General features: G+C 38.3%; 1 pseudogene; it reads right to left on the bottom strand.

Moving 5' to 3' along the window:
- Positions 1-56,584: 56,584 nt before the first annotated feature.
- On the bottom strand, positions 56,585-58,038 carry LOC108303494 (annotated as a pseudogene).
- Between the last annotated feature and the right edge of the window lie 14,051 nt (positions 58,039-72,089).

Below are 72,089 nucleotides of genomic sequence, written 5' to 3'. Positions count from 1 at the left end.
TAGAAAAGAATGAGAGCAGCTGAGCTATTACCTTTCTTCCCTGAAAGGGTCTACGGAGGGAGGGAGAGAGAGAGAGAGAGACAGAGCGAGAGCAAGCGTGAGCCCTAAGTTTCTGATGTAAAGACCTTCTTTCTTGGAGGCACCAGGAAGAATATGATTCTGCTCAGAAAGGCCAAAGTTGTAGAAACCTGTAGTGGTCAAGAGCACAAGCTCAGAACAGCCTGGAGTGCATTAGCTGACTGCTTTATGGCTTCTTTTCTCAGCTCTAAAGTGGCACTTTGTGTATGTGAGGCACAATGTATGCAGGAGAAAGATGAGCCATTCTTATGTAGGTGAACTAGGAAAATAACAGCTGAAGGTGGAAGTCCTGACCACAGAACCTTCTGGTACAGGTGCTCTATCCTCCCTATCTGGAGCCTCCTTCAACTCCCTCTTGAACAGGAGTTTGGCAGAAGACCAGAGAAGCTGAGTCATCCTCAAGGAGGAGTTTCTATCACTGCATCCACTATAAGCAGTTCTCTAGTGGAAAAAACCCAGGGCTTTAGCATCAGTCCTGAGTGCAGGAGTGGGAGAATGGGCACTTGGGTGACTAGTGCTGCTTTCTTCTTGTCCCCCATCCCTAAATAAACAAGTCATTTTCCCTCCATTGTGCCTGAAGTTAAGGGGCACTAACTCAGTGGCAGCTTGGGTTTGGGCTGCAGAAAACTAACATAGGTGTCCACTATTTTGCCTCTGTCTAGCCCAAGAATAATTCTTCAAAAGCCAGGCTTTCCATCTGGGCCTTTCCTAAACCCTGCAGAGAAACAGTTCAGGAGAGAACACACTTTGGGGAGAATACAAAGTCTAAGATCTTTGTAGATCATAAAGAAGACACAGGTGAGACTGATAATGCTGGTTCCTTCTCATTTTGCCATTAACAGTGGAAGCCCCAGAGCTCAAGCCCTGCTCCTCACATTTAAATCTCTTGTCTGGCCCACTCGCCTAAAATCCAGAGTCATACACAACTGCCTCTTTAAAGCCTACCCATGGTTGTCTAATAAGCATCTCAAATTTAATACGTATTAAAACTCCTAACTCCCCATCCCTGGTGTACTAGTTTGTTCTCACACTGCTAATAAACATACACCTGAGACTGGGTAAGTTATAAAGGAAAGCGATTTAATGGACTCCCAGCTTCACATGGCTGGGGAGGCCTCGCAATCATGGTGGAAGGTGAATACGGAACAAAGGCACATCTTAAATGGCAGCAGGCAAGAGAGCTCGTGGAGGGGAACTGCCCTTTACAAAACCTTCAGATCTTGTGAGACGCGTATTCACTATCACAAGAACAGCACAGGAAAGGCCTGCTCCCATGATTCAATTACCTTTCACTGGATCCCTCCCACGACACATGGGAATTATGGGCGCTACAATTCAAGATGAGATTTGGGTGGGCACACAGCCAAACCATATCACCTGGCTCATGCAAATCTGCCCCTCACATAGTACTTACATGTATTGCCCCCCCCCCCTTCTAGTCACTCTAGCCAAGAACTCGGAGTCACCCTCAACTCTTCCCTTTCTTTTACTCCTCCCATCTACTCATGTCTTGTTCGTTCTACCTTCAAAATATTTTCATAATTCTCACTAGCTCCACTGTTAGCACTGTGGGGCAAGCCAACATTCTCTCTCACTCGGATTCTGCAGTAGGTCTCCATCTGGTTCTCCCTTCTTCTATCCCACATTCCCATCTATTCTCAACCCAGCAACCAGAATGATCTTTTAACACATAAATCAGATCATGCCACTTCTCTGTTCTGACATTTCCATCTCACTTGGAGTAGGAGCGAATGCCTTCGCCATTGCCTGCAAATGCCTCACAATCTGGCCTCTTCTCTTACTCTCTTCTGCTCGTGACCCTCAGACACATTGACCTCCTTGTTCCTCCTGGGTCACAACATCACATCTTTACTCCTGGTCCAGGGCCTTTGCACTTACTGTAACCTGTGCCTGGGACATTTTGATCTCTTTATTCTTTCAGGATTTTTTTAAAATATCACTTTCTCAGAGAATTCTTCTTAAATCTTTATATTTTAAATTGCACGCCCCCCTTTAGCAACGCTTATCTCCTTTCCCTGCTTTTTAATCATAGCACTTACTGTCCACCATCTGTGTTTTAATAGAATTTATTTTCTCATTTATTATGGCATCTCTCACAGTCCACTGATATTTAAGGTGAGTGAGGGTAGGGCATGTTGTCTTTTTGTTTGTTTGTTTATGCTATATTCTTGTCACCTAGAACAGTGCCTGGCACATAGTAGGCATAGTAGACATGTAGCAATTATTTATTGAATGAATTTTAAAAATTCTATAAAGGATTCAATTTTTTAAAATTCTATAAAGAGAGTGTCAGTGTTACTGGTAAAAAAAAAAGTACTAATTTCCAATTCCTAATATACTGCCAGTATGTTTTTCTAATGTTATATCTCTATGTGTGATTGTATAGGTACTAAAACATTCCAAAAGGTTTTATTTGTAGCATGGTTGCCCTTAAATGAGAAACTACGTGCATCATAAATTTGGAGTCACACACATCTAGCCACCAAATTATGGCTCAACTATGTTTATCATGGGCATTTTACTGTTTCTAATTTTACATCAATGAAAGTAAAAAATACAGACGTAAGTGTGGATATATATACAAAATCTACGTCATATGTCAGGAGAAGTATTTTGTTGAGTTTTTCACACAGAGAAAGAGACTGAGGCTCAGAGACTTCAAATCACTTGCTCTGTGTGTCGCTCTTGGTGGAGAGCTGAGATTAGAATTCAGTTTAAATTTACTTCGAAATGACATCTTGTTCTTCTTAGCACATTGCCAAGTGTCCTAGGGAATTGAACCTTTTTAAATCCACTAATCAGGCATGGGATCTTTGAACAATACGTTGCCCTTCTGGGTTTCCGTTTCCTGGACTATGTAATCAAGGTGTCCTTTTTCCCAACTAAGGATGTCTCCTTTCTTGGAGCAATATTGTAAGTGAGTTTGTTTATCTTACTCAAAAGCATTAAGGAGGGACAGAGACTTGTCAAAAGGGATTTACTATACCTTCATTTCCTATCAAATCCAGTGCTCAGCAATATCTAGAAATTGTCTAGAGCTGTTCTTTCTACATTCTTCGTGTTCCTAGTTGGTCTTGGGCATAGGGCAGGCGGAGTGGGCTCACTGTTGGGAGTGGCAACATAGGGGTGACTTTGACTCTGCAGTGTGACTGCAAACATGACCAAGTAAATGCAGAGGAGCTATCCCAACTCCCTTCCTGGCTCCTTCAGGGCAGAAATTTTGGGCCTGCACTCACTCAAACCACAGTCTTTACTATCATTTACGACCTCAAGGGATGACTATGTGACTTTGACATTCCTCTATAAAGTCATAAAAGCTGAGCAAGTGGATTTTCTAAACCAAGCGGGACTTTGAGCAGGGAATTTGTAAAAGCAACCTGTATATCCTTTTGTAGGTATTTTACCTACCTTCAAGTAAAGGGTATGTAGATTTTATTATGGCTTACTTAAATATAACAGCTTATAGGGTCTATTTATCACATTGGAGTCTCAAGAGTAACTATGAACAGAGACTTCTGGGTCCTTTGAGTGGAAATTTCCCAAGGAAATTACAAGGCAAGGTCTAAAATTAACATTATGTTCTCTCTTGACATCTGGTAAAATCAGGAAGTCCTCAAATGGCTTCAATGCAAGTTATTCTCCCCGCTGTTCTCTTGCAGGTAAAGTCCCTTAGCCAAACAATCCTTGTTAAATGGACCAAATGTAGTTCCTGCTTATCACCGAGTAGCAGGTTTCATTTCCTTGCAGTGCATGGAAATCTTCAGACAAGCTAACCACACCACCCCCCCACAGGAACTAAGAGTCACCCCTCCCTCTTTAAATGACAAAGCTTGCCTCCCACAGCCCCTGATTGTTCACTCTGTTCCCAAGTGCAGCCCATGTGGCTCTGGGTGGCCTGTGGTGTCCCACTCCCCGGGCTGTGAGTATATATATCACTAGCAAACTCCTGTCAATCTCACTTGTCCAGTGTCAAGTGACATGTGTTTGACCATCTCCATAACCTTAAGATGGGAATCCCCCCCTCAGTAACAGAGTGAAGAGAAGGCAATCAAAGTTGGTACATTCCATAATACTTGCTAAATATACCCTTTTAGGACAAGGTAGAATGTTCAAGCTTGAAATAGGGGTGACCCTGTGCTTTGTTAAGAAATAAATCTCTCTGGCCTCAAACATATAACTTCTCAAACTATATTTCACTACTGTAAACATCCAGACTTTATGTCATTTAGTGACTGTTTTCCTAGTTTTAATTATTTCAGGAATAAAAGTAGCTGGACTAAAGGTTTTACTCAATAGCTTTGACAAGCACACACTAAACATTAAGAGTCAGTAATCAATTGTGTAAAGTTAATTGATTCTCATTTGGCTGTAACACATTTTAGTTCAAATATTTTTGTTCCAATTATAACTCCAGTTACTGGGACCAATATGCAAGTCATTGTCCTAAACGGTAAGTTAGGCCCAATTAAATCAATTAAAAATACAAACATTTGAGCAAGATTCCACTGACTTGCTTAAATTTCTTCTCTGAAAGTCTTATCGGCAGGGCATGGTGGCTCATGCCTGTAATCCCAGCACTTTAGGAGGCTGAGGAAGGTAGATTGCTTGATCCCAGGAGTTCAAGACTAGCCTGATCAACAAGGCAAAAACCTGTCTCTACAAAAAAATACAAAAATAAGCCAGGTGTGGTGGCCCATGCCTGTAGTTCCAGCTACTCAGGAGGCTGACTGAGGTGAAAAGATCACCTTAGCCCAGGGAGGTTGAGCCCAGTGAGTTGGGATTGCACCACTGAACTCCAGCTTGAGTAGTAGAGTGAGACCCTGCCTCAAACACAAAATGAAACAAACAAAAAAAGAGAACTCTTACGAAAACTATAGACAGTGTGCCTTGATAGTATAGGCAAGCCAAGACCTCTTCTGAAGCTCTTAGTTTTGATCATCATAGTGCAGCTATATTAGTAATACACTGCTGTGTCCCCCAAACATAACAGTCTCAGCCAACAAATATTTATAATCTCATAGTTTCTGTAGGTCATGAAACTGAGTGTGCCTTTGCATGGTGCCTCTGGCTCAGGATACTTCACAGGCTGCCTCCAAGCTAAACTCGGGCTTCAGTCATTTGAGACTGTCCTGTTGCTGATGGCGTTCGTGTTCAAGCTCACTTGAATGGTGGTTGGCAGGCTTCAGTCTCTGCAGGCTGTTGGTCTAAGAGCCTTGGTTTTCTGCCATGTCACATGGGCCTCTCCATAGGGTGGCACATAACAAAGCCACTAGCTTTGCCCAGCCTGGGAAAGTGATCAAGAGTGAGCAACACAGTCTTCTTATAGCCTAATCCGGGAAGTGACATCCCATCACTTTGCCGTATTCCATTCCTTAGAAGCAGATCACTCAGTTTAACCCGCACTCAGTGGGAGAAGGTCATACAAGAGGGCGAATACCAGGAGATAGGGACTATTGGGGTCATTTTGGAAGCTATAGCAAACATGCATACATTCTGGTACAAGTGATGGCATCCTAACTCAGGGACCCGCAACTGCCCGAGGGCTTTCTCTGGCCACAGGAGTGTGGTTGGCTCACAAGTAGGACAGACTGGAAGTGCTGGAGAATTAATGCCACACCTCTAGGAACAGGTCTCAAAGCAAGGAAGGATGGGAAGAGATGAACCTTTAAGGTCTGCATGGCTTCTCAGTGTTCCTGGGGGCACCAGACTCCAGTTGCCCACAGTGGTGACAAAAGCACCGTTTTTTAGCTTTCTGCCTGCCATATTTTACTTCTTCTCTCTTTTTGTTTGGTGCTTCCTGAAATTGCCTCTCCAGCTACTTAATTCTAATCTTTGTTTCATGAACTGCTTATGAGGGAACTAAGAAATTAAACACATCTTATACATTTCAGCAATATTAGAAGAAATTGCCTAACTCTAAGGAATTGCATAGCTGTATAAGTTGTTTTTTCTCTCACTGAACAATTATTTATTGAGCAGGTACTATACGTATGCATGCTGCTGTGCACTGGACACTAAACATTTTACAAAGCTAATTTCTGCTTTAAAATAAGGAAATGATGGGAATTTTTATTCATTCTTACTTCTTGTGTTGGTTGTAGCCTCAAGAGAAAACTCTGTAGGCTGAAAATATTATAATATTTGCTATTAGTTCTAATTTTTCAGTCTAGCTAGCTAGCTATCTGATATACTGTGTATATGTGTGTGTGTGTATCTTTACACCACTTCACACATGTCAGACAGGCCCTTTGTGAATGGACGATGTCTGCTTTCTCATACTTGCCTGACTCAAATGGCAGAATTTTCCTCAAGTATTTTAAAAGCACCCAGCCTTGAGCTGAGATGGAGAGGGAAATATTCCAATTCTAAGAAGCTAGTTGCTTGTTAAAAGTGGCAGAGCCTCGGCAATTGTGAAATTGCTTTTTCACCTGTACTTGGTGTTATTATAAAAGATTCCATGTGTGGAGACTCTCAGATTCATTCAGGACCATTCTACCTCCTTTACAAAGCACTTAAAATATGGGAAAAGAAAAAAAAAGGAGGAAACTATTCATCACTTGCGAGAAGCATTATGGCCAACTGTTGTAGAAAAGGTATAAATTTTGGAGTCAGATAGATTTAGATTAGAAACATATTTACACCTCCATGGCTTTAGTAATTCACTTAAATTTGCCAAGCCTCTGTTTCCTCATCTGTAAAATGGTGATACAGATTGAGCATGCTCATTGGAGCATTTCAAATTTCAGATTTTCAGATTAGAGATGCTCCACTGGTAAGTATGATGCAAATATTCCAAAATCTGGAAAAATCTGAAATCTGAAAGGTCCCAAGCATTTCTTAAGACATACTCAGCATGTAATAATACCTAGTTTTCAGGGGTGAGAATTAAATAAAGAATGTGCACAGAGATGTAGGCTGTAACCTTTCCACAGGGGAACTGTTTCTTGAGACCATTATACATTTAGAAGTGAGTTTAACTGAACTGTGAAATGCCATCCTATATGTATGTGGCCAGCTATATTATAGCAGCAGCCTTGAAAATAATTTAAAGTGGTCTAAAGATGATCTGCTTGACTCAGTATATTACAAATGAATTCAGAACAGAGAGTGGCTTTTAGAAAAAGAGACACTTCCTGTCATCTTTAAAGTTTTCTGATTTCTACATGATGAATCATTTATCTGTCTTACACTTTACATCTCAAGCCAGTTTTGACTCCTGGGGACTTGAGTGAACATCTGCTAACTTTGCGTTTCTGTCCCCCACTTCTCCTTCTTCTGGTAGCGGCGTCTTAATTTTATTTTGGGGATACATTTCTTCCCTACTCTCAGACCATAGAATTCAAGTGGAGTTTGCTCTATTCCACTGTCTGTGGGCTGTGAGATTACCCAGGCCTGGTCAGTAAGAGCCACAACAATTAATACAGAATGGTTAGGTAAGGCTTTTAGCCCAGGATGTGGTAGGCCTCTGGATTTCATTGAAACTGTTATAAAATGACGATTCTCTTTCTAAGGATAAAATGTGAGCTGCTAATGAGTACTCCAATTTTTGATGATATGGGTTGAGTTTCTGAGTCCAGCTGTCATTGAACCTGATAATTTTCTAGACCTATAAATCTGTGTCACCAAATTCTATTTTATTATTTTTATTTTTTGCTTAATTCTGTTTATGCTGGATTCTCTTGTTTATAACAAAGAGATTATTGTCATATACCTGGATGATCGCAAAGATAATATATAACATTTCTTGAGCACTCATTGTTTGGCAGATGTTGTTCTAAGCACTTAACAAGCTATGTATCTCATTTAATCTTAAAAAGTCCTATGAACTAAGAACTAATATTAGTCCTATTTTACAAGTGAGAGAAATGACATTAGATGTTTTGAAGAAAACTCTGTGTCCACACAGCTAATAAATAGTAAACCCAGAACTTGAACCCAAGTCTGTCTGATTTTAGCATTTGGCATTTGTGTTCTTAACCTCTACAATATAATTAATAAAATGGAGCAAAACTCTTCATGTAATGAATAATAAATTTTTGGAATTTCATGTATTTTTCCAGGTTGTAAGAATTACTACAAATCACATTCTTTCCCATTCTAGAGGTGATTTCTAATTTTAATTTTCTGAGATCTACACCTGGGGTAGTCTTATGAAAAAGATTGTGGCTGACAAAGTGAGAATATTGGCAACTATAGGTGTCAGTTCACCTATTAGTAGGAAGATGATCCCAGTCAAAGGCTATCCTTGGACCTTAGCAATTTCCTGTGTCTGTGAAAAGGCAGAGAGGGGTGGGGTAGAGTATTTGTGGGAAGACGTGGGCAGCTTGATGAATTTTAGTGGTTTAAAAGCATCTGCTTTACGTTATTTGAACTAATGGAAATAAAAGGTTTGTGGCTCCTGAGAGTTGACTCATTCCCAACATTCTAATAAAGATGAATCAAGTTCCATTTGGTTGATGGTCTGTACCAAATTTCTCAGTATTGGCTGACAGCCTCAGAAAGATCTGTTCATTTTTACAACATTTCAGTGAGTCATTCCACACACATTGCTGGCATTGGTTCCCAGAGCAGAGGTGAGAAGAGGAGGAAGTTTTCACTGGGAGAGTGAAGGGTTTGGAAGTTCACTGGGGAACAGTAAGCAGGTCAGCAACACTTTTATTCAGAACAAATATGGAGCTCAGGATTCTGGTTTTCACTCCTGAGCTCCATATTAATTAGCATGGACATTGTACTCTTGGGAGGATGATACAAATCATATGGTGTCCAGGAGTCAAAGAAAGTAGGGTTATTTTTAATAAATTCAGCTGAATTGTTTTAACAAACTACTCATACACATACATGCATGTGTATACATATATATATCTACTGAGAAAATAAAACTACTGTGTATATATAGATATATAACCTACTAAAAAATAAGTGCTATGGAATCAGTCTGCTTCAGGTTTAAATCACAGCTGAGCTATGTTTTGTCTGGCTTCAGGCCACTTAACCTCTTGCAGACTCAATTTCCTCCTTTTTAAAATATTCATAATTTTTACTTTTCACGCACTTTTGTGAAAGTCAAAAATAATGTATTCTAAGTGCCAGTACATAGTAGGCACCCAATAAAGCAAAAACTTGTGGTATTGGCCAGGTGCGGTGGCTCACACCTGTAATCCCAGCACTTTGGGAGGCCGAGGCAGGTGGATCACAAGGTCAAGAGATCGAGACCATCCTGGCCAACATGGTGAAACCCCGTCTCTACTAAAAATACAAAAATTAGCTGGGCGTGGTGGATCGCACTTGTAGTCCCAGCTACTCGGGAGGCTGAAGCAGGAGAATTGCTTAAACCCAGGAGGCGGAGATTGCAGTGAGCTGAGATTGTGCCACTGCACTCCAGCCTGGTGCCTGGCGACAGAGCAAGACTCTGTCTCAAAAAACAAAACAAAACAAAACAAAAACAAAAACAAACAAACAAAAAAACTTGTGGTATTTAGAATATGAGAGACCTGTAGCTATTTTTGACTCTGCCATTTATTTGCTAGTAGTTTGGATTTGGGCAAGTTACTCAGCCTGTCTCACTCTCAGTTTCCTAGTCTGTAAAATGGGATCGGAATGCTCTGTAGGATTGTTGTGGGATTACATGATACATTATTAGATATCATTATCACCAGCAATTATTAATCTGATTAATTTTGATGAACACTTTCATATAATCCATGTCAAGCATTTGATAATTCCTAACGCATAGTAAATAATGAATAAGCATTAGTAGTTATTCACAGGCTATATAATAGAAATTACTTTTGAATATTATTGTTCCTAAGGGTAGAATTATTGCCATCAAAATTCTATTTCTAGTAACCCAGTAGCCTAGATGCTTTTCTTTTGTTCGAGCAGTAGAAACCTGAGATTGATTGCTGCCATTCATTTCAAGGCTTTCAGCAGTGATTGATTGAACTTCACAAGAGTCTAATTAATTCAGCATGTTCCCCTGAACTTCTCATTAGCTTAAGAAGCCTGGTCTCCCTCCTGGTGTTGCAGGAGTAGGAAAACAACATTAGAAAGAATGGCTAAAGTTGGAATAATATGTGACCTCATGCCATCTGATGTCAGCCCATTCTTTTCCAGTATGATACACAGATTTCTGATTCTCAAGAATTTTTCTGCTTTAAGAAAATTCATGACATAATGCTTTAACTTTTCTAGCTTGCAGCAAATTTTCCTTGATTGAATATAATCTTGAAAGGGTGCATTTAGAAAAAAAAAACAGTCATGATGTTAGAGATCAATTCTGTTTGTATCAGAAACAACTCATGATAACCAGTTTCGGCCAGTTCTGAACTCGATAATAGACTATTTGGGACTTTAGCATCCCAAGCAAGAAGGGATGATGGCTTGAACAAGGATAATGGCATTGGCAGTAAGAAAAGAATACGGGGTATGTAATGTATTTAGGAAAGTGCTGATGACTTGGATGGTTATGGGAAATGAATAGAAGAGAAAATACATTGGGCACAGGGTATATAGTGGTGCCGTTTTCTCACATGGGGAAGATAAAGGAAATAATGGGCTTAAGAATGTGGAGAAAATCAAGAGTTCTATTTTTTGTATTATATTTGATGTGCATAGTGGACATCTAAGTGTAAACATTAAAGAAGCAGTTGGAGATACAATTTGGGAGCTCAAGGCATAAGTCTTAGAAGGGAACTTCATGAACACCACTCCATCAAGCACATGTTCTCCATCATGCTATAGTACATTATGGGAAGACAGGCATGGTAGCTCATGCCTGTAATCCCAGCACTTTGGAAGTCTGAAGAGGGCAGATCCTTTGAAGTCAAGAGGTCAAGAACAGCCTGGCCAACATGACAAAACCCCATTTCTACTAAAAATATGAAAAAAATTATCTGGGCCATGGTGGCAGGCACCTGTAATCCAACCTACTATGGAGGCTGAGGCAGGAGAATCACTTGAACACAGGAGGCAGAGGCTGCAGTGAGCCGAGATCATGCCACTGCACTCCAGCTCAGGTGGCAGGGTGAGGTTCTGTCTCGTGTGTGTGTGTGTGTGTGTGTGTGTATGTGTGTGTGTGTAACACAAATAAACTAGGTCAGAGAAAACTTTGATAAAGGAAGAAATAACAAGAAAACAAACCAAGAGATTAAGAAATAACCTGAGAACAAGAAGGAGATAATGGAGGAAAACGACTAAATGCTGAGCACCTCTTGACTGAGCTTATACAATACATGTGACATTGTACTGCACATTTTTCACACAGTATCTTGCGGAATGCTCATCAGAGCATGTATTACCCCTGAGAAAACTGAGGCTCATGGAATTTTAAGTAACTTATCTGAGTACCATAGCTAGTTATGTGTATAGCTACTTATGTACAGAGCCAAACAAAATCTACCTGATCCTAAAGCCTGCGTTCAGAATAGGTAAAATGTTTGTTTCTCCTTGCCAGTGAAATAATATAATTTGTTGACAATGAACAAGGAACAAGACTTAAGAAAGAGTCAGGGTTTTCCTGGTTTGTAAGATGCCTGTTCATGGAACTTACCCACTGGAGGTCATACCCTTGTGTCTGCAAAATACACAGCTTACTTAAAGGTATTGAGGGGAAGAAGAGTAAAAAGAAGACAATTCAATATAGGGTCACTTGTTAAGAACATGAAGCAGAGGTTTTTGGGTTTCCTTAATTATCATGTATCATCTCTATGCATTACTTATTTATTTTGGTTTTTGTTCCTAAGAACACTCCTTGTCCTTTCCTTATTTTCTAGTAGGCATGTAGATTAAAATGGCCTTTCTACCATTCTATGCCATCAATTATGGTTTATATTCAGTTGTGTAATCATAACCTTTTGTTATCATTCCTTAGGAGTATTTCTCCAGTAAATCATTGGCTTACTTAATTGAAACATCTACGGGAAAAGCTTTTTTCAGACATAGTTAGATCCAGGAGTTTAAGTTCTGTCACCTGGGCTTTGGCTCTGTCCCCAACTCTAGGCTATACACAAATCACTTGACTTTTCTTTTTTTTAAGACAAGTTCTATGCATGCAATGGTTACATGGTGTCTGATATTGCACAACACTCTTCTTCATAATTTAAGATAATGGAGGAGGCGAGAGACGTTGCCTGTCTGTTTATATATTGATGCTCATAAGAGAGATTCTGATTTTCTCATGTGACCATCTCTCTGATCATGCACATCTTTCCACATGCTCATCTCTCCAACCAATCACACAGAAAGATAATTAGCCAGACCTGGGTTACATGCTTTCCCCTGCAGGTACAAGGTAGGCAAACCCCTGGGATTTACAGTTTCATCAGTACCAAATGGAGCAGGAGAGGGCAGTCTCCCAATACAAAAACAACAAAGATACATTCCAATGCTTTGATTAGATGGAGACCATTGTTGTTATTATTTGCTGTAGCTATCATTGCTACTATTTTTATTCCACTCAGGGGCAGTATCTGAAGCCACATCATAAACATGGCAGTAGCAGAAGGTCTCTGGTTTGATTATTGATATATAAAGAGCCTTCTATTCTTCCTGTTTTGATGAGAGTTGCATGAACCCTGAGTTGCAAGTAGCTCTGTAATCAGTTTCTGAGATCCTATCAAAAGAATGACAAATCAATTTGGAAAAAAGACCCATTGATATGTCTGAACAGATTCAATCTTCTCTATGACTGAATAATTCAACTTTCTTTTTAAATCCAAGCCCAGTTGTATGGAGAAGCCATTCCTTTTCTTTTTGAGTCTAGGAAGGCAAATCTGGCTTATTATATCTGCAGGATGCAATGCTCAAAATAATTGCTGATTGTGTGTGTGTGTGTGGTTTCTGTAAGACCAACCAGCAAATGAGGTGATTAATTTAGGGCACAGTTTACAAACTTGATATGCACAGCCCTCAATAATTACAGCTCTTTGGCTTGTTGGTATGTTTTGTGAGGTATGTACAATATTTTAAAAATATGATTTAGTTACCAGTATTTTTTAAACAGGTAATTTTACATGTTAAAAATACCCATATTTTTAGCTTATTAGAAAATGTGGCAACTCTGGGCCTGCATTCCCACATTCAGTAGTCAGAGAGACCTAAATAACAGCTGCTTCTTTTGTTGGGACACAGAGCAGTTAGGAATATATTCTGCTGCAAGTAATGGAGGTTTAAACCACAGGGATATTCATTGCTTGCTCAACAAAGAGTCTTTGCAACAATCTTGCATGTTCTTCACATGTACCCCAAAACCTAAAATGTAATAATAAAAATAATAATAACAAAGAGTCTGGAGGTGGGTTTGTCTGGTTTTCATTTAAGAGCTTAACAGTGGTATCTTCTGTCAATCATTTTCTTCCATTCTCAATGTATTGGGTTTTTTTGTTTGTTTATTGGTTTGTTTTGTTCTGTTTTTTGGCTAATCTCCTATCACATTAGTAAGAAGGAAAAGAGGCCACTCAAGGCAGTGCTGCAGGAGTGCTCTGGCCAAGCCCAGTGGCTCATGCCTGTAATCCCAGCACTTTTGAGAAGCTGAAGTAGGGGTGTATGGCTTTAGCTCAGGAGTTCAAAATCAGCCTGGGCAACATGGTGAAATTTTGTCTCTACCTAAAATACAAAAACAAACAAACAAACACACTTTTAGTTGGACATTGAGATGTGCACCTGTAGTCCCAGCTACTTGGGAGGCTGAGGTGGGAGAATTGCTTGAGCCTCAAGGTTATATAGTAAGCCATGATCATGCCACTACACTCGCACCTCAGTGACAGAGTGAGACCCTGTCTCAAAAAAAAAGTAGAGGGTGGTGAGGGGGGCGGCAATTCCTAGAGAAATTTTCCCTAGAAGTAACCTATAGTCTTTCATTTGTTGTCATTGGCCGGAGCTAAGTCAGATGGCCACCCCTAGCTGTCAGCAAAAGATAATGGAATTACCTGTGATTTGTTTACAGGTTTACACTAGTGCTGACCTATCCCCTGAAATTGGGAACACTATCACCTGAATAAAATCAGGGCTGTGTTAGCCAGCCAGAAATGACTTGTGGTTGGACAGTCAACAGTGCCTGCCACAATGATTGCCTCTCCATTTCACCATGCTCCTCCCCATTCTCTGTGGTCTGACCCCAACCTCCTCCACTCATTTACCTTGCCTGAATGACCCTTGTAGGTGTTTGTGTTTATGACTGTAGGCCCAGAATAACCTTGATCATTTTCCTGATTCTGACCCTATTTCTGGCAAAACAAGATGCCCAATTTGTTGGGTCAGGAGAACTTTGATTCTAAGTCTCCACTGAACACTACTAGCTGGGTAACCAGGGACACTGCAGATATCTTCCATGATTTACTTAAATGTGTAATGTTAAGATTCCCAGAACTAGGCCCTTTTTTCCAGAACTAGTGTCCCTTTTTACTGTTAAAACCTTCAACAATTGTTTATGAAAAAGAATGTTTTCCTTATACACTCTATAATATTATTTTAGCATATAGGAATTTTTCTCCATTTATAAACTTTCTGTCTGCCCTCCATTTAATTTCTCAGGTTAGAAGGATCAGAAGCAGAAAGAATGAGAAAGAAAGAGATAGGTTATGTTTGGGAAAATTTTTTTGTTTTGTTTTTAAAACAAGCTTAGGGTTCAAGAGATAATTTGGAATGTAAAAGGTGTCAGTGAGAAAGTTAGTAAAATGTTTCCTAGGTTTTAAATTAATTTACTTGCTCTGAAAATAAAATTAAACCTCTGAGATTTTATTTGTTGGCAATCAGTTATTTAACATGAACAGTTATAGCAGTATCTTTCATTAGTATATAGAATATATTATTTGTAGGACCACATGATTTTTCTCCCCTTTTTGTTCTAAGACGTCATTGTCTGTTTAAAATTTTTTCACATATCCACATAGTAAAACTCATAATAGTAGCTAATTTACATTCAAGCAATGGGTATTTACTACATGTCAGACAGTGCATACAATGTAGTAAGTACGCAATAAATAGCGATTGATATAAGACAAATGAAGTCAAGATGAGTAGAAGAATGGGTTATAACCCTTCCACACTGACATAAATGAGAACTCAGAAAGGTAGTGTAGTATGTTGGAAAATAACTGGGTATTAGAATCAGATTGCCCTGGATTGAAATCTCAATTATGCCACTTGCTAATTGTGTGACATTAGGCCAGTCATTTAACTTTTTAAATAACAGGACCCACCCCTCCAAGCTATGTAAGAATTAAAACAAATCATGAACCTTAAGTCCTTAGTCCAGTGCCTGGCACAAGGTCAAGGCTCAACTGGCATTAGCTGTTGTTATTCACCTGTCAATTTCTGTTTAATAATTAGCAATTCTTGTTCAATAAGACTGCATAACAAGTCATCCCACAACTTAGTGGCTTGCAATAATAAACATTTAGTTTTCTTTTCCAGGGGTTGATGGTAAACAGGAATAACTCTGTATCCTGCTGTGCACTGGCTGGGCTTGGTTCACTCAAGGTTGTGGGTTTGGTTCAGTTCTGCTCATGGTCTTTGGGTCAGTGCCTACCCGGGTATGTTCCTCTCGTGATGAATGGCAGGGAAGCAAGACAGCAAGCCAGCACATGAAAACACTGGAGAGGCCTCTACTTCTGTCACCACCACATTTTATTGGAGAAGTGAGTTACATGGTCAGGTCCAAAGTCACTGGGGCAAGGAAGTGTTCCACTTAAAGTGGGGTGAGAGGAAGGATGTAAATGTCTGCTGAAAATACTCTCATTTATCATAATTTGAAAATTTGGTGTCCAAGTGTAACAATATTTTGTGTCCACTCAACTACATTTCTTTTTGCTTTCCAATGTCACTGCCCCTCACTTTAATACCACAGATATATGTATTTCTGTGTATTTTCCCCATGTGTTAATGGCTTTCAGTTGCCTTGAATTAACTCATTAGGCAATAATAATAATGTGTTTCCTCTTCCCAGGGGTATTTGGATCTTAAATAAAGAGGTAATACAAGGAGAATGGATAACTCCAACGACTGAATAAGTCATGCTGCTATGTTTTGGTGCTATGACTCCTGAGTGTGGAGGCAGAGAGATCTAATTAATAAAACCCAAGGCCCTGTGGAAGGGCTCAGTAGTAGATCAAGTACAGCTTCACCAATAGAAGATATTCCTCTATAGTGTTGCCAAAGAAGTAAAATGCTTACTAGTAAATTTCCCTCTTGCTAAATCTCCAGGGCCTCTTGGACTGAGAAGAGTCCTTGAGTGGAATATTTATTTGACATCTTTTGGTTCCTTATTTAATTGGAGTCACATATCTTCCCTGATGCCATTTATAAACTTCACCACATTTTTATTGAATGCAAGTTCTGTGCATAGACAGGCTCTGCAACTTCCCATTATGAACTTGGGAGAGTATTTGCCATGCAAATGAATGGGAAATTCCTGCCACCAAATAGCTGTTATCACTTAGTGTTTTCACTATTGTGCTAATTTATTACTGGTAATATAGACTTTACCATGAATGTGTTTTCCATCCTTTAAGCCAAATGTCTGTGGAGAGCAGGCAATCATCAGACTTTTATTTTTCATACCCTACCTCTGTTTCTGCAGCTTCAGTGTGTTTCCTGAGAAACTCTACATTATGAATGATTGCTTCAGTGAATTGAACTAATTGGTCTTGTATTTACCCTGAAGTTTTTAGTCACTCAGAGGATTATATAGTTTCATGTACATCTTTCTGTAGCTCTGTTATATTTGAATTACTTTGTTGCAAACTTTAATATGCTTTTTTTTGCTTTGTCACAAATCCAGGTTGTATTTCAGGAACATTCCTTCTAAAAGTTTATTATTTGATTCCCCAATTTTTTGTCAAGTCTGTGTTAGATCCTTGGTGAATACGGATTTAGCATTTCAGTTGTTTATTTGTAAGTGACTTGGAAGGCTGATGCCATAAAGAAATTATTTTTTCTTTTTTTTTATTGCATTTTAGGTTTTGGGGTACATTTATTTGAAGAACATGCAAGATAGTTGCATAGGTACACACATGGCAGTGTGATTTGCTGCCTTCCTCCCCTTCACCTATATCTGGCATTTCTCCCCATGCTATCTCTCCCCAACTCCCCACCCCCACTGTCCCTCCCCCATTTCCTCCCAACAGGCCCCTGTGTGTAGTGCTCCCTTCCCTGTGTCCATGTGTTCTCATTGTTCAACACCCGCCTATGAGTGAGAACATGTGGTGTTTGATTTTCTCCTCTTGTGTCAGTTTGCTGAGAATGATGGTTTCCAGTTTCATCCATGTCCCTACAAAGGACACGAACTCATCATTTTTGATGGCTACATAATATTCCATGGTGTATATTTGGCACATTTTCCCTGTCCAGTCTATCATCGATGGGCATTTGGGTTGGTTCCAGGTCTTTGCTATTGTAAACAGTGCTGCAATGAACATTAGTGTGGAATTTTTAATTTTGCTAAGACACAAATATGAATTGTGTTGGGGAAGGAGCCACCTTGTTAGTAAGGGAGCCTTGCTGAACACCCAGTTCAGTGTATATATTTCAAGGTACTTTGTTGTTCTCTATACACCTTTGAGGAAAAAAAAAATGGTTTCCTAATGTATTTATTTTCAAGTTTTTTAAAAAAGTAATATATATTAAGCATTTATGAAATACCAGTTTACTAAGTGTTTAAAATGAATTGCCATGTGAAAATATTGTCATTACCTCATTTTAAAGATGAAGGAAGCCATATAAATAAGGCTTATGAAAGTGAGGACTTCTCAAGTTCATGCAGTACGAAGTGTCGGAGCCATGATTTGAAACTGGGAAATCTGACTCCAGAGCTAGCTCATTATCTACTCCCCTCCCCATATACCCTCCAGCACTGGCGGGGGACATGAAACGGTTTGCAAAATTTAGAGTTCTTATCTGGACATTACACATATTGGAGACATCAAGGAAGGGAATGTTATCTTCAGCAGTGAGTCAGATCTCTGCACTCTCTATTATGAAAACAAGAAAAAGTGAACAGTGAAATTGTTTCAGTGAGTGTTCTAGCCAGTATTTATTCTAATGGCTTTATAAATTACTTCAGTCCCATATTTATAGAATCCTTAAAGACTGAGGGGATTATTTGTAGTTTATCAGCTATGGTTTTTTGCATTTTGTGGGGAAGATGTAATTTGAAGAGATATATTTGATAGTTTGGTGGTTTTCAAAGACTTTGGAATATATCCCACTGGACTCCAAGGACTGTTGTATTACCATTATTATTTTTAGCTTTAAACTGTTGGGTTTACCTGCACAGAGGTGACTATAGATGTAAAATACCTAACATGGAGAATATAACATCAAATTCTTAGCCTACAACAATTCGTCTTGTATTATAACTCAGAGAGTCACAATTTGATTTTTAAACCCAAGTCTTTAGCCATCATATGCACCAGTAGAGGCAGAGAAGGTTGGCAGGGCTGCTCCTGTGTTTAGAGTTTGGAGGAATAAATAGAAAAGGAAAGCAGAGCTTCAGGTTTGGGGGTACAGTAGCCAGTTAGTGGTGACAGGGGGATGAGGAATCATATTCTCCAAAAAAATGATGCCCTTCTGCGAACATTTTAATGTTGGCACAATGGCTATTAGAGCATTAAAGAAAATATTTTGGACAAGACAGCAAAGCAGCAAGACTATGAGATAGTGACACAAAGTGGTCAAAGGCTAGTACCTTTTTAATAAACCTGTCACTCAGTAATCATTAATCATTTTTCAATACCTCTAGCCTGGTCCTCAGGCTCTGTACTATGGTTCCCCTTTTTCTGGCTCTCGTACCTAATTTTCTTCTGGAGATTTCTCCCTCATTGCATACCATCTTGGAAACTTGCATTTTAGATACCCTGCTGTCTCTTTGCCAAAGAGGTGGCCTGTGACCCAAGCTGGAGAGGTGATTATGTCCCAGTATTCCTCATCTTATTAAGGTGACATGAGGGAGTGCAGCCAAAGCAGTGGAGCTGGTTTATGCCAGCTCTGGTGGCTGACGAGTTTGTCAATCTGTTCCTGTTTTCAGCATCCCCAGAGCACCACTGGCCTCTGGTAGCCTTCTCTACAGTTCTTCAGTTTTTCCCTTAATTCTGAGAGTTTCCCCCAGTCCTGCCAATGAACTACTTTGTACTTAAGTTAGCCAGACTTATCAGTATTTCTGATGTTTGAAAACTAAGATGCCTAATGGGAACAGTTGGTTTTGTTACAACTAGATATTGAAGAATGGATTTAATTATATATTTTTGAAAATATCTAATAAATGATTTCAGAAGAGTAGCACCTATCTGAAATTATCAGAAAAAAAGCACACAGCAAGATTGTTTTCATGAACTTTTCAACTGTTGAGGTCTGAATTACTGAATTGAAAACAAATTTCTAAACTGATCTCTCCCTGGAGCTTACAGCAGGAAGCAAAAACAGAAATTCTGAGTGTCTGAAAGAGCTCTCCTACACACACACACACACACACACACACACACACACACACACACACAACTTATCCTCTAACCTCCTTTTCTGAATACCAATTTTGCCTTCTTTCTTACGTATTCATTCAACAAGTAGTTTTATTTTCTTTTTCTCTTCATATCAGGGGACAAAGCATTGAAGTTACTATTTATTCTCTGGGTTCTTCTGAAAACCCGTGAATCATTTTGGAGGGTAATCAATAGAATGAAAAATGGGATAATGTCCATGGCTATCAGATTGCCATAAATAGACACATTCTGCAATTATCATCAGAATTATTGTTACTATTTGAAAGTAGATAAAGAAGGGAGAAGCAGTTATGCCTCAACATCTAAATTTCAAGAAGCTGTTTTCTATCCATTTTTATTTGAGTAAATCTTTGGGTCTGGCTGGTCTTTCTTGGGATTTTTCCACTTTTTTCTTCTTTCTATTCTGCCAAACAGCTAATCATGCTTGAATCCATTGTGCATAAAAAACACACTCTTTGCACTTTCTATGACTATTTTAGTACAATAACATTTTATTATTAGTTTGTTTCTTCTTCACTTCCTTTTTGGAATAACTGTTTTGCATGATTTGGGCCGAGTTCTTTTTCTAGAGTTAATGGTAATAATAATAATTGCAATAGTCATAAGCCTTTCAACTTCTGCTTGATAGCTGAAAGCATGTGTGCTTTGTTGGTGTGTTAAAGATATTGAGGAATCCATTCTAATTTAAGCCTTGGCTTGATTTTTTAGATAATTGACTGGAAGGACTTCTTTGGTTATGTAATCTGAGGGCAATTGCCAGCAGTTAATCTTTCTAAGAACTATGTTAAACACAGCACATAACCACATGACTTTTACAATTAGATGTAGCAGGGTGTTCACTTTGGTCTTCTCAAGAAGATGACCCTGAGACGAGGATTAAAGTGCTGGTCAGTTACATAGAAGTGACAACAGGAAACACTAGAAGAAGACTGAGATGAGGTAGGGAAAAAAGCCAATGAAGAAAACCTCACAAGCCAGTTACCACTATGGGCAGCTGAAGCTTAATACCTTTAGGTAATTCTGANGGAATCTGAGATGAGGTAGGGAAAAAAGCCAATGAAGAAAACCTCACAAGCCAGTTACCACTATGGGCAGCTGAAGCTTAATACCTTTAGGTAATTCTGAGAGACCACAGAGAACATTAATCAGGTCTCTAAATTGAAAAGAAAATAGTAGGCATTGGTTGAAGGCTATCCTAGGGGCATTCACTGTCCAGTCTTTCACCTGAAGCTGCATGGGCAAAATGTGCTCCCATGGCCAGGAAAAAGTTCTCAGGCAGAGAAGCACATGTGCTCACAGTAACAGTCTTCACTGTGAAGAGATTGATACTACAGGGATGTGGTCAGGGCACCAACAGTGTCTGCTGTAATATGTCACATGCCCATAAGGAATCATACATCCACTTTGCAAATCCCTACTTGGAGGAAGTGGGTGCTTTATGAAAAGGCAGGATTCATTGCTACTTATGTAGTATGTTTTGAAGGGTAAGGTATTGCTCCAAGGTTTCTCTTTTTTAGGAGAGACTCAATGGTTCCAGAATTGTAGCCTCTAGAGAATAATCCTTTTGGGTTAAGCCAAAGGAGCTCAAAGTAAGATCCTCTAACCATCTTCATCAAAATCACCTGGAAATGCTTCATAAAATTCAGGTTCCCAGATCTTTCTTCAGACCTGTGGAATTAGAACTTTAGATTTGGAGTTGGGAGACAGAAATCAGCTCCAAGGAATTTTAATGAACTTCTTAAGTGTGAAAATCATGGTGTATTTTCCCTTTCCCTGATGACCTTAACATTTTTTAAATGAAAATAGTTTATTTTTTATTGTAATATTAATACATTTGTAAAATATGCCTTTTAAAGATATTGCTTTATTTTTTATTTATTACATTTTTATTGATGTATAATAGTTGTACATATTTTGGGGGTGCATATGGTATTTTTTACCTGTATATAACACATAATAATCAAATCAGAGTAACTGCGATATCCATCACTTCAAATATTTGTCTTATCTTTGCATTGGGAACATTACAATTCTTCTCTTCTAGAGATTTTGAAATGTACAATAAACCGTTCTTACTATAATTTCTCTACTGTACTATCAAATACTAGAACTTATTTCTTCTAGCTAACTGTATGTTTGTACCCCTTAAATGCCTGTCTTATTTTACCTCTGTATTTTCTGTGCTTCCCTAGCACGAGCCTGCCAAATAGTGCATGCTTGATAGATATGAGTCAAATGAGTGAATTTTCATTATAGAAACTAGAATGCAAGGATTCTTGGTGATCGAGTGACTCACACTTTAGTGTGAATAAATTTGTCAACTCTTTTCCTCTAAGGAAAGAAGAACAGATGCAATAATAGAACACTCGGAGCCAGAGGGAAGGAACAGATAAAAATGGAATAAGAATCAGTCTTGCCAGCTACAAGCTTATTCATCTCCAAAATGAGGATGTAGTCAGCACCTGATGTTTTTGCCTGCCTAGTGTCCATTACTTTGCCATTGGATACTTCACTCTGATATTCTTTTGGGAAACTCCTCCTCTATGCACAGTCTGCATTGCTTCTGAAGGCCTGACTTAGGCCTGGCCATCCACTTTATTTCATCTCCCTCCTCACATGGGATTGGCGTGAATGAAATGGGCTATAAGCCAACTGAGAACAATTAGAGTTTAATCCAGATAAAACATAAAAAAGACATGTCCTCAAATTTATAGGGAAAGGAAGATGAATGTATGTTGGTTTTGCTTAAGTGGCAGGATACAGGCCTGTAGCTGGTTGTGGCCATCTCTATCACATGAGGAGTGCCTGTTTAATAATAAAACTAAAAGAAAAAGAAGAACAAGAGACGGAGAAAGATTTATATTGACGTTGTTGGAGTTTCTAGATCTAGCCATGCCTGAAGCTCCTATAACTGGCATGACTTGCCACTTACATTAACCAACTTTGGTTGCTTATTTTGTCACCTGGAACCAAGAGTCCTGACTGATAAAATAAGTTTGAAACTAACTTACCTTTAAGGAAGATAATCACTGAATGGCTATGGTTGTGTGAAAGGGTTGGACCAGAATCCTTGCTCTACCACTTCTTATCTGGGTGAAACTTGACCTGCTACCTAGGGTCTCTAATCCTCAATTTTCTCATTATTATAAAGAACTTAGAATATAATTGACTCCATAGGGTTGTGAGAATTCTTTATATGTTTAGAGTAGCCTTGTAGGCACTCATACCTGGTAGAGTTATTCAGTATGACTCTTTTAGATGTCAGGACTTCCTCGGTTTTATCTAAGGAAGACCTCTTAGAAATTCCAAAAACATTTACTAACTACTATTGCTCATGTCTTGAAGGCATGCTAAATATGGAAGCATATTTGTTTCTGAGGTATAGTCAAGATGTTAGGTAAGTTCTTTTTCTCCTCATTTCTAGAAATTTGAGGCTGGCAGAAAAGCCTATTACAAGATATTTGATGTTCAAGATGATGAAATATAATGAAATGAGGAAAGTTTACAGTTGAAAGTTACAGCAGATTATATATTTCAAAGCTTTCCATGAAAATACCTCCCATCACACATGCCCTTCAACATTGTGTTCTTACTTCCCCCGTCAAGAGATAGTGTCTAATTATCCTTTCTTGAATCTAGCCATTTCTTAATGATTCACTTGTGCCACAGAATACAAAACAAAACAAAAGTGACACCATATGATTGCCGAGTCTGAGAATGCTTGTTCTTAAGCTCCTCCAACTTGGGGTATCACCTTTCAGAACCCAGTTGCCATGCTCTGAGGAGCCCCTTGCCACATGGAAAGCCTGCATGTATGTGCTCTGGTCCATGCTTCTAGCTCAGTTCAGCTTTTGATTCATCCTAGTTCATATGCCAGGCATGAGTGGAGATGCTGCTAAACCACTCCAGCTCCTACATGTTAGAGGTGACTGTTGGCACCAAGTATTTTTAACTGGGATCCTAGATGTGGTAGGCAGCGAAGAGCTGTGCCTACTTTGCCTTTTCAGAATTACTGACACACGAATCTACTGTCGTTTTACACCACTAAATTTTAGAATGATTATTAATTGCCAATAAAGAACGGGAACATAAGAGAAAACAAGGCCATCAAGAAGCATCCTTGAGAATGGAAGTCATGATGCTATCAAACAGGAATTTATATATGTATATATGAGTTAAACAAACAAACAGAAAACATCAGAATAGAACTGGGAACCTGGTTGCCAGACCTGGAAGTATATTTGATGGCCACTGCTCAGAACTCTCTCTCTAACAGGAGTGAAAACCACCCAAAGAGTTGATGTTGTAAGGGAAATAGATCCTGTTTCAGAGCCAGGACATCTAGAGCTATATGTATATATGTATGAAATAACAAGCAAGGTAGTATAACATTGTGGTTAAGAGCTAGATCCTGAAGATCAGCCAGACCTGGACTCAGGTCTTTAACCATATTAGCTGAGCGATCTTTAACAACTCTCTTCACTATCCTAAACCTCAGTTTTCTCATCTGCGAAATTTAGACATCGATATTTACTTTATAGATTTATTTTCAGGATTAGATGAGACAAATTAGCACTTAATATATTACCTGATACATAGTAAGCATTCTATATTTTAATTATTATGTTAAAATAATTTTGTTAATCATGTGTTCAAAGCCACATTGCAAACTCTAGAATGTGAGATAACTTTCAATAAACAAGACACAATATTCTATGATGGAGCAAAATAAGAATTCCAGCTAATATTTATTAACACACACATTTGCCATGCACTGTGACATGCCCTTTACAAGGATTATCATCCTTAATCATCACAGCAACCTTATGTGTCAGGTTTCATTATTTTCCCATTTAAAAGGAAGAAACAGAAGAATTAAAAGTGTAGGTACTATGATGAAGGTCACACAAAGATTAATGGTAATCAGATTCTGGAGCAATAGTTCTTAATTGCTCTGCCATATTGTGTTTCCCTGTTGGATACATTCCCTTTCAGTTGTGAGGTATAGAGTCCTCTTTCAGGTCAAGTCAGCACCATCTAACACTAGCAGTATGGCTGGTGGCCCTGCAGAATCAGAGTTACCACATTGTGGTGGGGAGCTGTTTACTCTCCTAATATATGCAATAGAGTGGTTGAAAGAAGACATGACTGAACACGGAATGAAGACAGATTCATTTTTGTTCCCCATGAGTGATTCAGCATTTTCAAGGTGAATTTAATATGGAAAATGTTGCCAATTCCCTTTCATTGAAGAGCTGGTGCCTGAGGCCAAAACCACTTAAGTGACTCAGGAAAATTTGGCCTTATCATTTTGCATTGGATGTGCCTTTTAAGGATGGAATTAGTCTCTTGCTTTGATCTTTGTCCGAGGCTGCCTCAGATGGCTTATGAAGGATCCTCAGTCTATATTCCATTTTATGTTCTGGAAGTGAGTACATTTGCCTGGCAGTCAAAAATACTCACTAGACCCTCACTGCTCCAAGTATGATCCATGGGCCAGCAACATAGCATCTCTGGAGAGCTGGTAAGACATGCAGAGTTTCAAGGTCCTGTCCCAGACCTACTGACTCAGAATTTGCATTTAAACAGTATCTTTAGGTGAATTTGATACACAGTAAGGTTTGAAAAGCACTGTTCTAGACAAATATTTATTGAAAACCTTCTACATGTCATATATATTTCTAGATTTTGAGGAAGCTGAGAAATTTTCTGGAATCATGGGGGAGGATTACAAAAATCAGGTAAAAATAATTTCAGTTCTTAATAAGTTTTATGGAGAAAATAAAACAGAGGCTGAGGCTCCTGGGAAGCTTTGTTTAGAATTAACAGGAAAGGCTACTTGAAAGAGGTTATCATTTGATCTGAGATCTGAATGAAAGGAGGAGGCAGACCTAAGTATAAGGGAAGAGAATGCTTCGAGAATAGGGCAAAGGCAGATGCAAAGTCTAGGAGGCAGTAATGAGCCTGAAGTGTCTTGAGAACTGAAAGGAGGTCTGGGGAGTGAATGAGAGCAGAAGCAGTAGAAATTGAGATCATTCAATGTCTTGCCAGACATTATGTGCTAGGAACTGTCCTAGGTACTGAGACATTGCAGTCAACAAAACGAAGATCCTGTCTTCATGAAGGCTACATCCACAAATGTGAAAATATTCTCCAGCAACTAAAGCAGGATATGAGGATAGAGAGTGGTGAGAGGAGTCTTATATTAGGGAAGGGGTTGGCACATTATGGTCCACAGGCCAATTCCAGTTGATCTCCTGTTTTTGTAAATAAAATTTTATTAGAACATAGCCAATTGGAAATCATGCATTCGCACATTGTGTATAACTGCTTTCATACAACAATGAAAGAGCTGAGTAGTTGTGCAGAGACAGTATGACTCCCAAAGCCTAACATCTTGACTATTGGCTCTTCACAGAAAAAGTTTGTGGACCTCTGTCTTAAGGGATAAAGAGTGTCCATTGGGTATGGGGAAGTGAAAGGGGATGGCTCTTTAAGAAAACAATAGCTGAGTAGAAAGGTAGGCAGGACTCAGATCACATAGGACCTTTTAAGTTATGGTGAGGAGTTTGAGTTTTATTTTAATTGTCACAGAATATCATTGGATAGTTTTAAACAGGGAATAAAATGGCCTAATTTACTTTTAAGGGCTCACTAAGCAGTCCTAAACGACTTGAGTTTCTGCCAATTTTCAGCCAACAAAGGCACCTAGAGATGAGTGCCTAGGTTTTTACCCTTTGATCTTGGCTCTGTCTAGATGACATGGATTTTTGGCCAGAGTAAGAACTGAAAGACACTCAATGCAGAGGCGACAGTCCTCATTCCCACCCTAGTGTTTTCTAATAGCATTATGATAAATAGGGCTTTATACAATTCCTTGTGAGTGACTGATTTGGAACAATTCTTTAAAAGGGATGTGGTAATTGAACCCCAATGCATGTCTACAGAGGAACAAAGCTGCCTTGTTTTCAGCTAAATGCTATGATTACTTTTGCATGTCTTGGCTGCATTTATTCATTCATCTATTCAACAAATATTTATTGAGTGCCTATTATGGACAAGGCCCTGTACTTGGCAATGTAAATGAAAGGGCTACCTTAAAAAAGTCTTATTACGTGTTGCCAGAAAGATTGAAGGAGCAGCTGTAGGAGAAGTTGCCAGGTGACCACAACAGTTTGAGGGATAAAAGAAGTGTAGACTTTCTAAAAGGATTATGGGTTTTATATTTTTAAAAAAATGTTGAAAGGGAATATAATTGAAACCTTTCCAATCCTGAAGGGTGTGGGTTTCTTTAATAAATCTAGAAATATTAGAATGAGGGTCACACAATAGGATAAGATGCTAAGAGTTCATATGGCTGACATGTAGCACTTAGCACTTTTCAGATACTGAACGATGAATTGACTGATTAAATCTTCACAATAATTCCATTAATAAGTATTATTTTAAGAGTGATTAAACAGAAACATAAAGAATTTAAGTGGCTTTTCCAAGATCACACAGCTTATAATGGTAGTTTCAGGACTGGAAACCAGGTGTGTTTGACCCCTGAGCTGATATAAAACATTCCTCATTCACCTTTCATATCCTACCCAAGACTTCCAGATTTTAAAAAAATGTGGAGCCTGGGGAGGGGAGGAACTGGAAGTATTATACTTAATTTTTAAAACTGATTTTTAAGAAGACAACTGTCTTCTTCTGCAGCTCTCTTCTTGGTACCTTTAAGAGGGAATGAATTTTGGCATGATGTGCAAATCTTTATACTGTGTGGCAAAGGGTAGTTAGCTGCATATGAATCACTGCATTCTCTGGCTCAGAATTAAATATCCAAGCAGTAAAACTCCTCCTACTGACCCAGCTAAAGGTAATTGATGCGTACATTCCAACTCTAGGTATATTATTTATAAAAAAATAATGTACAAAACATTAATAAATGTGATGAAAAACGTTTGAGAAGCTACAGAATAACAAAGCTAACTAAAATGTGTTGACTGTTTAATATGATGTCGGTGTTGTACTAAATGCAAATGTGCATTGTGTGAAACAATTCTAAGAATTATATATTTCTGTCGTGCCTGTTTTCAAGATGAAAGAACTGAAGATTAGCGGCACTGATCATGTAACTTAGAATCAGGTGACAGAATCAGGCTTTACTCCCACCTCTGCTGAATGCAAAGGAAGCTAATGCACTTAAGCACTCTCTGTTGGACCAGTGTTGTAATTCTGTATGCTGCTCATTGCCTTTTTAATCCATAGACATATGCCAATGTGAGTATTCAACCTTTATTTCAACTGACTTGCCAGATCTTTGGCAAGGGGGTCAAGAAAATCCAGATGAAGTGGGTTAATCGCTCTGATGTGCAACTCCTGATCAATAGCTCCTGATATGCCTTCAGTGGTGAATTGGAACCAAGCTAACCTTTCTGTCAGTGACTTGAAAATGAGTCAGCCCGAATTACACTCCAGAGGAGGCAGTGCCCATTGCAACTCCAGATAGAGCAAGACATAAATGTGGAAAAGCAGCTTGATTAAATTTAGCCATACCACTTTTGTTAATGATGAGTCATGTTAGTGACCACAGGGAGAGAAGGGGCAGAATCTTTTATTGCTGAGCAGTAAATAAACTTTTGTAAAATCCATCTTTATGGCCTCCTTTTATAGGGGTTTTATGCTATTGATGTAATGATGAATTTATACTAATTGGCTGATTGATTCATCCATTTATTTATCCATCCAACCAATGTTTATTAAGGTCTATGAACTATGTTCATATTTAATATTCTGCTTCATCCAGGTCAGTGGTTTCCGAGTATGGTCCTCAGACCAGTAGCATCAGCATTACTTAGTAACTTGTTAAAAATGCAGAAACTCAGACTCACCCAAGACTCTCAGAATCTAGAGGTGGGGTTTAGCAATCTGTGTTTTAATAAGCCCTGCAATTGATTATGATGCATATTAAATCACTGATCTAAGCAACTCGTATGACAGAAAGAATTCCCTAATCATCCTCTTGTCTTTAATTCTAATTGACTCTCTTGAAGGCAAGACCTTTTTCTCCATATCATTGCTGGGTCTCCAGTGCCTAACACAAGACTGGGCTCAATCTATGCTCTCAAAACTATTTATGCTGAATGGATGAATAAAGAAAGACATGGAGTTAAAGATATGTTTAGTACTCTCTTTAATCCATCCAGTTTCCTGATTCGTAGAGAGGAGACACAAGAGCAGAGAGCTGAAAGGACTCGCTCAAGGTATCAACAAAATCATCAAACACATCAGGGTCCCCAGTGCTAGTCTAATGCCAATGAACAGAGGATATAGATGACTTTCTTTCCTACCCATCCTTGCTTTTGGAGTTTGACACTGTGACCTAAGCCTTTTAAGAGAAAATCAGCAACATTTTCAAAATAAGCATCTTGGCCATTATTTATAATTATATAAAGGGCTCTGACATTGAAGCTGCTAGCCATCTGTTTGTCATACAGTTCTACTGAGGACAAAGTTAAGTGGTGATCTGCTTTACCTATAGTAAAATAAAGCTTCTTAGAGAAGAAAAAATACCTTCCAACAGTGAAAAAAGTAGCAGGCTCTTTTTAAGGCTCACCTATTCATTCATTCATTTATTCTTTCATTTACACATTCACTTAATATTTAGTGAGCATCTATGTTCCAGGCATTGTGCCAGGTGATGGAGATACATTGGTGAAAAAGACAAATAACCACAAGAAATGATTAGTTGCAATTGTACAAAATCTTATAAAAGAAAATTATATGGTTCTGTGAATTTTTGTAATATGGGAACCTAAGCTATTCTGGAAGGGTTAGAGAGGCTACCCTGGGGAATATTTAGTCGGGGACCTGAAGGATGAGTTGGAGTCAGTGAACTAATCAATGTCCTTTTATTTGAAACATTATAAGTTTTCTCATCAGGTTGACTTATCTGGGTTAGAAGGAAGGTATAGGCAGAAAGGAATTTGAGGCGAAGGCATCTGAGCGTTTAAATTTTCTGGTTACAGCAGTCTGAGGGAGTGAGAAGTGAAGGCAGGATGCGGGCCAAGGTTAGTGCATCTTTTGTTTGTTTATAAAGGCAAACCTTGGCATAATGACCATGGTCAAATAATCAATAGCCACATTTTTAAGAGACAGAGTGTGCTGTGAAAGATAAAGGTGATTTGCTTTGACTTTCTATGTCAGCTGGCGCCTTGGTTATCGAAGGTGCCTGGGGACAAAGATATGAGCATGCAGACCTGTTTTGGAAATCCACAAAGTTTAGATTCTGCAGAGATAATGCTTTATTTATTTACTTCAGAGCAAGAGTGTTAAGAGAGGCAGAGGAAATAATAGAGGGGAGGGAAGAGAGCCTAATTTTCTCATACTGCTGGCAAAAGACGGACTAGAAAAAAAAGATAATAATAATTATGCTTAGGATAACATGTTGTACTGACTGAGAACAGGACTGGATGTGGAATGGTACTTATGTCAGATTCAACTGAAGCACTGTGCAGGTTCTAGAATCCTGGTGCCAGTAACTCAGCTCCTTATTACACATACTCTGTTATTCCTGAGGTCAAATGGAACCCAATATAATTCTAGGTGAGTAATACCTGTTACAATAGAATTTGACCATAATGTGGTCATGTCCTGTGCACCAGTACTGCGATTATTCAAGAAGGTCGTGTGAGTATTTTTTTGCACTTATAATTAGTGATAACTTTGTAATTAGGGATAATCTTGTAACCACTGCAGTGTAGACAAGTGAGTGTTATGGTCAGAAGGCAGACTGAAGTTAATTGACAAGAAAATGTTTAGCTTCTTGAAAGCAAGGATGATAGCTTTTTCTTTTTGTGTCTTTTGCCCCCGGAACATTGCTTGGCAGTTTGGAGGCAAAGAATTAGGAAGACAAAAGCATGATGGGCAGGGTGAAGAAAGGAGGAAGAAAATGAAAGAAGAAAGAAAGGGAGGAAAGAAAGCTGATCTGAGCTCTAGACCAGTGGTTCTCAATTCTGGCTACATATTAGAATCACCTAGGGAATTTTCTGTTTTAGTTTTTAGAGTAAAACACGCACAAACAGAAGTACCCACATTTCAATGTGCATCTTGATTGACACACCACAAGAAACAACACCACTGGGATCTCAGAAGCTCCTTGTGTGTCCCTTTCCAGTCACTAATTCAAGTAAAGGGCAACTACTCTCTGGAATTCCAACACTACATATGAGTTTTGGCTGTTTTTGAAATTTATGTCATTGCCATAATCAGAATATATTCTTTAGTGTCTGGCTTCTTTCACTTGACATTATGTTTGAGATTTGTTCATTTTGCTGTGTGTAATGTTAGTAGGTTTATTCTAATTGTTTACAGTGTTCCTATTTGTGAGTATTAAACATATTCATTCTACTCTTGATGGGCAGGCAATTGGTTCCTTTTCCATTAGTGACTGTTTTGAATAGTGCTGTGGTGAATATTTTTGGGCATGTCTTTTGGTGAACATAGGGACATTTGTATTGAAGATATACTTCTGTCGAAAGTGGAATTTCTGGGTCACAGGGCGTGTATGTATTCAGCTTTAATAGATATTGCCACTTACTTTTCCGAAGTGGTTGTACCATAGCACATGTGTACTTCTGGTGTGTAAGAGTTTCACTTGCTCTATATCGCATCCCTACTCAGCTTTGCATATCTGTCATTTTCACCATTTTGGTAGTGTGTTATTAGCATTGCTTGGTGGTTTTAAGTTGCAGTTGCGTGCTGATTAATGAAGTTGAGTACTTTTTCTTGTGCCTATCGATCATTTGTTTAAATACTGTTTTAAAATTATTACTCTAGTCTTTTGTCCAATATTTCTTTGAGATTTTTGTCTTTTTCTTCTCAATTTGTGGGAATTCTTAATACATGGTGAATATAAGCCTTTGCAAATCTCTTTCACTCTAAGACTTGTTTTTTCACTTAATGCTATGTTATGATAAAAGGATCTTCTTAATTTTAATATAATCTTCATCAGATGTTTCCTTTCTGATAGGGCTTTTTGTGTATATTCATAAAATTTTTACCTATTCTAAGGTCATAGATATATGATCTTATCTTTTTTTCCTAAAAGCTTTATTATTTTACCTTCTTTATGTAGTTATGCAATCCATTTGGGACTAGCATTTGTATATAGTATGAAGTTGACATTAAGATACATTTATATTTTCCATTTGGATGTCCATTTGACCTAGATTCATTTACCTTTCCCAACTGCACTGTAGTTTTCTTAATAAAAAATCAGGTGACTAATTATGTATGGGTTTGTTACTGGACTCTCTATTCTATTCCATCTTTCATTTTGTGTATCCTTGCACCAATACAACCATACTGGCTTAACTATTACAGATTGATAATAGGTTTTGTTATATAAGTGTAAGTCTAACTTCAAGACTGTCTTGGTTATGCTTAAATCTTTGCATTTTATTCCGATTCTATCATCTTGTAAGTTTATGCCAAAACAACATACTGAGATTTTTAATTGGGATTACATTGAATATATAGATCAGTTTGGGTGAACTGACAACTTGGAATATTGTCTTCTTTGTATTCATGTACGTGGCATATTTACTTAGGTTTTCTTGTGTAATGTTTTATAGTTTTTAATGATAAACAGTCTTATGCACCTTTTGTTAGGTTTATTCTTTGGTATTTGATACATTTGATGCTACTGAATGGTACCTGGGGTGCTTTCTAAAAATGACAATGCGTATGCCATGTGGTCTAGAGATTCTTATATAATTAACTTTAGCATTATAATATGCAGTCAAGTTTTGAGTACTTCTGTTGTAGCTCTATCTTTTTGCCTGCCTAGGCAAATCAGTTGACCCTTGAAGCTATCATTTTGTTTTTTAAAAATATGCAATAAGATTATCTGCCTCACCAGTTCAAGAATATTCTGCTTTTAATGCGATCATGAATATAAAACTCAGAAGCATAATAATTTGACCTAGATGTTTTATTTTTAATGGCAGATGATAAAATTAATTTTATTTATAAAATACGGTAAAGCTGAACTAATTTGAAGTTGATTTGTTCACATTAGCCTGAGGTCTCAAAACTCTGAAGAATGAAAATAACAGTAATCAAGACTATGTGACTTTTTCCCTTACTCACAGGCAACCCCCTTATGTTTCATTTACGCCCTGTTTATGCTTATGTTCTAAATAATTCTAACTAGCTTGGTTATCAGGATTTCCAGACTTCAACATAATAGAAGAGGCAAGAAGAATAGTATAAAAGGCAAGATCACCAGAGATAAACCCATAAACATCAGAAAAGCAACTGTGACAGAGACAGCAAAGACAGAAGAGGTTAAAAAATAGAAGGCTGACACCATTTAGTGTAAGTGTAGGAACAGAATGCACCAGGGACAAAACATTGAAGGGATTATTTTATTACACACAGTTTTATATCAATTATCAGTATTTAAGCCCGAAATTGGCACCAAAATAAAATGCTGTGTGCTTTTCTCAAAGATGGCAGAAAAATGAATAATATATTTCAAAGAATTTTCAAAAAGAATAAGCTAGAATTTTGGCTTTTCTGTTATCTGAAAAATACACTCCAATGGTGTTGCTCGTCTCCTGGAAATATTAGACAAATGGTATTTTCATTCACCACCTCTCGTTGGGTAAAGAGGTAAGCCCTTTCAAGCCTGTCTCATTCTGTTCCACCTTATGAGAAATTGCTATTAAATTCCACCTGCACAGCTCTGTGTTTGTGTGTGTGTGAAGGGGGTGGAAGGAGGACATCTGAAGTTACCTCTTGAAGAATGAGTGTCCCAGATTTAACCCTTTTCTTTATAGCCTTGTCATTTAGATGGTTTAGACTTAATGGCTAAAATCTTGCCTGACTCATTCATTTGATTTCCCTATGTTGTCTTCAGAAGCAAACTTAGAAGCAGAATATTTCCATGGGAAACGGAATTATTTTTCCCTGGAGCTACATTTTACCAATTCCTGCTCCAATATCTCTATACCAAATTCTAAAATAGAATGATTGATATTGCTTTTTACCTGTAAAATTAGACTCCATGAAGCCATTATTTACCACATAAGAAGCCAGAGCACATATTTGCTCACATTGAGGCAAACTAACCCCAGATAAGAGTCCCCCAAAATATCTTGAAAAAGCCAGGGATCTGGCTGACAGATGTTGCTTTCTGCCTGCAAATAAGCAAACACATCTGCAAGAACCAGACCTTTAAGCATTTCTCTGCTTGAAATCAGCAAACACTAATTCAGTCAACAAATATTTGTTCAGCTATCTGCTCTGTGTCGGAGGCTAAAGATAGACATCTGGTCAACTGAATCATGTCTCTGACCTATAGGCCTATGAGACTGGGGTGCCAATTACTTACCACGTTGTAAAAGTTTCCCAATGTTAGCATTACGAAGAAATCTACTCAACATTGGAGTAGCTCTATTTTCTGATTGAAAGAAGTCTAGTGCCTCAGAAAAATTGAGATATGGTTCCTCAAAAGGTTTTCTTAGCTGTAATTTGGGATGGCCAGTGGCATATTACTGCAGACCATCTGGTTTTGTGGCTATGACCACAGACTCTGGAGCATGACTCCTGTGATCTGGTCTCAGCTCTACCACCTATGAGCTGTGTGAGTTTATGTTTGTTTGTAAACTTCTTTGGTTCTCAGTTTTCTCATCTGTCAAATGTAAATAACATTAATACCTTCCTCATAGTTTGTTCCTAAAATGAGTAAATGAGTTAATATATGTAAAGCACTTATGCAAGTGCCTGGTTCTTAACAAGGTATTACATGCAGTGGGATAGGGGTGGGAGAGGCTGTGGATGTGATATGGCCTGGGAGTGGGGAGAAGTATTTGATCAATAACACTGTTTAGAATTTCTGATGCTTGATGATAATACATAGCAGGCTGATTTTAGTCTAGTTTATTCTTGTTTTTAAATTGCTAACAGGCAATGCACCCTCTTAGTGCCAGCGACTGGGCAGTCTGCTCCTGTTCTCCCCAGCCCCCAACACTAGGGACATCAGGACCATTTCTCCATTTAAGGAAGTTGTTTTCTCCATATTTATTATCAAAATATTTGGCATTTATAGGTTGGTGACTATGCATAAAAGGAATTTACTTCAATAACTAACACTAAACATTTGCTATGTGCCAGGCACAGTGTCAATTTCTTTACATGCCACATTTCATTTAATCTTCACATAAATTTTATCAGGCAGATAACTCATAATCCCCATTTTACAGATGAGGAAACTGAAGCTATGAAGCAGGATTTTTCCAACCTTGGCACTATCGACGTTTTAAACTGGATAAATCTTTTCTGAGGAGGCTGTCTTGTGCATTATAGGATGTCTAGCAGCGTCTCTGGCCTCTACTCACAAGATGCTATATTGTGACAGGCTGTCAGTTGTGAAAACGAAAAATGTCTCTAGATATTACCAAATGTTTTCTGACAGCACAGGAAAGGGGCTGAGTAAACCCCACTTCCTTACTCCATTAGAGAACCACTGTTATAAAGGATAGGTAGTTTCTCCATCTTCTCTCAGCTAGAAAGCAAAAGAATTAAGATTTTAATTTAGGCAGTTTTAACCATTATGTACTATTATATTCTCATCCAGTGCAGTAGGGTCTCAAATTGTTGTCCTGAGACCAGTAATGTCAGCATCTCCTGGTTTCTTATTGGAAATGCAATTCTTGAGTCTTGCCTCAAACATATTGAGTTAGAAATTTGGATAGCAGGATCCAACTCTGAGCAACTCTGAAACATGCTAAAGTTGGTGTAGTTTAGTGTTTCTCAATGTTGACTTTACATTAGAATCACCTGGGTAGCTTTTAAAAAACACATGTCCAAAACTCATTCCAGACAAGCTTACTAGAATCCCTGGTGTTGGGGCAAGATAATCAATATCTTTATGGTTTAAAAAAATTTTTTAAGCTCCTCCTAGTAATTTCCCCACACTGGTATTGTGGGAAAAGTACTGACTGTTCAGGACCCCATCTAAATGATCTTGGGCAATATTCTTACTCTTTCTGCGCTGCAGTTTCTCATATTTAGTATAAAGGTGCTGGATTAGATGCTTCTTTCATTGTCTGCCTGGTGCTAAACGTGCTGTATTTTAAATGATTAATCACTTCCATCTGATAGTGACCTTCAATAAATTGCTTATCCTTTTTGTGCTTTGATATTTTCATCTGTAATTGGAAAAAATACTGGTGTTGGTTAAAAAAAAAAAGTATATGACTAAGACAGAGAGAATTCTGACTAAGAAAGCCCAAGAGAGATGAGCGTTCTTGCTCTGTGGTTTGGTACTCTGCAACTGACTGAATCACAAAGCAGGTGGTAGGTGGTCTGGTTCTTTCAGCTCTGCCTGCATGGGTTTGATGTGGGCACCATGGCAGTTGGTACTGTACCACCCAAGAGATTCAGAGGAGATTTTGTTTGTAAAAACAAACACAAAACCTCCTCTGCAGGCAGTCTGGGTAGACTATGCTGTTCGGAGTGAGGCAATAGTTATTATCCTGGATAAATATTCCTATACAGATCTTAGATAGGAGTAGATGACAGAGATCCACACCCCAATCTCTAAAATACTGAGGTGTTGTCCTAGGCAACCTGGTTAAGATTTCTTCCTTTTATTATTTGTCCGATGCCCTCTATTTTTCCTTCTGAAGATGTTCATGGAGTGAGAAATTGGACTGTATGGATGCAATGCCAAAGAAAGAAATGAATGGAAGCCATTTTCATTTTATTCTTGAGAAAGTGATGAAATAAAAAGGGGAAAAATGGAGTTAGGGAAGGCCTATGTAGGTTCACGTTGGCTTTTTCATTTCTTTTTTAAAAAACATAAAAACATAACTTGAGCTAATGTTCCCATAGACTGCTAAAGGAAATTCATTTCCAACTCTGGAATAGCAATAGAAACTCTCCAGAAGTAGTGCTCAAACTTATGTGCATGAGAATCTCCTAAGAAGCTGCATAAACTAGGGAAGTCTCAGCTTTTACCAGAAATTCCATTTTAACAAGTGCCTAAAGGTTTCTGAGGCTTGGGTCTGAGTACCACATCTCTGGAACCACTTCTCTATGAAAATGTTATCATTGCAGATATTATATTGCGTTGGCAAGTTAAGTGACCTATAATTTCCATCTATGCAACCGTGGATGAATAGCTTCCCTTCTTTGCACCTTGGTTTTCTCATCTGTAAATTAGAGAGAAATATTTATGTTGGCAAAGAGCATATGGCTTGGTAAGATAATTGAAACTGTTTTAGTCTTTTTCTTTTATTAGGCCCCTAGCTACTTGGTGGCAAGAACTAGATGGTATGCTGGTAAACAGCTGGCACTTCAGACATGTTTACCAAATGAATGAATGAACAAATTCCTGTATGAATGAATGAATAAAAATGGTGAGATGATTTTTAGAGAAGCCTTAGAGAACTTTTTCCCCCCTTGGCTAAAGCATCTCATCAAAATTTCCAAATTGTGTTATAGTTACTAGCCCACCTACTTTACTAGTTCATTTTCCTAGAGAATTTTTCCAGATAATGAACACTATCCTTTAGTTTCTTTGAAAAATCTATGTTTTTTTTTCCCCAGATCACAGTGGTGGACAATTCTTAGTAATAGTGACCTGATCATATATTAACTGACATCAAAATCTTAGACTCCTGAGCTACGTAAAGTTCTTCTCAGTTCACACATTCCCAGGCAACCAATTTCACACTTTTTTTTTCTTGCTTCAAAATAGGTGATTTAAAAAGCAAGTGTGTTTGAGAAGCTTCTCTGTCATTGGTATATCTCACTCTTTCAACTCTGCGCTCTGATGCAACCATCACATTTTCTTTTTTTATAACAGTACATTTAAAAATATGTATATGGATACAGGAAGCTGAAACTGGACCTCTTCCTTACACCTTATACAAAAATTAACTCCAGATGGATTAAAGATTTAAACATAAGAACTAACACCTTAAAAACCCTAAAAGAAAACCTAGGTAGTACCATTCAGGACATAGGCACAGGCAAGAATTTCATGACTAAAACACCAAAACCAATGGCAACAAAAGCCAAAATAGACAAATGGGATCTAATTAAACTTAAGAGCTTCTGCACAGCAAAAGAAACAATCATTAGAGTGAACCACCAACCAACAGAATGGGAAAAAATATTTGTAATCTACCCATCTGACAAAGGGCTAATGTCCAGAATCTACAAAGAACTAAAGCAGATTTACAAGAAAAAAACAAACCCATTCAAAAGTGGGAGAAGGATATGAACAGACACTTTTCAAAAGAAGACATTTATGTGACCAACAAACATATGAAAAAAATTCTCATCATCATTGGCCATTAGAGAAATACAAATCAAAACCACATTGAGATACCATCTCATGCTAGTTAGAATGGAGATCATTAAAAAATCTGGAGACAACAGATGCTGGAGAGGATGTGGAGAAAAAGGAACGCTTTTACACTGTTGGTGGGAGTGTAAATTAGTTCAACCATTGTGGAAGACAGTGTGGCAGTTCCTCAAGGATCTAGAAATAGAAATTCCATTTGATCCAGCAATCCCATTACTGGGTATATACCCAAAGGATTATAAATCATTCTATTGTAAAGACACATAAACCTGTATGTTCCTTGCTGTGCCGTTTATGATAGCAAAGACCTGGAACCAACCGAAATGCCCTTCAATGATAGACTAGACAATGAAAATGTGGCACATGTACACACAATGGAATACTATGCAGCCATAAAAAACTATGAGTTTGTGTCCTTTGCAGAGACATGGATCAATCTAGAAACCATCATTCTCAGCAAACTGACACAAGAACAGAAAACCAAACACTGTATGTATTCTCTCATAGGCAGGTGATGAACAATGAGAACACTTGGGCACAGGGAAGGGAACAAAACTCACTGGGCTAAATGGTGGGGGGTGGAGGGAAGGGGAGGGAGAGAGCAGGGAGGGACAGATAGAGAAGGATAACACTGGGAGAAATGCCTGATGTAGGCGAAAGCAGCAGGGATGGATGCAGCAAACCACCATGGCATGCATGTACCTATGCAACAATCCTGCAGGATGCAGGATGTGCACATGTACCCCAGAGCCCAGAGTACAATAAAAAAAAGTATGTATATGGAATACTAGTTGGCAATAAAAAAGGAACTGACTGCTAATGCACACAGCTTGGATCAATCTCAAGAAAATTATGCTGAATTTCAAAAATCAGTCTCAAAAAGTTACATATTGTATGATTTCATATATTTACCATTCTTAAAATGGCAAAATGATGGAAATGGAGAAGATATTAGTGGTTGCCAGACATTAGGAAGATGGGAAGGGAGGGAGGTGGTTATGGCTATGTAAGAGGTAGTGTGGAGAGCTTTACAATAAAACTCTTCTGTATCTTGACTGTAGCAGCAGTCATATGAATCTACACAGATGATAAAATTGCAGAGAAGAAAATATACATCCACAATCATAAATGAGTATATATAAAATTGGTAAAATCACAGTCAGATGTATTCATTATATCAATATCAATTTCCTGGTCATGTTATTGTACTACATAGAAACATAAGATATTACCATTGGAGGAAAATTGGGGAAGGATATATAGGATCTCTCTGGATTATTTTTTACAACTGCATATGAATGATTTTGAATTATCTAAAAGTAAAAAGTGAAAGTAAATTTGTGTTCTGTACATGTCTATGTATATCTATACAGACAATACACACATATAAAGTAAACCCCATTTACACAGTCACCTTAAGAAAGCAGATATTATTACACCTCTGATGGGTCTGCATCCTTCTCCCTGATGCCAGTTTCCCTTCCTCACCTCCAAGAGAAAATACTATTCTGAATTTTGTGCTTTCATTCCTTTACTTTAAAAATAAAAACAATTTTAACACACGTGTGTACAGGAAAGATTTTACCAGTATAGCTTGTAATAAGAAAAAGCTGGATATAATACAAATGTCTACCAAAAAGAAAATAACTAATAAGCCATAGTCAATTTATACAATGGAAAACTAAACACAAATGAAATAAATTACAATTATATCAATCAACAAGGGTGAATCTCAAAAATACAATTTTGGGCAAGCAAACTAGTAGCAGAAATATGTCCAGTATGATTCCATTTATATAAAGTATAAAACCTGTGTGCAGCCAAAAGTATTTTTTAGGGTTAGCCATATTGCAATTTTACTTTAAAAACTGAATTATCAAAACCCTGTTGGTTTGGAGGAATGTGGGAGAATTAGATCAATTATCTTTAGGATGATCATGGAAGTGTCACATATATGGCTTTTAGAACTTTTCTTCTCGTGACCCTGGTTTTATTTTTAGAATAGGCTTCACTTCACTGGAGAATGATTTGAAGTGGAAATGGTGTAATTTCTTCCATTTCTGAGAAGTCATTTGAAAGATGGTGCTAGTTGCCACTTGAAATTATCACTTGGTTTCAGAGTGATAAAATATCACCCAAAGTTCATCTCACTGGATAGTTTAAAGAGTATCTTGTTATTTTGGAGAGGAACTGAGAACCTAGGTAACACATAATATGGACTATATAAATGCTAAATTTCAGTCATTTTTATGCTAGCAAGGTCTAGCTAGTACACATGCTGATTTGCATTGCTACAATTTTTAAAAATCATCAGTTGATTTATCTTTTTTCATAGCCTTTTTCTGTCCTCTGGGGGTGTGCATTTTTGGGGCTATGACTACTTTGAGGGTTAATGATATAACAGAAACACTAACAGGGCACTCTTTACTATTCTAAAGACTTTACATGTATTGACTCACTTAATCCTCACAACAACCCTGTGGGGAAAATGAGGCATGAGGGATTAGAGAACTTGCTCAAGATCAGCACAGCCAGCTAGGGGCAGAGCTAGGATTTAACCTCAGGCAGTCTGTGCTCACAACAATTATAGTAAACTATCTCTACAAAGCTAAAGACATATTTGTGTGTTTAATGTGTGGACAATTTAAAAGAGATAATGGAAAAGGTCAGTCTGAATGATGAACAATCTGAAACATATTTAACACACACAACTTTATAATTCTTCAGTTCATTAAGATCTGTTTTTAAAAAATTATTTTAATTTTTGTGGGTATATAGTAATAGTAGGTGTATATATTTATGTGGTACATGAGATGTTTAGATATAAGCATGCAATATGTGATAATTACATCATGGAAGATGGGGTATCTATCCCCTCAAGTATTTATCTTTTTTGTTATAAACAATCCAATTTTACTTTTAGTTATTTTAAAATGTGCAATTAAATTATTATTGACTATATTCATCCTGTTGTGCCATCAAATACTAGGCCTTACTTGTTCTTCCTATTTTTTTGTACCCATTAACTATCCCCACCTCCTCTCATCCCCCTATTACCCTCACCAGCCTCTGGCAATCATCTTTCTACTCTTTATCTCCATGAGTTTGATTGTTTTGATTTTTAAATCCCACAAATAAGTCAGAGCATACAATATTTGTCTTTCTGTGCCTGGCTTATTTAATTTAGCATAATGGCCTCCAGTTCTATCCGTGTTGTTGTAAATGACTGAATCTCATTTTTTATGGCTGAATAATACTCTGCTGTGTATAAGTACCAAATTTTCTTTATCCATTCATCTGTTGATGAACACTTATGTTGCTTCCAATTTTTGGCTATTGTAAATAGAGCTTCAATAAATATGGGAGTACAGCTATCTCTCTGATATACTGATTTCCTTTCTTTTGGGTATATATGCAGCATTGGAATTGCTGGATCATATGGTAGCTCTATTTTTAGTTTTTCTGTGGAATCTCCAAACTGTTCTTCCTAGATTTTTGTACTAATATACATTCTCACAAACAGTGTACAAAGGTTCCCTTTTCTCCACATCCTTGACAGTATTTGTCACTGCCTGTCTTTTGAATGCAAGCCATTTTAGCTGGGGTGAAATGATATCTCATTGTAGTATTGAATTGCATTTCTCTGATGATCAATGATATTCAGTGCATTTTCTTATGTCTGTTTGCCCTTTGTATATCATCTTTTGAGAAATATCTATTCAAATCTTTTGCCCATTTTTTGATTGGATTATTAGATTTTTTTCCCCCTATAGAGTTGTCTGAGTTCCTTATATATTCTGATTATTAATCTCTTGCCAGAGAGGTAATTTGCAAATATTTTTTCCCATGGGGTTGTCTCTTCACTTGTTGTCCCTTTGGGTTGTCTCTTCACTTTGTTGATTGCATCCTTTGTTGTGCAGGAGCTTTTTAACTTGATGTGATCCCATTTGTCCATTTTTGCTTTGGTTGCCTGTGCTTGCGGTGTTTTGCTCAAGAATATTTGCCTAGACCAATGTCCTCGAGATTTTCCCCAATATTTTCTTGTAGTAGTTTCATAGTTTAAGATATTAGATTTAAGTCTTTAGTATATTTTGATTTTATTTTTGTATATTGTGATAGGTAGGGGTCTAGTTTCATGCTTCTGCCTATGAATATCCAGTTTTCCTAGAACCATTTATTGAAGACTGTCTTTTCCTTAGTTTATGTTCTTGGCACTTTTGTAAAATGAGTTCACTGTAGATGTTAGAATTTGTTTCTAGGTTCTCTATTCTGTCCCATTGGTCTGTGTATCCATTTTTATGCCAGTACCATGCTGTTTGGTTACTGTAGTTCTCTGGTATAATTTGAAGTCAGGTAATATGATTCATCCAGTTTGTTCTTTTTGTTCATGATAGCTTTGGCTATTCTGGGTATTTTATGATTCCACATAAATTTTGGGATTGTTCTTTTCTAATTCTTTGAAAAATGTCGATGGTATTTTGATAGGGATTTTGTTGAATCTGTAGATTGCTTTGGTAATATCGACATTTTAGCAATATTGATTTTTCCAATCCATGAACATGGAATATTTTTCCATTTGTTAGTGTCCTTTTCAGTTTCTTTCATCAGTGTTCTATAGTTTTCAATATACAAATCTTTCCTTATTTGATTAATTCCTAGGCATTTAATTTTATTTACAGTATTTAAGAGGTATTTATATTTATGAAGAAGAAGCAGGAAGGTTTGCTAACTAGAGATGTTTTCTTATAATCTCACTAGACTTTAGGCTTCCCTAGGCAGAAAAAAATCATTGCAGAATTGATCCTTAAAAAGCTCAGAGGGAGGGAGGATCCAAGATGGCTCAATAGGAACAGCTCTGGAGTGCAGTTCCCAGCAAAAAAGCAGAGGGTGAGTGATCACTGCATTTCCAAATGAATTTTTACTGCCTACAGACCAGGAGATTCCCAGGCAGAAAAGCACCATGAGTCTCCAGTGTAGCTGTTTCAGCCAGTGCAGCGGGTCTCCGCACAAAAACCCACACAAATCCAGGCAGCGTTTCAACTGGCAACTGGAATGCCTGTGAAACAGTGTCACCCGTTCAACTGAAAAAGGGGGCTGAAACAGGGAGCCAGGTGATCTGGCTCGGCTGGTCCCACCCCCACAAAGACCAGCAATCTGAAATGCTCTGGATTGAGGGTTTCATAGCAAGCACAGCTGGACCCGGGACGGTCCAGCTCTGTAGGGGGAGGAGCATCCACCATTACCAAGGCAGTCCACCGTTACCGAGGCAGTCCGCCGTTACCGAGGCAGTCTGCCGTTACCGAGGCAGTCCGCCGTTACCGAGGCAGTCCGCCATTACCGAGGCAGTCCACTATTACTGAGGCAGACTGCCATTACCAAGGCAGTTCTAACTATACCCCTATAAACAAAACTGCAAGGAAGTTCACACAGCAGCTGGGCAGAGTCCATGGTAGCTCAGCAACACCTCTGCTGGCAGACTGTGACTAGGCTACCTCCTCACTGGGCAGGGCATCTCTGAAAAAAGGCAGCAGAATAACAGGAACTTATAAATAAAGCCCACCTTCCTGGAAGAAAGCATCTGGGAAAAAAAAAGGTTATGAGTTCCACTGCAGCAGACTTAAATGTACCTGCCCAGCAGCTCTGAACAGAACAATGGAGCTCACAGCTCAGTAGTTGAGCTCCTGTAAGGGACAAACTGTCTCCTCAAGAAGCTCCCTGACCCCCATATAACCAAAGAGACACCTCATAAAGGAGAGCTCAGACTGACATCTGGTGGGTATCCTTCTGGGACAAAAATAACAGAAGAGGAAACTGGCAGCAACCCTTACTGTTCTGTAGCAGCTGCAGGTGGTTCCCAGGTAAGCAGAGTCTGGACTGAACCTCCAGCAGTCCTACAGCAGGGGGGCCTGACTGTTAGAAGGAAAATTAACAACCAGAAATAAATAACTTCATCCGCAACAAAAAGGACATCCACTCAGAGACCCCATCTGAAAGTCACCAATCACAAAGACCACAGGTAGATAAATCCACAAATATAGGAAGAAACCAAAGCAAAAAGGATGAAAATGCACAAAACCAGAATGCCTCCCCTTCTCTAAGGGATCACAACTCCTCACCAGCAAGGGAACAAGGGTGGATGGAGAGTGAGTCTGACAAATTAACAGAAACAGGCTTCAGAAGGTGGGTAATAACAAACTTATCTGAGCTAAAAGATCATGTTCTAACCCAAATGCAAAGAAACTAAGAACCTTGAAAAAAGGTTTGACGAAATGCTAACAAGAATAAACAGCTTAGAGGGTAATATAAATAAATTGATGGAACTGAAAAACACAACATGAGAACTTCGCAAAGCATACACAAGTTTCAACAGCTGAATTGACCAGGGAGAAGAAAGGATATCAGAGGTCAAAGATCAACTCAGTGATATAAAACGAGAAGGCAAGATTAGAGAAAAAAAGAGTAAAAAGAAATGAACAAAGCCTCCAAGAAATATGGGATTATGTGAAAAGACCTAATCTACGTTTGATAGGTGTACCTGAATGTGACAGAGAGAATGACTCCAAGCTGGAAAACACTCTTCAGGACATTATCCAGGAGAACTTCCCCAACCTAGAAAGGCAGGCCAACGTTGAAGTCCAGGAAATACAGAGAACACCACAGAGATATTACTTAAGAAGAGCAACCCCAAGTCACATAATCGTCACATTCACCAGGACACATGAGGTTGCCATGGGATTGCCACATGACTTCCACTCACATTCCTCTGTCATATTTTCCCAATTGTTCTCAAACACATCTTTCAGTGAATATGTGTATATATATATGGATATATGTATATTCATATATATATACACATACGTATTTCAAATTGCTTTGCACAGGACTATGTTACAAAATGGGAAATAATGAAAAACCAAGGTGTCTATTTTCTCAGTTATTCTGATTGAGTTGAGATACGCTATGTTTCTGTATAAGTTTAAAGTGGTTTGAATGGTAGGATTGAACAGAGTGTACGAGAACTTTGGTTCAGAAAATAGTGTCTCTATGAACTAAAACAATCAGGTATAGTCTAAGTAACGATTTGACTAAAATGAGAGTTTTAATCAGGATTTTCCTCCATTAACAAGATGAAAATGCACAGGAAGAATATCCTAGGAAGAGAAAAAAGACAACATGAGCAGAGAGACCATGAGCATGGGTGCCATCGTCCAGCTCTGCAAACAATGGAAGGGTGTGGGAAAAGGAAAGCAGGAGTGATTCATGCTCTCTTCACTTTTTGTTTGAATCTCCATCGTGTCTTTTAGTTCACTCTTTTTTTATTTTATTTATTTCTTTTTTTTTTCAGAGGTAGGGTCTTACTCTGTCACCTAGGCTGTGGTGCAGTGGCGTGATCATGGCTCACTGTAGCCTCAAACTCCTGGACTCAAGTGATCCTCCTGCCTCAGCCTCCCAAGTAGCTGGAACTACAGGCTACTCCCAGTCACTGCTCATTGCTAAGATTTAATTTTTGTTGTTTTTGTTGTTGTTGTTGTTAATGTTATAGAGATGGAGCCTCACGATGTTGCCCAGGCTGTTCTCAAGCACCTAGCCTCAAGCAGTTCTCCCACCTCAACCTCCCAAACTGGTGGGTTTAAAGGTGTGAGCCACTGTGTATGGTCCTTTATTTCTCACCTTGCTTTTCTGCTTACTCAAGGCATCAAATGGGGCCTTACTAATAAAATATACCTTTCTGAAGTGAGGAAAACAAATTTCTCTAGAGTGAGAAGGTAATTCTCTTTCATTTCATCTTATGTGTAGTGCAAACAGCCTAAAATTTGGGGATCGATTCTAATTTAGGCCCTTCTGCCTCTGGGATGTGTGGCCTTGTGGGTTTATTTTACCTCTTGGAATCTCAATTCATCTGTAAATAGGGATTAACGTTTTCATTGGAGCACTAGAAGGACTGAACACATTCATGTTACGACTGTGTTCAGTACAGTGTGTTCAAAATTTGCCACTAACACCAAGTTTTCTACTTCTCTTGTGAGATTTATTCATTTATAAATTTATTGCTGGAGGCCATTCTACTCCTACAACCTCTGTGTTCAGTTTTGTTCTTCCAAGTCTTACTTATCTCTGTTTCTTTGGCAGAGAATCTGCTACATACATGATAGATGGTCATATGATGCTTAATGAATAAATGAATGAATGGAGCAGGACCATCCTGAACTCTGAGAGAAGATTGTGTATTGCTGCATTTCTTTATGGGTCCCAGTTACCCATTAGTCTTTTTTTTTTATCTGTAAGATCACATTAGGCCTCTGATTACCATTTCTGCTATAATGTTGCAAAAACGGCTTCCAGGACGTTGGCTGGGAGAAAATAACAGAACTTGCCTTTGAGTTCCATGAACAAAAAAGCTCTGAACAGATTCTAACAGTGTTTTATGACATTATTTCTTCCACTGTATACTGTTTTCTGTATCCTTGCTAATATGTTTTGGTTAAAAATGTCTCAAAAGAGTAGTGAGAAGAGAAAAATAAAATCATCCTAGAGCATGTCTCTTATAGAACATGAGACAGAGCAGTGGGAGGGGAGGAAGATAATCAGATATGAAATACAGCAATTTGGACAAAGGACAATAAGGGAGAATAAAAAGAAAATGAAAGAACATTGCAGTAGTGGGGATAAAGGAGAAATTTGTGGAAAATGTTTATTTGTCAATTCTAAGACTCTCAGGCCCCTGAGGGAGGTTCTGAATTCTTTTTGCCTGAATGTTAAGATGAGAAGACCTAGTTTTATTCCTGGCTAGAAGGCTAGATAGGATTTTTAGGGTTGTATGGCACTGTATGTTCAAATGATGCAACCACCAGCAGTGACATGGTCTGCTCTGAATCCCCGCCTGCTAGGCACCTGCGCTGTGCTTGCTTGCCTCCAATGGTGCGGAGCTTGCTATACACACAGCAGAGGCCCATTTCGTACTTGCTCTTCCCTATACAGAACTGCAATCTGTTTCTCTGTCATTTCTACTTGCCAGAATCCTATGCAAACGCCAATGCTTACTATTGAGTAACCTTGGGAACATGACATAATCAAAGTCAGTTTTCTCACTCTAAGATTGGGATAATAATATCTAGTTCATTCAGTTTGGGTAAGAAATAAATGAAAACAATCCAAGTCAAACAATGAGCACCCCCAGGTCCTTACATGTTTTTTCTTCTGTAGATTACCATTTTCTCACCAATATGAAAGTCTTTTTGTTAACCTACCATCCTTCCAAAATTCTTCTCGGTTTTCAGATTTCATCAGAATTATTTGGTGACCATCCCCCCTGCCCCTCCCATCACCTACACATGGAACTCACAGAGTTAGAAGAATGCCAAAGGATGACGTTCACCTGATGAGTTGGTTCAGGTTCCCTGCTATTAAGTTAAAAGTCTAAGGGCTGCTTGTTCCTTGCCATTCAGGTCCACATCCACTGAAGCCCTAAGATCATTTGGATAAATTACCAGTGATTCCAGGGAAACATATAGAGTGAGATCTAGCTGCTCAAAAGCCGAAGTTTGTACTTTATCTAGTTATTCTTTTTACGTACTTTTAATCTTATTTTGTGTTAGAAAAGTAATACACAATTACTGAAGAAAATTGAGAAAATAAAGATGAACAAAATATCCAACTGATATAAAATACCCATATGTAGTTGTTTTAGAAATATTGCTTATTTTCCTCCAGAATTTTTTTCTATTTGATATACAAATAGAAAATATGTGTTTTAAAACTTGAGATTACATTAAACAAACATGAATAAATCTTCTGTTTGACTCAACCATATATTTTGCAAGTGTTTTGAAGTTCAATGTCACCATTGTCTATTGTTGGGCAACTAGGATTACATTTTTTTTATTTTATACACAATATCATAATGAACATTCTTGTACATATATCTCTATGCACTTGCATGACTATTAGAATAAATTTCTTCATGTGGGACTGGTGGGTCTAAATGTATATATGTGGGGATTTTTTTTGCCTATTAATTCATACTGACAAATTGACACCAAGAAAGGACATATCCACACAGTGTATAAATGCACTTATTTTCTCATATATTCTATTATTGTGTATTACCAAATAAAAGGAACTTAAAACCATGCCTCGCTCAATAAATGTAACTACTGTGGTTACTGTCATTATTATTCTATTATTGTTGTTTTCTTGATGCTGTCATTATTTTCCATTTCTTCCCGGTGAATATACTGTGATTTAATTAAAACGGATTATTTGCTTTTTCTTGGAAGTATTCCACACGTCAAATCTCTGCATCTTGCTCATGGTGTTTGCTCTGATTAGAATGTCTCTCTCTTTCTCATCTGTCATTATTCTATCCATCCTTCAAATCCACCTATATTGCATAAACATCCTTCATTAAGCTTTTTAAAATTTTCCCCTCAAGGCATCAACTGCATGATCTATCTCTTCATCTTTTGAACCTCTAATCCCATTTGGGATATCCCTTTTTGAATTACAGGCATTTGTATTCTTGTTTGAGAATGTAACTATTAGAGTGTAACTTGTTTCTTTGACTTTGAGAAATGTGTTTCATAGCTGCATCACCTGTAGTGCCTAGCATCATGACAGGCACATAGAAGGTGTTAAACAAGTGTCAAACTGAAGGGGCCAGATGTGAATGAAGTATGTAGTCTTAAGCATCTTTACAAAGAACCAGTTGTTTACTAAAAAGAAATTAATTCATAGGCAAATCATCACAAAAGGAGTTTACTATTCCTTTTTGCAATATATACTGCCCTTAGATACTTTCAGCAAGGCACAGGCACACTTAATAATTGTATTTGAGGTGGCCTTTTTGGAAACTTACATCCCAGGAGACAAATTTTTGCTTCATTAGCTTCCTCAGGGCTCACAAATCTGACCACCCGTCTACTCTTTGTTGGCCACAGGATGTTTGAATGATCAGAGATAATTTGTTACACAGAAGTCAACAAAAATGGCCTTTGATAACAATGAAAATCCCTTGCATTTGCATAGACACATTGAGTACATAAAGTTATTTCACAAATGTTATTGCACAATTTCCAAGGCCAACTGAAGAGGCTTGAAACTCTGTGGCTAGAAATTTAAAAAAGATTAACAAAGTTCTCCATTTCTTTTGGTACGTCAGATAGCACTGAGCAAAGTGTTCTTAGTGAGTTCTCAGTAAATAAGGTTGTCCACCCACCAGGACCTAGAAACCACAGAATGGTATCTCAAAAAAAAAAAAAAAATGTTATGATTACACTGATTTAAGCACTAACCCTGAACCCTAGGTTTGGACTCATTTCTCCTTTTCCAGCTGAGACAAAAGCTTGAGTGTGACTAAGGACTTGTCAGACAACTTCAATATCTAATGACTTATAGTCATTCCTGATAGCCAGAGATGGGGATCATTACAAATCCAGCCTGAAGATATCCTTTTTCAGGTTAATCTCCCAGGCTGAAGCTGTTTCTGTAGAAGTAGCTGACACACTGGGATTTCTGAAAAACCTGAAAGAAGCATAAGGGATTTATAGATAGAAGCTTGGATCTAGACGGCACCTAAACTCTAGTTCCAGTCCTATTATTTGATGATTTGCCATTTTCAGGCAGTCCCGCTAGGCTCTGTCTCAGCTTGAGAGATGATTGCCACAGAATCAATACCTCATACTGCAGTGTTTCAGGCTGCATTCTCTAGAGTGGGGGTGGAAGGTGTCTGGGGGTGTTTACTCAGCCCCAGGGAAAAGAGGGAGATCTGGAGAAGATGAGTGTGATTTGCAGAGCCAGGAAGCCTTGCAGCCCAGCAGTATTAGACAAAATCTTTATCTCTCTTCATACTGAGATGCTTTCTCTGTGGATTATATAATTATGAGGGAATGAATGAAATGCCCACCATAATATGTCTTCTGTTTCTCCACAACTCAGGTAGACCCACTTGAAGAAAATGTAATGAAAGGAATCTTCAAGTATATTAGCGATGTTTTATTTCCTATGCCAAAGGATAAGTGTACAGTTTTCTTTATATTTTATTTTATACCTTTTGCTCTATTTTAAATGTTACATGACACAACAGTTTTTAAAGGAAGAAAAGAGAAAAATATAGGGCTCTGAATACTTGGTTAATAAACAGTTGATTTGTGATACTGCAATACTTTTCCTTTACATAGAAGTTCTGTTTCTGGTGATATGGAACAAGCATGGGGTGGTAAGGGAAATAAAATTGGGGAAAAGTCACTCTGCCTGGGGTTCACATTCATCAGGGGTCAGAAACTTAGTCATTTGAGATTATGTGCAACTAAGGTTATCTTACAGCCACAGGCATACCGTGTCAAGATCAAAAGGGAAGCTCATCTTTCAATTTTGTGCTAGTGTCCCAGCACTGAACCACATAGCCTGAAGTACACTGTGAATTGTTAATGTAAAAATTATACATATTCATATGCACATGACTACTTAAAATTATACATTGGCATTTCTTATATTTTACATAAGAAGAATCTCCAAACATTGGAGGAGGCTGCACTTTCTCTGACTGTAAAGGAGTCCTGTCGAGGAGCTGCTACAGTCCAGAGAAAGATGGTGAACTCCGAGTTCAGAAAAGAAGGTTCTAGTCTCAGATTCACAGGAAATGGGCCATTGAACTCAGGGCTTAGAGCATTCTTATCTTTTCAAAATAATCAAACGTGAAGAAATGTGTGACTGTGGTAAAATGAGACTCCTTAAAGGCTGTAAGCATAGACTGTATGTTTTATGAGACTGACACACTGCTGGCTACACCAAGAGGGCAGGCCCTTGTATATTTTAATGTTGGTTAAAGTTTCATTGAGTCCTTCCTTTGTTCATAAGCTCTTTACCTATATTTTCTCATTTAATCTTTCCAACATCCTATGTGATAGCCACCATGATTATATCTATTTTACTGATGAGGATATTGAGGCTTTTAAGAGTTAAGTAACTTGTCCAGGTTCTGCTGTTATTACTTTTCTGAACAGGTATTTGAGCTCAGGACTTTCTAATCTCAAAGTCTATGTGTTCAAACCATATGTCATGCTATAGTCATTATGGGCAGTCAGAAAGCTCTCACTGATCAATTTCTTGACTGTGGCATAGAGATAGAGGACTCTAGCCAGGCCCAAGTAGAGTCAGAGACTTCTACAACTTCCTAGGTATTTTAGCACTACTTGCTTTTATGAAAATGCATTTACATTAAGGTAGAAGTGAATGGTCATTTACTAATATGATTCTTAAACTGTGTGCCAAAAATCTAGCCTTTTTTGTAAATATTTGGCCTGAAGTACAAGGGAAGAAGAGAAGTTCTGGCTGTAGTACAATTTGGAAAACAATTTTATAATGCTTCTCTTAAGATTGCTCAAATATATTTCGATTTAGCAATAAACATTAAGAAGAGAGAAAAGGAAGACATTTCAATAATCTGACAAATACTGTTAAAGAATGCATTGGGATGTTTAATTCCTAACTAAATGTCAACTTCTAAATTTCAAATGTCCTTGGATGGGATGACTAATGAAGTTAGTTGATGGGAAGGCAAATTTAACAGAATGGTTACATTTCTGGGCTGTGGAATTATACCACTCTGGCTATTAATTCTGCTATCTCATAAATGGTGATTGATACAGAAAGATGAATAAAACAATTCAAGCTATCCAGTAAGCCAAAGCACTTGCCCTAGCCATGAATAGATATGTGCCATATGTATCTATCAAAATTTTCACAAATGCATGTAACAGAAAATCCAATTCAAACTCATTTGAAAAAAAAAAAAAAAAAGATTGGTTCAGCTTTAAGCATCGTGAGCTAGCTCCAAGCTGAAAATTTTTTCATCAGGATTCAGCAAGCTGCCTTTATCTCTTGGCTATCTTTTGTTCTTTGTTAGCTCCATTCTTAAATGATTGTCCTAATGGGGTATCAGGATGGTTGCAAATGACTTCAGTCTTAGATTCAGTCTTAAGTTCAGAATTGGAATGCCTTATTTTTCAGTTTTTCAAGGTACATCCTAGGGTTAACTTTGATAATTGTCTTGGTCTCCATTATATGCCTATTTCTCAACCAGTCACTGGAGTAAAGAGGATGGGGTGTTTTAGAAGCCAGGACTGTGCCTCATTCCTTGCAAAATCATGTCATGCTAGTATGGGGAAAATGATTTCCTAGAGACAATTAGAGTACTTTTACTTAAGATGGGGTTGTTAAATTGTAGGCAGGCAAAAACAACAGAATTTTATACATACATTTTTTTAAAAAACATCTATGCACTACTGGATACAAATAAGGTGCATTTCCTCACTGGGGAAGAATATGCATTCTTCCAAAAGGGAGGCTTGCCAGCCACCTGACAATGGGTTGCTGCTTTCCAGGCTGTTCTGAGCTCTGCTTTAGCTGCTGATTTGAAAAGTCCCCTCTTGCATAAAAATTACACCTGGCATTCTCACTTGGGAGCATGCAAGAGAATTTTCTTCATCCTTTCTTAAAGATGCAATTGTTTCTGACAGCCAGTGTCATCTGTGGTGACATATGTCACTTCTGACTCTCATTCACCGCAGACAACTGAGCTCAAGGAGACCGCTAGGCTCTGATGATGGTTTTAACTCTTACCTGGAAAAACCAAAGCACTGAAATGTTTAGGTTCGCGGGATTCTTGTGGTAATATAAGTAGTAGGGTGAGAGTTCTTTGTGCACACAACTCATGTACCTCCCTAGTCACCACTTATCATGTCGTCTTCAAATTATGTGTTCAAATACACTACAATGTAAACCCTAAGAGGAACAGATATTGGGCCTTCACCCTTTGTGACTAAAATAGTGCTGGGCACGTAGTAAAAGATAACTATGTAGTAGAAGATAGAGAAATATTTGTTGACTGGCTGATTGAATGACTGAATATAGGAATTTGAAATGAAATTTAGCACTAATTTGGTGAGAGACAGAGAGAGGGTGAGAGAGAGAGAGAGAGAGAGAGAGAGAATATAACCAAAGCCTGACATTTTACCTGTTGTTCATATGGGAAATAGAGGCATAGTAGTTAGGGAATTTGTATCAATTCCAATAGGTAATTTATACCATGACTGAAATATAGATGTTTTAGCTCTATTTTTGAAATCTCTTAGGGAAATTGCTCAGTCCTCTCAAATATTTCTTTTTAATAGTATTTTCCAATTCATTTACAGCCTAGTTCATGTGACGTATACTCATTACATAATTATTGTTTTTCAGATATGTTTACATTCTCATTTTGATTTTGAACCTCACAACAAGGAAGGTATTATCCCTATCTTCACTCTATATGAAAAGGTGAAGGTTCAGTGGGTGATGTGACTTGTATATAACCAGGAAGAGAAAGGGTGTCACCAAAAATGAAACTGAGTTCTTCTGATCCCAAGTCTGATGTTTATCTCCACTGGGAAATGATACCTTGTAGCCTATTGAGTATGTGGGCATCAGCTGCTCCCTTTAAGTCTCAAAGGCTCTTCTGTCGAGTGAACTTCATAACTGACATGCTTATTTACTGAGCTTCGTGGATACGTGGTTATAAAACAGTAACAGCCCGGCCCATTATTTTTCACAATTATGACTGCTGTTGGAACTCAGTCTAGACTTTACTGTTGATTTCTCATTCATTTTTTTCAGACATAAATTAATGAAACAGAATAGGAGGCTGAATGATCACCATATGCACAATTCTCTTTGAATCTTAAGATCTTTGAGTCACAATTTTTCAATGACTGAAAAATAGAAGAGGCATAACATTTTATTTTGATCAGCTCATCAAAAATAAGAACAAGAGGAAAATAAATTTTGAGCACATGGAGCATCAGCTTTCTTTGTCTAAATACCTAATTTGGAATATTTTTTGCTGATGGGTCAATGCCTGGGTGTCTGACTTCTTAACTGAGGTTATTAGTAAAAGTAATATTTTTAAATTCTCAGCTCCACCATTATGGTATACATATTTTCTTAAATATATATGCTTTAGAATTTTTCATCATTGATGATAGAAATAATGCTGATAGTGTTATGAACAAAAAAATATAATGCCATGATGACTCCATTTAGTATTTTTCTTCTAATGATCTCAAAAAAGATTTCCATAATCTATGTTACTTTTCATGTACTTTGCTCATTTCCCAGGTAAGCAAATTGGGTGGGGCATGGAAAGTTTGAGAAATGTTTCAAAAGAAGATATTTAATTAATTCATTTAGCTTTTATTTTAAGTTCAGGGGATACATATGCATGTTTGTTACGTATGTAACCTCATGTTATTTGGATTTGTTGTACAGATTATTTTGTCACCCAGGTATTAAGCCTAGCACCCATTAGTTATTTTTCCTGATCATCTCCCTCCTTCCACCCTCCACCCTCCAGTAGGCCCTAGTGTGTGTTCTTCCCACCCCCTATGTGTCCATGTGCTCTCATCATTTAGCTCCCACTTATAAGTGAGATCATGCTGTATTTGCCGTTCTGTTCCTGCATTAGTTTGCTAAGGAAAAAAGCCTCCAGCTTCATCCATAATCCCACAAAAGGCATTCTCGTGTTCTTTTGTATGGCTGCATAGTATTCCATGGTTGTCTTTACCACATTTTCTTTATTCAGTCCACCATTGATGGATATCTAGATTGATTTCATGTCTTTGCTATTGTGAATAGTGTGGCCATGAACATACGCATGCATATATCTTTGATAGAATGATTTATATTCCTTTGGGTGTACACCCAGTAATGGGATTACTGGGTCAAATGGTATTTCTGTTTTTAAGTCTTTGAGGAATCACCACAATGTTTTTCAGAGGAGTGAACTAATTTACACTCCTGCCATCAGCGTATAAGCATTCCTTTTTGCCTGGAACCTCACCTGCATCTTTTATTTTTTGACTTTTTAGTAATAGCCATTTTGACTTGTGTAAGACAGTGTCTCACTGTGGTTTTGATTTGCATTTCAGTGATGTTGAGTTTTTTAAAATATGCTTATTGGCTGCATGTATGTCAAAAGAAGACATTTTAGATTCAGAGGCATGTCTCTGAATTCTTTATATTCTCTACTATACCAGGCTGCTAGCTTTGGCTATGCATTTTTGGATATGAGAAATAGTCTTAAGTAAGACAATTCAAATAAAGTGAATAGGAAGCTGTCATAAGGATTTTTGTGAAGGTAATAAATGCAATAGGAAAGATTACATGTACTCTCCATGGATAAGATGCTTTGTTTTGTTTCCATGATGCAGATGTTTGGTTTCCATTTACCATCATGAATGAAAATTTTAACATATGTTTAAATAAAACATATTTTTATTAAATAAATAATAAAAATAACGGTATGAATAAAAATAGCTACCATATTGACTGCGTTCCATGTGCCAGTCATGATGCCAAGAAACCTACATAGATTAGTTTATCCTCCTAATAGTCCAGTGAAGCTAGTACATTTGTTATCCCATTATACAGGTGAGAAAAATGGCATTTTTAGTGAATTAGATAACTAGTTCAAGATTACGAGGCTAGCAGGTAAAGGAACTGAGATTATAGAACCACAGATATAAAACCCAGTGCCCTTAGTCACTACCAGAATCCAAAAACATGAGCTGCTGGAGACAAGCTAGATCTGATGAGGCACTTAGTAGCATCTCAGACCTTATTTCTTTTTTGGTCTTTCTTTCTCTCTCATGGACCACACACATGGTCTTCTTTTGCTTTTACTAATTTAATTCTCTTTTCTCACTCTTGACTTGCCTATTCCTTTCCTCTTCCCTGAATGTTTTCTATTCAAACTATGACTTCTTCTTCCTTATGGACTCTGCTTCATCATAGCTTGGGACTGCCATGACCAATTGCATCTTAATTCTATCACAGAGGATTAAATCTATCTCATAATCTCATGTTTTTCAAAAATCTATTTAAAACTTTAAGTATTAAATAGAAATACTTTAAGTATTAAATAGATTTAAACAATTACATCTATTTAATTGTTCCTGTTGCCAATCATCTCATTTCTTATGAGTTTTAAAATTCAAATTATCTAGAGCAAAAATCCAGTTAGTCCAGCTCCCTTTTGGAGGCCAGCCTGTGTTACTGGGTAGCCTGTATATGTATTGACGGCCTCTACATCCAGTGCCTAACCCGGTCCACTCCGATGGAGTTTAGATAGGACTAGGACTAGAGCTGATTTAATGCCTCTCTGGAGTTTGGGTTTTAGTTAGAATTTTTAAAATTAATTTCCCATAACATTTACATGTCTGTAAAACATTATCCTTAACCACTGGGATTTTTTTTTTTTTTAATTTCAATAGTTTTTAGGGCATAGGTGGTCTTTGGTTACATGGACGAATTCTTTAGTGGTTATTTCTGAGACTTTATTGCACCCATCACCCAAGCAGTGTACACTGTATCCAATATGTAGTTTGTTTGTTTTTGCCAGAGCTAGCTGAGGTTTTATTTTGGGGGAAAAAATGTTTTGTAGCTGGAGGCATGTACAAGGGGGGGTGCCCCAGGCAGTGAACTCCCCCGTGGGTGGGCTGAGGGCTAGGGCTGAGTCACAGGTAGGTCTCCGTTCCCTGTGTTCACTCACTGGCTCCGGGGCAGCCGCAGGAGGGGCAGGCGTGGCTCTTCACTTGAGTAGAATGTCAGAGGACTCGGACACAAGCTTCTCATTGCGGGTCGCTATCATCGTCACAACCACGGCCCTGGCAGAGCTGGTGCGGCGGAAAGAGCTGGAGCCCGCGCCAGAGCCAAAGCTGGAGTCCAGGGGCTCCAGCTGAGGCCGGGGCTTGTGAGGCCCCCACAGGCCGAGGTCAGCACACCTGCGTAGGCACTGGTGGTCCTCTTAAGGATACTCGGGTTCTGCATCCCAGACTCCAGCCGGCTCTCCTCGCCCTCCAGCAGCTTCCTGTAGGTGGCGCTCTCGCTGTGCAGAGCTAGGTTGGTGTTCATCAGCTCCTGGTACTCAACGCAGCTGCCAGGCCATGTCCTGCTTGGCCCGCTACAGGGCGGCCTCCAGATCGGACAGCTTGGCGTTGACATTCTTAACGCCCAGCTCCCTGTGCTGCTCGGCATCCGCGATGGCGGCCCTCAGGGAAGCCCTCAGGCCTTTGAGGCCCTCAATCTGAGCCTGGAGCCGGCTGATGTTCCGGTTCATCTCGGAGATCTCAGTCTTTGTACGCCGCAGGTCATCCCCATGCTTCCCAGCCTGCATCTGCAGCTCCTCATACTTGATCTGGTACATGGTCTCCGCCTCAGCCCGGCTGTGGTTGGCGATCTCCTCATACTGTGCCTTGACCTCAGCAATGATGCTGTCCATGTCCAGGGAGCGGCTGTTGTCCATGGACAGCACCACAGACGTGTCCAAGATCTGGGACTGCAGCTCCCGGATCTCCTCTTCATACAGCAGCCTGAGGAAGTGGATCTCGTCAGTCAGCCCTTCCAGGTGAGGCTCCAGCTCCACCTTGTTCATGGCAGCTTCATCCACATTCTTCTTGATGAGGACAAATTCATTCTCCATCTCTGTACTCTTATTGATCTCATCCTCTTACTTGTTCTTGAAGTCCTCCACCAGCCCCTGCATGTTACCAAGCTCCGCCTCCAGCTTCAGCTTCTCCTGGCCCAAAGTCTCCAGCTGCCACCTAAGGTTGTCGACGTGGATCTGGAACATGTTGTCCACGTTGCTTCGAGGTGTCTTCTGCTGCTGCAGGAGGCTCCACTTGGTCTCCAGCATTTTGTTCTGCTGTTCCAGGAACTGTACCTTGTCGATGAAGGAGGCAAACTTGTTGTGACAGTCTTGATCTGCTCCTTCTCCTGGGTGCACACGGCCTGGATGTTGGGGTCCACCTGCAGCTTAAGGGGTCTCAGCAGGCTCTGGTTTACCATGATGGCAGTGATGCCTCCCATGCCTCTGGCCCCATCATCGCCTCCACCCAGGCCACCCCAGAAGCTGCTGCTACCCACTCAGTAGAAGCTCAAGGAGCTGATGTGGCCACTGGACCCACTCCTATAGAAGCAGCTACTGAAGCCCCTGCAGCCAGAGATGGACACCTTCTAGGACTTCTAGGTCACCCTGATGGACATGGTGGAGGCAGGAGTGGAGGCAGGTGGGCTAAACCAGGCAGAGATTCCAGAATGAGCGGAGAAGCTACTTCCTGGTCCAATGTGTAGCCTTTTATCCATCACCCACCTCCCACCCTTTCCCCTGAAGTCCCAGAAGTCCATTGTATCATTCTTAAGCCTTTGCATCCTTATAACTTACCTCCGACTTAGAACATATATTTAGTTTTTTATTTCCCAGTTACTTCACTTAGAATAATGACCTCCAGCTGCATCCAAGTTGCTGAAGAAGACATTATTTTATTTCTTTTTATGGCTGAGTAGTATTTCATGGTATATATACATTTCTTATATACATGGTGTATATAACATTTTCTTTATCCATTTGGCCAATGGGCACTTAGGTTGGTTTCACATTTTTGTGATTATGAATTGTACTGCTATAAACCTGTGTGTGCCTGTGTCTTTTTCATATAATGACAGGAGTGGGATTGCTGAATTGAATGGTAGTTCTACTTTTAGTTCTTTAAGGAATCTCCATACTGTTTTCCACAGTGGCTGTACTAATTCACATTCCCACCAGCAGTGTAAAAGTGTTCCCTTTTCAACAAATCCATGCCAGCATCTATTGTTTTTTCACTTTTTAATTACGGCCATTCTTACAGGAGTAAGGTTGTATCTCATCATGGTTTTAATTTGTGTTTCCCTATCATTAGTGCTGTTGAGCATTTTTTCATATGTTTGTTGGCTATTTACATATCTTATTTTGAAAATGGTCTATTCATTCCTTTGTCCACTTTTTGATAGAATTATTTGTCTTTTTCTTGCTGATTAGTTTTAGTTACCTGTGGATCCTGGATATTAGTCTTTTGTCAGTTGCATAGTTTGTGAATATTTTCTACCACTCCAGGGTTGTCTGTTTACTCTGCTGATTATTTCTTTTGCTGTGCGGAAGCTTTTTAGTTTAATTAGGTCCCATCTATTTATTTTTGTTTTTGTTGCATTTGCTTTTGCCGTCTTAATCACGAATTCTTTGCCTAAGTCATTTCCTAGAATAGTTTTTCCAATGTTATCTTCTAGAATTTTTTTTCCCATTTATTTATTTTATTGCATTTTAGGTTTTGGGGTACATGTGAAGAACATGCAAGATTGTTTCTGGTCTTAGATTTAAGTCTTTTATCCATCTTGAGTTGATTTTTGTATAAGGTGAGGGATAAGGATCCAGTTTCATTCTTCTACATGTGGCTTGCTCACCTGGGACTTTTTAAGTTGTATATAACATAAATTTTGTGTAAAAGATAATATGTAACATATAGTATAATGTTTTATATATTATATAGAGAGAGAGTTTAAAAATAAAGGAAATGTTTATGCTTGATTCAGCCGTGTTACCAAGTAACTTTCTTTTCCTCTAGCCTTATCTTTCCTTTCTATTAGTATTACTCTCAAGTAAAATTCTTCTACATACAGTTCATGAAAACTGAGACCTTATATTTCTTCATGTTTGGGTTTAGCAAGAAGAGGAACTATGCCTCTATTTTTCAAAAAAATACACAAGTCCTAGCAATAAAACTCAGATTGGGTCTCAAAGGCTCATGTTGGGTATGGACCCATTCTTGATCCAGCCATAGTAGTTGGGTGAGTAAGGAGGCAATGAAATGCTCACATAAGCCAGATTAAAAACGTGTCCCCTGTAGAAGCTGAAGTCGAGATGAAAACAATACTGCATAAACATTTTGGACTCTAAGTAGGATAAGGGAGATTTTTCAGAGGAAAATTGGGGGCTCCCCTCAGAAGAGCACATGAGTCATGGACCCACAGATTTTTTTCATCACAGCTTAGACCTGCTCTGCTGGATTTTGAGCCTGGAAAGGGAGTAAAGACTCGTGCTTCTCATTCTAGGTCGCCGGTAGCCTTATCATTAATGAAATTAGTAGAGATAAAGGAAATTAAACTTTTCCTATGTAAACCTTAGTTTAAGACCTACAGCAAGATCTCCATTTCAGAACCTAGTAATGTCACACTTCCTCAGCTGAAGTGAACAGGTAAGCTAGGTTGGACAACTTTAGGAAAGTCCAGTTTCCTAATCCCTCCAAAAGATGGTTGGATGGGTTTTGCACCTGTTACAGGAAGAAACAAGGTCTTTAAAGGAAGAATTTAAAATCTCACAGAAAATACAGATGGAAAAACAGGAAGCTGAGGTGTGAGAGGGGGCAGATCATCTGGGAAAAATGGGTTCTTAAAAGTTTTGGTTATATTTCGGATTAGTTACGTGACCTCAGGCAAATTACTTAATAAGTTTGTGCCTCTTCATTTGAAAGATGATGAAATTGAATTTGGTTCTTTTTTTTATTGTTTCTATTACTTTGCTGAAATTCCCCATCTGTTCACACATCTTGTTCATCATTTATTCTAGATTTTTTAACCTACATTTTACCATTCTTCAAGATCTCTATGTTATACTGCTAACATTTGGCTTATCTCTGAGTATCTCTCTGTTGATTATTTCTTATATTGACCATGGGTCACATGTTCTTTCTTCATCAGTCTCTCTCTCTTTCTCTTTCTCTTTACTGTGTCTTACATACTACATGCAAAAGATCAGCAGAGACATAAGTAAGCAATGTTTGCCTCCAGAAAATGACATGTTTCCTATTCTGTGAGGCTAACGTGTTGGGAGCTGAGTCAATCTAATCTAGTTTTAGTTTTGATGAAGCATTAGATTCAGTTTACCTGAAAAATTTTAACTTGACAAGGACTTGAGATGTGAGTATGGGTAAGACTTCTGGGATGTCTTTCTGTCTCAGAGCCTCTTGCAGCATTTTGAATTTGGGTGCTGTTTAGAAATTTTTATTAATTTCCTACAATATTTACATGTCTCCAAAACATCATCCTTATCAGCTGGGACTTTTTAAGTTGCATATGATAGCACATATGTAATATATAGCCATATATATATATATAATTGTTTCTATGCCTAAGCTCAGGTAAGAATGTTGTCAGGGTCATGAGGTACAGGTCCTTCATAAAGATGCTAAAATAGACTGACACACGCTGTCTCTCTCTCTCTCTCTCTATTTATATATATATATAAATATATAATATTTATATATATAAATATAAATATATATAAATAGAGAGATTTATATATATATATATATAAATAGAGAGTTGAAAAATAAAAAGAAATGTTTTCAACTCCATTTATTTATAAATATAAATAAATAGATTTATATATATATATACACACACACACACACACACACACACACATATATATATATAGAGAGAGAGAGAGAGAGAGAGTTGAAAAATAAAAAGAAATGTTTATGTTTGATTAAAGCATAAATCTTATGGAATTTCTCTAGGTCCTCCTGCCCCACATTCACCCTTTAAGCACCACTGAAGGTTGGAGAGCCAACTTGTTGAAAGCCTGAGATCTTGGATGACTTTCTCCTAGCTCCCCTGCACTGCTTTTATTCATCGGAATAACACTCTCATGCACCCAGAAAAAGCCTCTGGGAAAGAACTGGAGAATGGGTGCCAAATGTCTCTTTGTTTGAGGCTTTTTAGGATTATGATCTCTCATGCTGCTTGTACGCAGGTATTAAACATTTATTAAAAGTTAGGCTAGTTTATCTTTATTTGCATTTTGCTAGACTTTTCTTCCTCCTCCAATTCTTACCAGGGTTGAAGTAACTTTTTTCCTCTGTTAGGAAGATCTTACCACTTTCTGGAATTTAGTTTTTTAGGTTTCCTTGCACCCTCAGCCTTCTATAACTTATCCAATGTATCCTTCTTAGGGTAGAAATCATGGTCTTCTAGGCCCTAATCCAAAGAAGTCCATTCAGGTCATTTTGAATGATAGCTTCTAAATTGTAAAGTCGTTGATAATCTGAATAAACTGTTAGAAACAATGTGGGCATGATATATTTGTATAATCAGAAACGGTACCATAACATCTCTTTTTCGCTTTTTGATAGTTGAATAATAGACTCAACAACATAGCAACTACTAGGAAAAAGAGGATGATGTAAGATGAGATACCAACACTTGCTTAAGGCAATCCTAGTCAAGACCCAGCTTGGCTGAGTCATAGTTTTGTCCTTGTTGGGTTTTGACTGCTTTATTTTGTTATGATTGTTGTTTCTATTATAAGCATTGTTTTGTTTGAGGAAAATAAAATGTCTTCTTTATATGACAGTTGTTAAGATGGTTATTTTTGCTTTTAGCAGATGCATAGGAGGAAAATCTAAGCTGCATTCCATGAAAAAGAGGGACTTTTGACCAAATATCAAGCAGTTAGGTCATGAGTGGAGCTAGCATTGGTGATGGGTCTCTACACTAGAGATATAGTTGTTTTGGATCTGCTGCTGCATTGTTGCATAGGGAAAAGGGAACAAAACACTATATCCCATAAAAGTGGAAGACAGAGCTTTGACTGATATCTCAGAGTTGAGGCACTGACTCTCTCTTGCTGACTCAAGAATTCGTGCTACTGAGGATCCTAGGTCTTACTTAAGCTCCCAATATTCCCACTGTATTAATTAAATCATCTGCTTCACACAGGCATAAAGAGATTCAACTTACTTTTTAGAAGTCTAAACTTTCTAGCACTTTCTCACATTTCTTAATGTTGGCCTTTTATAGGATGAACAATTCAGTCCCCAGAAAGTCTATTAAATCATCTACAAGTACAAATGAATGACATTTAGTGCAAGGTGAGTTTGCAGCAGAATTGATTTTTTTCTCAGCTGGTATCAGTGGAAATCTACTGAATCTCTACTGTGTTCATGAAAAACAGATCATGTTTGACAAATGTGGCTGAATATTTTTATATGTTTCCTCTATTGCCTGATAAGTAGGAGTGAGGGAGGTGGAATTTATCTGAATATTTGTAAAGTACAAGACACTGAGCTCATAGATGGAATGATTTGTGAAACTAGTAATGCTTTCTTTCTTGGGAGACTAGAAGTCATCTAGATCAGTGCTTAGAAATATAGGCTTTGGGGTTACTTACCTGGGTTCAAGTCCTGATTGTACCTTTTATTTGGGCAAATTTCTATGCTCAAATTTTCTGAGGATAATAGAGATATCTATTATTTATCTCTTGTTCTTCTGAATATGCACAATGGTATTCGTATAGAATTTTACACAGTGCCTAGCACACAGTTGGTTCTTACTAAGTGGTAATTATTATAATAGGAGGAAATTAGAAGGCTTCAAGAAAACCCAGTAGCTAGTATTGTAATAACTCTTATGGACTTTCTTCAGTTGTACACTCATTTTATTCTAGCCTGGAGGTGTTATTGGATATCTTCTGCCAGTACAATTAACTAGCAGAGAATTAGTTGCTCAAAATATGTTCAACTTTATAATGCATGATAAGATTTAGCCTGAGTATCTTGTTTGATATTCTATTTAGGTCCTGCACAGTTCAATATTAAATACAGTTTTCACCCTAGTGTGAACAGAGGAAGAGAGAAATTTGGCTCCAAGAGAAATTCGGCTCCAAAATTCCCTGAATGTTAGAGTGAGACCATCTGGAATTCAAAATGTTATTGTAGGTCACTGACAACTGAATATAAGAAGGTATAGGAAATGGAAGGCAAAGGTGGACATTATTTCTATGCCTAAACTCTAAGAACGTTGTCAGGATCGTGAGTTACAGGTCCCACATAAAAATGCCAAACAGAGCACAAAAGAATAGTTATTAATATTGTATCTGATTATTTAACTATTTCCTTACCCCCTTCCCATTACCAGGAAGGGAGGCAAGAGGCAGAAGAGTATAGTGGTTAAGATAAGCCAAAAGTTTGGAATCAGGTAGTCTGGGTTTGAATCTTTGTATTACCTCTTTATAGATGCTAGGCCTCAGCTTCCCCCACTGAAACACTGTAGTAACAACGCTCACATTACTGGGTTCCTGTGAGTTAAAAGAAGATAAGGTATGTAAAACATGATGCTCAATATAGCCTAACTTTTTTTTTAATTCAGAAAAGAAGCTCAGTCTTATATATTCCCCTTCTTAAGGCTGACGGTGCATGAAGAACTGGATGTCAGGTGAGGTGACTCTGGGCCATAAACCACATTTTCACAGAAGGCTTCATTCGTTTTCCTGCTTTCAACTATACACTCACAGTGGTTATTACCTGGGGTCTGCAAAGACGAATAGAAAAGGTGATGAGGTGGTGTTTCTTTCTTTATTTTCTGAACTCAGGCTAAGTACCTAGCCGTGTGTAAGAGCTTTGAAATCTGCAAGGTATCATTGGTGTCAGTGCCAAGAATAAAACTCTGCCAAACCACCAATGACTGCCCTGGCTTAGCCAAGCATTAATCAGTGAAGGCTCAAGGTTTTGAGAGAAGTTCTAGGAGCTGTTCTGGTGTAAATGAATCACTGGCTATAGAGGCAGCAAGCCAGGAACAATGTTCCCATCCCTTCATCAGGGATGTCAGAAGTGCTCATAGGTACCAAGGGGCTTGCTGCAGCAAATACTCACACTCAACACATCTCCCTTTATGAGCCCTTTTGTGGTCTCCCACCATTTCTGTCCAACTATAGAATAAAATTTGTTATTTCAATAGAGAAAGTTTTCAAATACTGGCTGCCATACTAATTATATAAAAAGTTAGATGCCCAGAACAACAGAGTGGACTCTTAACATGCTGTCTCATTTATCTTTGTGGTCCCCTAGGCTTAGCACAAAGATTAACATACTGATTCTTTTCAAAAAAATTTGTTGATCATCTCACTTATACTGCCTCATCTATTCATGTAGAGACATCCAATCCAATTTATCACGCCCATTATGTAGATGAGAATATTGAGGTTCAGAGAGAGGCAGGAACTTGCTCAGGATCACAACCTTACTCAGTAGCTGAGCAACGCTAGAGTTCTTTGATTGTAAGCAACAGCTATCCATTGCAGTAACTTAGGCAATAGGGAGATAAACTGACAGACAAGTAGGAAGATACTAGACAGCCTGTGGTATTGAAGGGAGAGCTGAAGGTTTAGATTTTTGTGAAAGACCTGAATAAGCATCCTCAGGGGTCTCGATGGCAGGAAATCACAAGTAGCCTTTCCATGATTCTGCCATCAGGTCTTCCATCCTCAGCCACCTCAGGTATGTGACTGCCCAAGATTGAAAATCCTGGAGGAAGATTCTGATTGTCATCAAGTCAAATCTTCAGTCTTCCACCTAAGCTGTGGTCAGGGACTCTGGACACCATGAATGACATCCCTCTAGAACACATAGGGTCAGAGTCAGGGTCAAACTCTCAAAGGATGCCAAGAAACCAGAAAGGCCAACAAAAAGTGTTATGAAAAGAATGTACACTGCATGTTTAAAACAGGACAAATCCTTTCCCAACGGCAAAAATTTAACTTTAAAATTTATGCAATTTAGCTGTCTAAAAAGTTTCGAAATAGGCACCTGCTTGACATAAAATGATTCCTTTAATGAATGTAGCTTCAGACTGATGGCTAATGATCAAGGCCCTTGGGGCTACCTTCAGCTTTACTTCCTGATGCATGGCCCCATTTCTGTGTTGGAAGTAAGGAAACTCGCTATTCCAGGGCTTAACATATATCTAGAGAATGACTCACACATAATGAAGAAAGTACCTGGTATATAGTATCTTAGCCCTTGCTGAGCACTTCAATCCCTTGAAAAATCCTATTTGCAGGATTTTTAAAAACAGTATTACTCATATCTTGGACAAAACCAGGGCTTTCTGAAGTAAAACTCTGACCCAGGGAGAAAGCACGTTAGCCTGAGGACAAAGAGGGCTGAGTTTGGGTCTGTACTCTGTCATTTGCTAGTTTGGACAAGGCTGCTTTACTTTCCTTGACCTCAATTTGTTAATCTATATTGTTAATGAACATGTTGAATTACACGCTTTTTTTGTTTGTTTGTTTGCTTAGATTACTTTTATTACAGTAAGGAGTAAATTTGAATTAATATGTTTAGGAATTAACAAAACCAACTTGTGTTTAACATGCACTGAATTACACACTTTTTATTGAAATAGGATAGCAAATGAATGTGAAGATAAATAAATGCCTTAAAACTTAATAAAACTAAATTTCACTTTATAGATGAGCCTCACTTTCATCCTTTTAAACACAATTTTGAGACATATAGAAACAGACAAGATAGACAGCAATCAAAGTTTTAAAAAATTATTTAAATTGCATATCTATCCTGGCTCCCTGACAATGTAAATCATCATTAAGACATTATGGCCACTACCTTCTGCCCCCTGCTGAAGTGGTTGTTTTGAAAGCCTGAGCACTCTGAGATGCACCCTCTCCTCACTACTACTTCCCCAAGTTATGAGTAACTTGGATAAACTGGTGGGCACAGAGGCTTAACGGCCCAGCCCCCCTCTTTTTAATGACTTTCTTAGGAACAGAAATGTTAGGCACTGGTGGTATTCAATCATAACTCTTGGATCTCATTTGAGGCATTTGGGCAAGCTGGCCTCTGAATATAAAAGTTAAACAGCATATAAGCATAAACAAAGAGAACATTATTAGAGAGATTCTGCAAATATCATATACAGTCTTTCTTTTTATACATAAAATTAAACTTCTTTGGTGGTCCCCATAGAGTTTAATAGTTATATTTTATTTCCGTCACTGCAAAGAGATAGGAAATGGCATTGGGTGTCAGCGGGTCTTCTTGAATAACCCAGACATTCTTCTGAATTCTAAGGACAGAGCCTTAAGCCTTGTTCTCAAGGAACCCACGGGTGATGGGGTATGGAGAGGGAGTGCTCTCATTTATCCCTTCAATGCATGATAAATAGTGCAATAAATATCTACCTGTAAGGTTGGTTAAAAACCAGCTTCTTCAAAGCCCAGCCAGGAGCTCAAGCATTCTGTTCACCCAGCTCTTAATCAGAGTAGGAAAGGCATGAAAAAGACATAGGAGATAGATTCATGAAGAATACTTGTAGCTTTTATACTTGATCTGCAACCTTAAAGGTTTTTCCTGACACTACCAAAATAAATTCATCAAAAGAGAGCCTGCTGATGAGACTTTTCTGCCACTTTGCTGTTATTAGGCTCCAGGGAGTAAATGTCTCTCATTATGATAAAGCGGGAATTATGGGCTTTTTCTCCATGACCTAGAAGACAATCTTATCTTCATTTTCTTTCCTCCAGGTGGTTATGTCGAACATGTAAATATTCTTCCTGCTGTGAGTATTAGTGCAGCTGGCCAAAGATCCTCTATTTTAAAGATGCAGATGCAGGAAGATAAAAGCATCAGAAACACTCTATTGAGCAAGATTGTCCTGGCTGCCAGGGTCCTGGTTTAGATGGTGGTAGCAATGAGACTTTTGGTGGGACAGTGTTGAAACTGTACTCAGTCTTAGTCATGGTTTGTTTTTTGTTACAATTATCATTTGTCTCCTCAAATGAGCTGAAATATTAAGGGGCTATAGAATAAGGATACAGGAGCATTTTGCAGGCTGTTAATTATAGTCTGACCTCTGAAGAGTATGGGTTGAAAAACTGAGTATCTCTTCCCTATCTCTCCTTCTCTCTCTCTCTCCGAGGCCATATGGTCTCTCATTTTCATTTATTTTTGCACCTCCGCTTCATTCTTCTCTTTTTTCGACACTCCTGCTGAATCTCCATCTCTGCCCATATGGCAGAAGACAGCTGCCCCTGGCTTCCTTATTCACATGCCCTTGACATTCACATGTCAAGCTGTGAGTGAAGACAAAAACCCTCATATCTTTTTCTTCAAGCTTCTAGGAAAGAGTCTCTGATTAGCCCAGTTGGGCCCATTTTATCTACCTATGGTTCAATCAGGAATTTCATGGAAATCCTAAAGGCCAAACATAGACCCCCAAGAAAAAATAATTCTCTACTTAGCATTGTGGTGAACCCTTCATGGGCATTGCCTTTGTCTAAAGTTTACAGAAATCCTATGAGGTTGCTATTACAGTCTCATTTTATATGTAACAAAGCAGAATATCAAAACAGTTAAGTAATTTGCCCAGAATCATACACTGGGCAATATTTCTAAAAAAAAAAAACCATCGTTTTAGAGACAGGGTCTCACTCTTGTTACTCAGGCTGGAGTGCAGTGGTGCAATCATAGTTCACTGCAGTCCCAAACTCTTATGCTCAAATGATCTTCCAGCCTCAACCTCCTGAGTAGCTAGGACTACAGGTGCTTGTCACACAACGAGTTTTGGTTTCACTATTTTATTTTCTGTAGAGATGGTATCTTGCTATATTGCCCAGGCTGGTCTTGAACTCCTGGCCTCAAGTGATCCTCTCACCTTGGCCTCCCAAAGCACTGGGATTACAGGTGTGAGCCACTGCTCTTAGCTCCTGCACCTTCCCCAGCTAGCTTTTTACCATCACCATCTCTTGCACTAAAACAAGGTTTCTCAAACTTCAATCAGCATCAGAATCACTTGTAGAGCTCATTGAAACCAACTTATCTGGGCCCTATATTCAGAAATATTGATTCTGTAGGCCTAGGGATGAGGCTGGAGAATTTGCATTTCTAACAAGCTCTTTTGTGAAGCTAATGCTGTCTTGGTCCTTGCTACTTTGAGTAGTACTGCTACTTTTTGTTTGCCTTTCTGATTTCAAAGCTACTTGGTGCTTGCAACTTTGAATAGTACTGCTGTAAACAATCAAGAAGTTAACATTCTCATGAATTAAGAAATCCCTTTGAATTGTGGCTATACCCTATAAATAATCCGAATAAAAGAAGTTCCTGTGAGCTCATTTATTTGCTTTATCTAATCCCAATATTTTGCTCATTCTGTTTTTAACACATCTTCCTAAGAAAGAAAACCCTTTCTGACTTGGGACACTTACATTTAGAGGGACTTTCATTAGTTGATATATACATAATTTTGGAGACCATTATAGAAGTCACTTACATACTTTTTTCCCCTAACCCTCCACTGAGATTTTTAAAAATCACTGCAGTGCTCATCAGAGAAGTGATTCTGAATAACATCGCCTCACTAGGAGATGGCAGAGATCAGTTTCCTGAACTAGGATACATATGAACTTCACTCTTCTAATCCCATATAGTTTTTAAGTTTTGTAGTCAGCAAGGAAAATGAACAAACTACTACTAAACACAGATGAATTTCACCCATCAAGTGTTGCGTGAGAAAAAATCAAGCACATATTTAAGAAATTGCATCAACTAATGGGCAAAACAGGCGGCTAACATTAAATGACAGTATCAAACACACATATATTGTTATTAATTCTAAATTTAAATCGACTAAATCCCCCAATCCAAAGACACAGACAGGCAAAAAAAGCCAAGACCCATTGGTATGCTACATCTAGATCCATTTCACATGCAAGGATACATAAGGACTCAAAACAAAGGGATGGTGAAAAATTTACCAACCAAATGGAGAGCTAAAATAAATAAATAGAAAGCAGGAGTTGCAATTTTTGCTGATAAAATAGATTTCAATGCAACAAAGATCAAAAGAAGCAAAGAAAGATATTACATAAAGATAAAAGGATCAATGTAACAAGAAGAGCTAAAGATCCTAAACATATATGCACCCAATACAGAAATACCCAGATATATAAGACTTACAAAGAGACTTGGACCCTTACACAATAATAGCGGGAGACTTTAACATCAATATTAGATAGATCAATGAGACAGAATGTTAGCATCCATATCCAGGACTTGAATTCAGATCTGGAACAAGTAGACTTAATTAACATTCATAGAACTCTCCACTTTAAATACACAAAATATACACTCTTATTAGTACTACATCACACGTATTTACAGGTTTAAATGAAATATTGGTTGGCTACTTGTTAATTATTTTCTTCCCTCATTTTTTTTTTAATGTCTCTATTATTAAACACAATTACAGGCATACCCAGTTTTAGACTGCATTCTAGACCGGGCAATAAAGCAACACCCCTGTTCTCTCTCCCTCTTCCTCTTCCTCTTTCTTCCTTTCCTTTATTCTTTTTTTTTTTTTAATTTTTTTTTTAAAAAAAAAAAAAAAAAATCAAGCACAAAAGAGTACATACTTCATGCTTCCATGTATATAAAGTTTTGAGCAATCAAGATCTATGGGGATGGACGATAAGACCAGATCTTGGTTGCTGTTGGGGCAGGATAGTGACTGTGGGGCACAGGGGTGTGGGTTGAAGAGGTGCACTCCCAGGAACTGGCGATGCTCTGTTTCTGACCTGGAGGCTAGCTGCATGGGCATGTTCAGTTTGTGGAAAGTTATGAAAATACATGACCTTGTATATGTATGAGCTGAACACTTTTCTGTGTATGTTGTTATAGCCAGTACAAAAGGTTCAGATGTGTTTAAAAAACAAGTCATTTGTAGAAAAGCAGTATATGAACTGCACTGACAAACTTCGTGCAAATGTGCTATACTTTGACATCTAGAAAGAACAAGCCTGAAAGGAAACATTCCAAACCATGACTGTCTCTGGGTGGTGGAAATGTGGCTGGATTTACTTTTTGGGCTTTTCTGTATTGTCTAAATTTTCTGCAATGTGCATACTTTACATTTATTAATATATCTTAACATATTTAGTTTTTATTTAAAACATTGATTTTGTTAAAGTAAACACAAATAAGAGGACCCAGCCCCACCAATTTCAGAAACACAAAAGAGAAAAAAAGAAAGAGGAAGACTAGAAGGAAAAACAGACCTTATTTGGCCTGCAATGCCTAAAATCATACCATCTGGTCCTTCACAGAAAAAAAGTCCCACCTACTGAAGTATACACTAGCAATCTGTATTTTAATAAACGCTCCTGGTGATTCTGTTGAGAACTAAAGTTGAGAACCCCTGGATTGAGAGTACCTATTCCACTGACCATGGTGTTGGTCCTTAACCTATCATACAAATGACAAACAGTAATTCAGGATTTGTGTGGGAGCTGGCAGAAAAGAATTCTCTTCTCCTCTGTAGTGTGGTGTGAAGATGGAAGTTCTGCAGCTGTTTTGGTACCACAGTGGGAGTGTCTGGAGCTGGCAGGTGAGAGGCAAGATCCTGAGGACTAAGCCAATACCACAGCAAGCCAGAAAAAAAGGTGGGCAGAACTCAGGGCCTGGTGGCATCCTTGGAGCTGCTGGATCAAGCTCACCTGCCTCAGGACTTGTCAGATACACGTCCCAATAAATTCACTCTAGAGAGGTGTTTTTCAGCTTCAGGACTGTTGATATTTGGGGCCAGATAATTTTTTGTTGTAGAGGATTATCCTGTCTTGTAGGCTCCAACCACATCCTGGGCCTCTACCTTCTAGATATCAATCAGCCCAGCCCCTTAGTTGTGGCAACCAAAAGTGTCTTTGATTTTGCCAAATGTCCCCTGGGAGAAAAAAATCACCCATAGTTAACAACAACTGCTCTAGAGTTGCAACTGGTTTGACCTGTGTTTTTGGACACAGCACTATAAATACTTAATGGATCCTGTACTTCTTGAAGCATTGGTATATATACTAAGATTAATCAATTCAAAAGGTTTCTCTTAGTAACGAATGTCCATATTCAAGGAGATTATCCTTGAGATATTGCCCCTTGAGTGAATAGACTCTGGATTCTTGCTTTGAAGAATATCATCACAAAATGCCATCTCAAAACCCACATTCCATATTAGCCCCAGAACTTTCTGGGCATTGTTTCTTATGGGCTTATGCTCAAAGTTCCCATTCTCAATGGAGTTTAACTTTGATGTTCGTCTTTCTCTATGTTCTGTGTAACCCACATGACACTCCGTTCTCATTTTCTGATTTCCATGAAATCATTTTTGGGGGCACCACAGACATGGAGAACAACCCAACAGGAACAGTCAATAAAGGGTAGACATTTGATCTTAGCCAAAAGGCTGAGAATTGATTAATAAAGTGTAGAAACAAGCAAGGTATGTGTACTTACCTGTATTCCATCACTGTTGGGTATGAATCTTGGTTAGCTGATTTGGTTCAGGTGAGACTATCACATTGATTAATATCCCTGGGCATATTAGAAGTGGGGGTAAAAACATAAATTCAATATTTGTATCTCAGGGCTTAAAAAGTGTTGTGT

This window comes from Cebus imitator, unplaced genomic scaffold (genome assembly GCF_001604975.1).
Source record: "Cebus imitator isolate Cc_AM_T3 unplaced genomic scaffold, Cebus_imitator-1.0 Scaffold48, whole genome shotgun sequence".
NCBI lineage: Eukaryota > Metazoa > Chordata > Mammalia > Primates > Cebidae > Cebus > Cebus imitator.
The sequence above is the reverse complement of the archived record's forward strand: the minus strand, read 5'-3'. Positions and strand labels throughout refer to the sequence as shown.